The sequence below is a fragment of the Pholis gunnellus genome (genome assembly GCF_910591455.1).
Source record: "Pholis gunnellus genome assembly, chromosome: 21".
Classification (NCBI taxonomy): domain Eukaryota; kingdom Metazoa; phylum Chordata; class Actinopteri; order Perciformes; family Pholidae; genus Pholis; species Pholis gunnellus.
The window spans coordinates 17,744,746-17,814,484 of NC_136548.1; the positions used below are offsets into that span (position 1 = coordinate 17,744,746).

A 69,739-nucleotide genomic window follows, 5' to 3' on the forward strand; every position below is an offset into this window, starting at 1 on the left:
AGCTACTGTTAGCCTTCTTCTGGATACAGTCCGCTATGTCCTGACATTTAAGTTAAGTGTGTGTCTCGTGGATGTTTTTTAAAATCCTCCACGTGGAGCTACAGTTTGCGTTCAGATTCATTGGAAATGACACTAAAATTCCGCCGAAAGAGAGGCACTACTGGTGCCGATAGACTGTTGTCAAAGGACGGTAAATAATAGCCACTGGTTTCCATTAACGCCATTTTAACAGGGCCTCTGTGTGGTGGTGGTGTTTTTATTTGCCTTTTTGGTTTCTCACTGGAGCTTACAAAAAGGAGAAGGTGTTGTTTGAGACATGGAGGGCCCGAGCCGGAGCACTGGATTCCGGCAGAGCCGACGGTCCCGTTCACAGCGCGACAGGGACCGTCGGAGGAGGAGGAGAGTGGACCTGTCCGAGCAGCAGCGGGGGGCCACATCCCTGTCCTCGGGCTCCGATCGGGAGGACCGTGGGACGAACAACCTGCTCGGTCCCGGTGGGAGAGAATGCCGGCCCGGTTTCGGGAGACACAGGCCTCCACGCCGGAGGAAGAGAGAGATGTCGGTGTCCTGCGAGGAAGACATCATCGATGGCTTCGCTATTGCGAGCTTTGTCAGTTTGGAGGCACTGGAGGTAAATATCTACATTTCCACATGTTTACACCCAGCTGTCACTCACAAAACAGCACCGATTTATTTGTTCCTAATCTCTCTTTAATGAAGCATGCCAATCATTTGGCACGATCCTCTCCTCTAATTGATTTCTATAATTGATTGACTACTTTTAATCATTGCCTTCCTCCCTCCAGCTGAAGCTGTGAAAAGGCTTCAGATTGAACTACTCAACTCTTGACACTATTTCTTGCTTGGAGAGAGCAATCCACTAAGGCCAACCCCGAGGCCCCCCTCAATTATTCATGGCCTAATTCAGAGAGGTGTCGATGGGCTGCCAATTGGCTTTTCAGACTAAGAAAGAAATAACTAATCTCAAAGACATTATTTAAACGAGTGTAACACAAAAGCAGAGATTTAGTTGTTTTAAGTACCTGGACCAGGTCTCGGCTGTCAATCAGGACAAAGAGAGTATCTCATGTGGATTCTAAAATCAGCATTTTGTTGGTTGCCACTCTGAATTTTGGAGCTTTAATACATCATACAAAGTATGCATGTGGCACAATTGGCAATCTGATGAAGAGAACATAATCCCTTAATCTGTTTTATGGGTGGATCTGATGGCGTTAAACCTCTGCTTCAGGACAGGAAACCAAATAATTACGTTGTAAATCTGCATATTTACACGCACAGCACAGACGGTTCCACTATTCTAATGAGTAACTTTATTTTACAGTCAAATCAACCGGTGAGTGCCACGATTGTCGGCTGGTTACGATCTAAAACTGCTAATAACAAAAAGTAAACATACCAGCAAATGAATGGAATGTTGCAATTTCCTTTTCTGAATTTCTAACTTCCTGTCTGAGTTTATTAACAGCAGTGACCGCCCGCAGTTATTCTGTAGAAGATAATTCATTTAAAAACCAGACGAGCTGTGACCTTCATGTTGAGCCACCTGCACACTTCAGTTTGATTTACTCTTCATTCCTGATGCAGCGATCTGTTTGAGCTGCTGTGTTTTTTTAACAACACAAACTTACAAACCTTTAAGGATCCAACCAAATAGAATTGTGACAATAATTGGCATTTTTACGCTTTCCTCTAGTTTTAAACTCCACAGAGTAGTTGTGGAATATATGCTGCAGCATCCTCTGGTAGTTTACAGATGTTTCATTTGATTTCACTTGTTTTATGTGTCAAATACATTTCACTTCATACGAACAATCCCCTTTCATTAATGGGTGACTCTCCATGTTTCTCCTCAACTTTCGATGAAGAAACACTCGGTACTCAAACCTTCTTTTCACACGAGTCACTGATTTCCAATCTTTTTAGCTTTTGACCCTTTTTAAAGCGAAGCATCGCCTACTTGTGACCTCTCATCACAGACTGGTTTTACATTTTTTTAATGACGTAATTTTAATGATTTTGGGGGTTTAAACGGGGAATATTTTCCTCCATTTCACCAGAAAAACTGCAAAAAGAAAGGAAACATATTTTGTGTAGCAGAGATGCATTTCCTTTCTCTCCTCAGATTAATCTTCTGACCCCCTGAGGTAGAAAAGTGGAGGTGACAAATGATCCGAAAGATGTGAACCTAAATACACCACAGTGTACTCTTAATTCCTCTGTCCTTTAGTGTTTTGTCAGAGGTATTGATTAAACATTACAGTAGTTTTTTTTTTTTTTTAGGCTGCAAGTTCTTATTTTGTCATCTTTTTTTTTAAAATGAGGTCAATACAACAAAAGTACAAAGTCTCAAAGCGCACCGACACACAAACAGCTGAAGCGTCGTGCAGGCTGTTGTGTTTCATCAGATCATTCTGGTGTTTCTATTTTTGCCGTCACTCAGAGTAGAGTCTGTGCAGAAATGGGCTCCGTCAGGACATTCATCCGCATGCAGCCGATGGTCTGTGCCCTCAGGCATACACATTCATGCTTATTGCTCCGCATGTAAACACTGATATCTTTTTATTGTTTTGTTCTCTCCTTATCAGATGGACTGCTCTCTGAAGCCCTGTCAGCGCACTGATATGCTGGGCAGGAGGAACAAGGGCAAGAGAGGGCCGGAGGAGAACGGCGGAGGGCCGCTGTCGGAGCCTGAGGAAGGAGCCCCGCACGGCTACTCCAGCAGCTGTTTGAACAAGAGTAAAAATAAGAGGAGAAAGATAGAGGTGAACCGAGGACTTGTGACTCTACAGGGCTTGAATGTTGTCTCTGGATCCACCTTCGTCTTGTTCGATGTTGAGCTCAATGTTTACTCTTCTGACTTGAATATCCAGCCATGGAACGAATGAGCCAGTAAAACTAGTTTACGCTGCCTGTAACTCGAGGGTGTTTTTAGTCATGAAACAGTGCAGGGAAATCCCTTCCAACAGTGGAAAGATAGTATCATATTAACTTATTTTACTTTTTAGCATTTTAATCACTGTAAATTATGTACATTTTTCTTATTTAAAGTACTATATTTATTTATTTTTCCCTAGGGACACCCTTTGGAGACTGGCTACATTGTAAGTTTATTTTCCAGTATTATAATGAAGTTTATGTATAAATGTTCAGCATTTCTGCAAACTCCTGTAAAACTTTATGTTGTGTGAAATATTCTAATAGATGCAAATCTGTGTTTGTCTTCTTTCAGTGTGACACTGAGAGTGACACAGGAGACAAGGTGTGTACTGTTTACCTCTTCTCTGATCTATTCCAGGCTTTATTTTCTTATCAGGTAATGAATGTGTGACATGCGACATTGTTGCTGTTATTTGGTAAAACAAAACGGTGTTTTTAAATAGGAACACAACAAGATAAACTAAATTTCCTCTGACAATTGCTAAGTTTATTTATTATTTAAGTTTTAATTTGTTAGGTCGTGTAACCGACTGTCACGCTTAATGCAGTCTGTATAAGAAATAGATGAGCGATGTGTTTTTTGAGTTTAAATTATGTTTTGTGTCCCCATCTAGGCCTCCGACAATGACATGGACCCAGTCTTCACAGTCAGTACGAGGAAAGGTACGAGAAATTCACATTTCACATTTTGGGTTTGTGATGTCTGTATGTGCAGTATTGTCCCACCCATCCTCGTGTTACTCTATGCTGTGATGTGCAAGAGAGGCATAAAGCTGACCGATGTTCTCCTCTTTAGTCGTGGAGCCCGCCCCCTCAAACATGGCCACATCCATCGGAAAGATCTGCCCGCCTCTCCCGGCCCGATGTGGCGGCGTCTCGCGGTTGATGGTGACCCCGAGAGTGTCCGGTCTGGAGCGAAGTCAGGAGAAAAACCTGGAGCAGCATTTCCCGGAGCCTGTTTCTTCTTCTACCTCTTCTGCCCCCTTCTCCTGCCTGCCTTCCCCGGTCACGCCCTCGGGCACGGTCCCGCGCTCCAGCCCGTTCAACGGCAACGGCGGCCGCCACAACGGCAGCCCGCCGCTCTCCAAACCCAAACCCTTCCTCACTTTGCCGGGACGATCTCACTCCATCTACAACATCAACAGGTGTGTACATTTAGTTTTGTCTTTTTACTATCAATCTCTCCTGGCTCAATTCGTTGATTTGTGATTTATACTTTTGTGTTTCTCAGGAGCAACACCCCGGTCAAACCTCCCTCATCGGCTTCATCTGTTCCGTCTTCCTCATCCTCCATGCGTCCCCCGACTCCCTCCACCAGTGTGTCGCTGCCCTACCTCAGGAACTCGGGATCCTCGGGGCCCCTCCGACCCCCATCCCGAGCCAGCGCTGGGGCCTTGTTCGCATCCTCGCCCGGCCTTCCTCCCCCTCCACCTCTGCTGCAGCAAGTTCCCGGCCACTCAACTGCAGCAGGTACAGTCGACAGGAATGCTGCTCTTTCTCTGCTTTTACTGTTCAGCTGTTCATGGGAACACAATGACTAATATGTGACTTAAAATAACCCAAACCCAGACTTCCTCTGGTGTTCGTCTGGGTTGTTGAGGAAGTTGTAAATTGATAAACAGAGGTCTGATCACGTCAGCACTGCATGTATAACATTCCTTGCTCTGTATTTTGTTTGGAGACTTGATAATGTGACAAATGTGTTATTCTCGTGTCTGTCAAATTAACTAAAACTGGCTAAATAATGTAGCAACATGTAAGAATTTGCATGATTTTTTAAGTTTTATTTACTATAACTAACTTTATTTATTTCCTTTCCACCGCTGTAGACCAAGAATTACTGCGTCAGAACTTAAACTCCCACTTCTTGAATTCACAAGAGCGCGACGGCCGACGCAGCGTCCCGGGGGCTGAAAACAACGCAGCAGCCACAGGCCGCTCCACTCCCGGCAGTCAGTCGGCATCCAACTCCTCCGGACCGGGTTCGTCGGGCCGGACGTCTCAGAACCAGCCGAGCATCCCGCCTATGGCCTTCCAGTTCCATCAGCACAACCACCAGCACCAACACACGCACACGCACCAACACTTCACGCCCTTCCTGCACCCCACAGCCACCGCACCGCCTCTGGTGAGACGCTGAACATCTGTGTCGTACTTGAAATTCCACTGTGGCTGGAATGTGGACCGTGCTCAGTTTACGAGACGTTTTAACCCTTTCACCGTTTTTTGTCTTTCAGTTTGATAAGTATCCAGGCAAAATGGACGGGCTGTACCGACACCCTGTGAGTACCTTGTATAATCTCACTGATTTATGTTAGTGATGATAATTTACAGATTAGGACATTAAATAACAAACAACGAGGCTGAGAATACATTTCAGCTGTTTTAGGGCCTTAAACATTTCAACCTAAGTAGATTTAAAGTGCACGATCAACATGGATTTAATTAAGTTGCTCAGCTGTTCCGTGGTCACTGAGCTGTGTGTGTGTGTGTGTGTGTGTGTGTGTGTGTGTGTCTGGGTAGTTCTTCCCTCAGTACCCGCCGCCCTCAGTGCCGAGTATCCAGCCTGTGATTCCTCCCTCTGGGCCGTTCAGCTCCTTGCAAGGAGCATTTCAGCCAAAGGTGAGAAACATGTTGTACATGTTGATAACCCCGAGCGGCCCCGCAAGGCGTCCGGGGAAATCTCACATTACCTGCTGTAATTATAGTCTCGCCATAAGGTGTGACCATTCGGTGATGATATGCAGCGTGTGTGATAGCAGTTGGGGTATTCTCACCGGAGGGTAATTAAGCGCTGACCCTCTCACAGCAGGCGTCCCACGAGGCTTCATAATGACTCTACCTTTGTAAACTCTCGTCCTTACTAGTGATTCTAGAATCTGTTCTGGTCCTATAAGGGTCAGCTAAGCTGTGCATACGCTGTACCGTTTTATTCTGACTCATACCGTAAATTATCTATTATTATTATTATTATTATTATTATTATTATTATTATTATTATTATCTGTCGTTTACGGTCTATAGTATAACTCGTAGTTTAAGGTATGCTCACTTCTCATTGGTGTTGTTTTTTTTACAGCCAGGAGAAATATCCTCATGACACTGTCTGAGAATAGTATGATTAAAACATTATATTTAATTCCACCGACTGAGTCTTGAACAAAACAAAAAGGCTAAAATGTCTTTTAAACCAACTACAATTTTCAGTAAGCAACTAAGACTTAAAGCTAAATTAATAATTTTTCTCAAAATTAACATTGCGTTGGCCTCGCAGACCGTCCTGGATATTGTCAATAAATCTTTGCTTGAAGGCTCCGAGGCGGCTAGAATTCGTTTGCTAGTTGGAGTCTGTAACGTTACTCCAGTAGGTCCACGACGATGCTGACCAGGCAACGCCTGTCGACACTCAAAGACGCACGAATGCTGGCGTCACAGTGAAAAGGAACGGACCAGATAATCAGTCGTAGACGTGTAGATCAGGAGGTTACGGTTCGTGTGTCGTACTGTGTGTGTGTTTGTGTGAGAGTGTGTGTGTGTGACAGCCTCTTGTCTCTCAGGGAGCCGGTCCGGATATTTCCGCCCGACTTGGTGTTGTGCCTCACCACCTGCAGCCCAAAGACCCGCGGGTAAGGACTACATGCTTTACCCACAACCTGAAGCTGTTCAGGTGTCTCTTCTTCTGTTTGCATAGATCTGTACAGACGTGGACGACCAACGTTTAGGCTAGGATGTGCTGCGACATGGCGCCTAGTCAGTGCAGTGAAGAGTGCTAAAACTATTCCTGACAGAGTGAGATTTGTGGATTAAAAGTGTTTTTAACACTTGTGTTTTCTTGTAGCTAACTGATCCATTTGGGACATCGTTGAAAATCAGTAATGTAAGCAAAAACAGATGTTTTTGAATCCCTTGGCTCTTCAATAGCTTCAGCCTGTTTTACTTTCTCACTGCTTCACTCGCTCTTTGCACTAATCTCACTTGTAATCCTGACTGCTACTGGTCTGTTCTCTGAACTTGCACACCCAGTTAGATGTTTCACAAGCCAGAAAATACCCTGTTTTAAATGTGCGTGGTTCTTTTCCCCCATGATTTTCTTGTATCCTCGCTTATGCATTTTTTCACGATGTTTTTGTTTAAAATATTCCCAAACTTATACTGAACTCTAGTGGTTGAACCTTATCGTAGCGGCTAAACGGGAAGAACATCTGCCTCTGTGTGCAAAAGGCTTTAAAGCTGTACATGCAGGGTTCAGCGGTATAACACTGTAAACCTCTTGTGATCTTTGTGCTGCGCAGAAACCAGGAAAGTGGTGTGCTATGCATGTGTATGTGGCCTGGATGATTTTGAGCCATCAGAAGAAAGTGAAGGTACGTGTTTAGAAAATTTAAATCGAACCGTATTCAGAGAATAAGTAGTAAATGGATCGTGTGGTTAACCCTTTCAACGCTCGTCTCTTTCAGCTGATGCGTGCTGATCCTCAAAAGTTGGACTTCCGTAGTGACCTGCTGACCCGTCTTCCTGGAGCCGGAGGACTGGGCCCCCTGGGGCCCATGGGAGGAGCCATGCCTCCCACTCATGATCTGACCAGACCTCCCAGTCTGTTCTCAGCTGCAGGTACTTGTCTAAACATTCTGGTCCTTTTTGGAGCAGCTGTGGATTTTTCAGTTGTTTTGACAACTTCCTTTAATATTTCCCGTCTGCAAACGTGATGTTTGACATGTTTCTGAAAGAATTTCCATCTCTCCACCTGTCATTGTTTGCTTTTTGTTCCGCTCTGTCCTCCCATCTCTGAGGCTCAACACAGCATCGCTGTGTTGAGTCACAGTGTGTGTGTGAGCAGCTCGATGAACGGTGACGATATATATATTCTTCTTCTTCTTCTCTTTACACTCTTTCTTTCTCTCAGGGCCAGTCAATCCGTCCTCCGCTCCTTTCATCTCTCCATCGACGCCCCACTCCTCTTTCCTCCCACCAACTGCACACTTGGGTAAGAGCAGCTTCAAAGGGCACATCTGTACGCCACATCTGTATGCCACTTGTACACCACAGCCAAACGCCTGTCACTTCCATTCACCAGCTCCACATTTTACTTTGACCTTTTACAGATGAATGGAAACAAGAGTTTCCTAAACCTGCTGCGTCCATGTTCTTCCATCTGACTGGAGACATTTCAGAAGTTTCAGCACGTCTTAAAGCCTGTGTAGAAATGAACGGTTGTAGTAACAGTATTTCTGTTTTGCCTGTTTGTGTTTTTAGATCCATATGGACGATCCCCCCCCTTCACCCCTCTGGGAGCTCTTGGTTCTGGTGCCTTTGGAGGACTTGGCAGCCCAACACTGGGTCAGTAATACGGCTTCTCTACTCTTGAAACACTTAAAGGATAAGTTTCTTCATACAATCCTCATATTTTATAAGTCTGCAGACTTTGCCGGGGTCTTCTGAGCGTGTGAGCAACGGACCGATTTATGCCGCCTCGTCTAAAAATGCTTTTGATTTTGATTGCAAACAGGACCGTGTACTGAGAGAATATCGGGAGCATATTCTGATACTCTATGATAATATCTTTATTTAAGATTCCAAGGGTAACACATTTTGTGCGGCTTCATACAATGAAATAGCCACACTTTGTCAAAACAAATTGAACTTAAAGGAAATGGTTAACTGGATTTCGTTTGAGGAAAATGAATTGTTTCGATGAATCGGTAAATAGTCGATAGATTAATCAATAGAAAGTGTGTCGTTATTATATCGTATGTACGTTGAGAGAGGAAGTGGTTACGTGTAGCTTCAGCTTCCAGTGAGTCCAGTTTGAGTCAAAGATCCGTGAGTTTGAAGGCAACACAAAGGTTTAATGAGACTTCATCAGCAGGAATTACTTTTCTTTCATTGTGACGATCCCGAGGTAATCGTTAGAAATAAGGTTTCCACTTTGCAGGTAATTGATTGGCCACTGCAGCGCCTTGCCGGATGATATTGCACTACGGTAAAAAGTTTAGCCGCCCCAGCGTTGGCGTCCCTGCGCCCCTGGGGGGGAGGTGTGTTTTGGAGCTTAAGGCAACGTTATTTGTGGTAATGATTTAAGTTAAGTGATCCCACCAGGAAGTATCTCTTCTCCTCACAAAGGAAATGCTGGCTGGGGAAACACAAAGGGGGAATTAGGTACTAGAACCTGACTAACCTCAGAAGAGACTGTTCTGTGTTTGGCTGCTGAAGCCTCATGTTTACCTCGGCTGTACCTTAAAGTACCGTCGCACAGGAGGAACAATTACAGAAACCAGTAAACCGACACGCTTGAGGTCATCTCGAGTTAAAGGGTATTTAAGGTTTGCAATTACAACTCGTCACTGTGATATTTTGAGTGTGTGAAAACTTTGTGTGTGTGGGCGGAAAACGATTAGTCCTCTCGCCACCGCAGTGCAATATTTAATGTTTTTAAATTAAATAATCGTCAACACAGCCGTCTGAGTGGGTGCATGTAACGTAAAACACATAAATTGGCACATTTACCGTGATTGGAGGAGCTCTCCGTACTCTAATGAACGAGGATGATGAGCTTGTCGAGTCGCACCTTTTTGCTGCATCAACATCTCCAATCAAGTCGGATCAAAACGCAGCCTGAGCACAGAGAGCCGTGCTGTTTTACTCCATGGATGTAATCTTTTAATGCACATGAGCTCTGCTACTTAATGCATATTTATTTTGGGATCTTTGTTGTACAACTCTTACAATTGATATAGTAATTTGCAAATTAAGATCATCCGTTAATGGCATAATGTAAACCTCTTAAATTAAAATGTGTAAAGAGGTCAAATAAGGACAATTGGGGTTATTTTGAAGTGCTGGTGAAGGGAATGGATTGATCCACATCGTAGCTACTTGTACTGTATATTTACATGCAGAAGATAATCTGTTATGTGGTTTGGGTTGTAAAGCTAACTGCAGTATAGAAAACAGGAACTGTGCAGCGGGGGGGGGGGCTGCCTGCAAAGAAACGTAACTAAAGTTTCATGCTCGCCTGTTATTATAGAGACTTATGATTTGTAGCTTGTTATCTTTATAATTCACAGTGAACAAGAATAAGTGAGTGTTTCCTGTAACGGTGCAGTGGTGCATCGGCTAACTGTAAGATATGAGGAGCCTTGAACAGAACTATGAAGTCTTTTTCTAACTGTAAAACGACTACGGTGGACTTCTTGGTTCTGATATGTCTATAATCATAAATACGTGTTGGGAGTCTTCCTGTCTTTGCTACTACAAGTGCAGCTTTAATCTAGTCCTGGGTATTGTAATTCTTTTATGAAAGCTTGGTCCAAACATATTTCTTTCTTCTTTTATTAAATAAAGATTTGCAGTGGTCACAGGGCATTACGAACAATTGTCCTACCCTGTAACAACATATTACAAAACCGTCACTCATACGACACACCGACACAATGAATTATGAGGGTCAGGTAAGATGAGTGGGGGGGCACAAACTAAAGGTCCAGACGCACACAAACTAACATCAAAGAACTATTGAAACTATAAAAAAAAGTTGCACTTGAACACACCGTAAAGACTAAAGCCAACGGGCAACTAAGTGTGTAAGTTCTGCGCCTGCGTGACAGGAAGTAACTCGACCTGTGACTCCTGATAAAGAAGCTGTTGTCATTAAACACACACAGGAAACAAACCACCATTTTCACACCTTCCAGATGACCATGTTGTTTGTGAAAACACTGGTGTTGTGAAATGATCAGATAAGATGATAAAGAGCCTCCAAAACGTAGAGCTAGCAGATGCTCAAAAATACAACAAATAAGTGAATGAATAAGTGAATTGCTTGGATCCCATTTGAGGTTCAGCCCTTCATCATGGAAGCCTCTGTCTGTTATTGAGGAATGATGTCAACAGTTGCCACTTTGTAACAAAATTAATAATTTGACATTTCAAAAAATACTTCTCCATGACATCTTTAAGCCACGTCGGACTATATACGGTATATTCTTGAGGTTTCTGTCCCGATAATGAAAACATTACAGTTTTTCTGGCTGCATTTCTGTTTGTTTTTCTCTAAAAATGTGTTTTAAATGTATCTGGTGTATATTGTCTTCAAACACAAACAGCCAAACGAGAATCTCACCGAACTCTATGCCATATACAATAAACAACTGTTACTTAATAACAAGAAACCTTTGGTACCTGAAGTTAGTTGTTCAGCTGCTCTGGGCTAAAAGTTCAACAGTGGATTCAACATTTCTAGCAAATTGGAAAAGATGTTTTGTTTTGTTGTGTTCGACTGAACTTAGATCATTTAATTAAACAACCCAATGCAAAACATTGTCAATCAAAGGTTTGTATAATAGTTTTATTGTTGTTTTTTTAACTGTGGAATTTGAGTGAGTGCCTTTCTTTAAAAGCCTTATTGTCTACATTATTATTATTGATTGCAGACCAAAATACAGTTCTCTTGATCATTTAGAAAGGACCAACTTGTTTTGAAAAACATTTCCTGTTGAAACAGAAGTTGTTCAGTTAGACCTCTTAAAACAATAATCCTGCTCACTAGGACAATAATAGATGCTATCAACAAAGCCTGTTGCAAAATATTCCATTTTAAAGTTTTACTTCTACACTGACTTTTTTAGTTTCTTTCTCTAACAAAGAACACGTCTCTCTTCCTCAGCAGGATCTGTGTTTGGCCCTAAAGATTCACCAGCTAACGTGGTCGGCGGCCTGTCCACCCCCAACCATCACGACCCGTGGAACCGTCTGCAGGGCGGGCCGTCTGGGTTCGCTCCCGGGCCCAGCTGGGCTAAAGGGCCGGACAAGCGGGACGAGAGGGACCGACCGAAGGACACGGAGAGGAGAGACAGCCCCCACATCAAGGACGAAAAGGACAGGTATGACATGATTACAACACTGGCTTCATATTTAAAGGGAGAGCTTGGTCTTTGTTCTTGACGTGCGGTGGTAAGCAGCGTGCGCGACGCGCAGGGCTCGGCTTTTTCTAGTTGCCTTTCTGGTATCCAAGAAGAGGAGAGACCAGGTTCTCACGAAAGGCACTGCATCAAACTTTAGGTCCACAAACAGAGGTGAAGACAGGCTCGCTCGGACGCCATCTTTAATTATGGCCGTCGTCATTTTTACTTTTTGCAACTGGTGAACGGAAGTTACCATATTTGAAATGCGGAGGAGTGACTTAGAGACGCTGTATACCGCTCACAGTAAGCCCCGCCCTAAAGCATCCCCTGCTTTATGGTCTATTGCTACTATAAATGGACCAAGAGTCATTTTCTCATAGACTTCTATACAACCAGAGGAGTCGCCCCCTGATGGACATTAGAGAGAATGCAGCTTTAAGACATGATGCATCAGCTTCACTCTGCAGAACCGGAGGTCATTAATTAAAGAACCCAATGCAATGAAAGCTTTCAGGGCATCTCACGTATTTCATGCGTATGGAGGATTTCAATTCTGTAACTGTTTGTGCACCTTTTATGTTTTGCAGAGACAATATGCTGTATGGCCGACAACCTGTGAGAATGTCTCCAGTCGCCCCTCCCTTCAAGCCCCGCAGTAGCACCCCGGTCTCCCACATTAACGGCCACAGCAGCACCCTGGGGGGCAGCGCCGGGCCGATCGAGGACCTGAGGCGCAGCTCAAGCAGAGACAGAGACAGAGAGCGCGAGCGAGACAGAGACAGAGACAGAGACAGAGATGGAGACAAGAGGCCGCAGCAAACGGTGTCGCGTGGACCTCCTGCATCTTTAGTAGCAGACAGGGACAGACCGCGGTCTTCCTCGTCCTCTGTGCTCACCACCCCGCCGCCCACCAACCGCTCGGCCCCGTCTCCTATGGAGCTTTACCCGCGTCCGATGGCCCCGACGGCACACGGCCACCACAACAACAACAACGAACCCTCGCACTCCCAAAGAGACGGGAACCTCCCTTCTTCCTCCGCGGCTTCTGCCTCCGTCACGTCTTTGTCTCAGGCCAAGAAGTCTGACCGGACCCCGACGCCCGTCTCCAAGCCTCCGCTGCTTCTCCCGCCGGTGAAAGTCAAAGAGGAGCGGAAAGAGGAGCCGGAGCACATCCCCATCACTCTGCCTCCACCAGCACCCAACCACAGCTTTGAGCGCCCCAACAGCCATCCTCACCACCATCGGTCCGGTACCCCTTCCTCTTCTTCTCTATCACTGACTCCCACTCCTGGTGTTCCCCTCATGCCTCCCAATCCAAACCCTCCTTCCCACCAACATCTCGCCCTGCTGGACCGCTCCAGGGCTATAGAGGCCTATCTGGGGAGCACAGGCGGTGCAGGTTTGATGATGGGTCCGGGAGGAGAACGTTTCCACCACGGTCCAGGACAAGGACCATCACAGGGTCCACACAGCTTCACGTGGGACCCCTGGAGGGAGCTGGCGGCTCAGCAGCAACATCAGCATCGCAGGGAGGCGATGGCACTTCGGGCAGACCCCCACTTAGCCCTGCGAAGCGATCCGCATCTGGCCCGCCTGCTCCAGCATCAGCGCCTCCTGGAGGCGGAGAGGGCGCACGCGGCTGTGGCGGCTGCATCCAACCCTCACCACCCTCAGACATCTACCTCTGGCCGCCAGGAGTTCGGCCTCATGGCCCACCACTTTGAACGCCCTCATCACCTCGGACACCCGGGAGGAGGGCTCATGGAGGAGGAGCAGCGCGCCCAGATCCTGAGGGAAGACTTTGAGCGCGCCCGCTACTTCGGGATGCACCCACACATCCCCCCCGGCGCTCACCTGTCGGGCCCCTCCCACGCTGCTACTGCCGCTCACCTGGAGCAGCTCCACCCCGGCCTTCTGTCCCACTCGCTCCACCACGGAGGCTCTCCCGCTGCCCAGCACCACCACGCGGGCCTCTTCGCCCGTCTAGGCCAGCTGAACCAGCTAAACCAGCTAGGCCAGCTCGGCCAGCAGCACCACGTGCCCAACGGCATCCTGACAAAGACCCCTTCGGGCTTGGTGGGGGCTCTGGCGATGGGGGCGCCGCCTCCGCTCATTCCGTCCATCACCAGCCGGTCGTCCACGCCTCCCCGTAGACACGGAGGGCCGGGCGATCTGGCTATGTACAGCGCCCACAAAGACGGAGAGTCCAGATAGTACAGGGACAACACTGGAGGAGATTAAGGGAAATGTCAGGATCACTGTGCTGCTCTCAACCTGCCCCCCTTTTCCTCTTGCAGACTAACAAACCCTGGCCTCCCAGTTACACAACCAAACCAGCTCCAGCACCCCTCAAACAAGGGTAACCATGACTGGCTGGAGGTGATGGAAGGGAGGGGGAAAAGCAAGACTCCTCAGTGTGACTTGGAATATGCGCAATGGTTCTATCAGTGCAATTTAAAGGTACATGGTTTCTGTGCATCCTTGGTGTATTTTTTATGTTATTCTGGCTGTTGGTCCCATTTTCAGATCCGTGCTTTTTTCCCAGCGAGCCTTCTCCGGGTGGATCGGACATGACTTCCAGAGGGATGTGCACTGTGAATAAACGTCCTCAGCTCGGGGTTAACTCGTGGGATATTAAAATCATGAAGCCTTCCTCGACATGAATCGACCCCTGGTTCAGGTCTTGCGGACGAGGGTCTTCACGAACACAGTGGTCGAGGTGGTGCCGTCTGTTTTTCGTGTCTCTTTTCTTCGTCATCGTGGAAAAGACAGATTACTGATGAGACCGTTTTTAATGGAGGATCGTCGCGCCTCAGTTTTCCCGCTTCACCCAAAAACCGAACCCCTCAGCTTTCACTGATAATGAGATTCAACCTTCTTGTTTTTGTTTTTCATTTTCAAAGGATGAATGAGATGAACTGTGCTGCACTGTGTGAGTGAACACAGTGTTTTAGAGCTTCCTGTAACTGTTTCCCACTCTCCTCTTGACTATATGAGCAGGACCAGATTATAGTAGTCTAGAGAAATTGCCTTTGTAATTATTATTCTCAACATTAATTATCTTCTATAATAATAAATATATTCACTGTTATGTTATTTGTATTTGTTTCGGGTATCAACCAGTACTCTCTCTCCCCAGGTAGTAGTCTGTTTCAAATCATGCGGAAGTCTCGCGTCACAGGAAACTGTTTTTAGTGCTCGTGAACATTCAGGATCTCATCTACGACTTTATTATTATTATTATTATTATTATTATTATTATACGCTGAGAGGGAGGTTTGCCTGTGTGTGTGTCATTGCTTGTGTGTTATATCCATCTGGGACTATGGGAGCCTTGTACATTTGAACTGTCGAGTTGTTTCATCAATAAAAAGTAAGTTATATACGTGGATAAATGGGACAGCTGCTGAGGAACGGAGAAAGAAGATATAAGGACTTGTGTCAGAAGACAGCTAGACAGTGGGTATCGTGAGAGGGAAACGACTGGGTCGATTATTTTAATATGACCATTTTATACCTTTCAAACCCCTCCCCTAGAGACCACAAAGATTAATTATTAAATGAATTGTTGTTTACTCTGTTGTGTGGGTCTTTTGTTTCCGACTCTTAATATTGGGACGGCTATTTTTAATTTATCTGCAGTTTTATTTTCTTGAGTAGATTGGTGTGTAAATTCAGAAAAACAGGGAGAAATACTTGGATTAAGATATTGAATATAAGTAGAAAGATACAGTTTACGATCAGAAAAGACGAAGAAAACCAGCAAATATCTACGTTCAAGTAGTGAAGTTTAGGCTTTTTTTTTACTGTTTTGTACTGAACAGCTCAGCTAAACTTCGTCACTGACACTTGAATTTTCCATCTATTTATTTATTTATTATCTAAACAAACCTAAACGGATATTCAGAAGCACCGGTCCTAATAATAATCCTGCATTTAAAGGGACTGAACAGAAAAAGGACTTATTCTCGCTAGGCTTCATCTAAAGTAAGTAAAGTTTTATTTATTATTACCTCACATGTCCAAGTCCCTTGATCATAAATGTATCCTAAAAAAAGAACGTTCATGTACTCTAATACTAAACACAAGTACAAATATGAAGAGCAGGTACTTCACTGGAGTCTTCTATAATATTTTATTTTTTAGATCGTGTTGAGGTTTGGACGGTTAGACTAAACAAACATTGTGAAGGTGTCAGTTTGGGTTCTGGATCACTGTGACGGCATTTCACACTATTTTTACAAACAGAAAATTATTCCATAATGAAAATAATTATTAGTTAACAGTTCAACAACTGCAGTAAAATCCTGCTTTAGCATTAATGCATGAATAATAACTTAATGACTAATTATATAATATAAGTAATAGAGGATATTTTAATACTCTAAGTACACTTTCCTGATAAGACGTGCATACTTCTACAAAATGTAACATTTCCAATGCACGACTTTTACTTGTAAGAGTATTTTTAAAGGTACTAGTACTTTGATTATAATGTACAACTTCCTCCACCGCTGCTTTTAGCATCTATTTGCACCCACGGTTTAAAATATTAAACCTATTCTTATACCTGAACTTAACCATGTTAATATATTCCTGGCGATGTGTGTATTGTTAAGGTAAAGGTGGAAATAAACGGATTAAACTGCATTATTTAATCGAGCTCGCTTCTCACAATGAACTACAATCAGAAATTTCAAGTGGCGCGCTTGACGAGATCTCGCGAGATTTTCCGTGTTTCTGTACTTTGTCAGCAGCAGCGGTCTCTCCACCATTTCGCTGCGTAAAGTCTCCTCCCCGCGACCGCTACATTCTGCGCCGAAACCCCAGTCTCTCCCGGTCCGTATTTTAACTTCTTCCCACAGACCTAGTGGTACCTCGTTGGGTACCGGGAGACAGTTTGGATTACTGGCATTCCGGATTGAGTGCGATTTTGCGCGGATGACGACTCCTTCAACGAGAATTTAGTAAAAGAAAATCGGTCGGAAATTTCAGGTAGGTGGGAACTTAAGATGGCGGCCTTGGGAGAGGGAGGGGGGCAAGGAGGAAGTAATGGGGGGAATTGAAGGGGGGGCTCGGACTAACGAAAGGACACAATCGGACTGCATTTCACTTGGTAGTATTTTCTACATTTACTTCGTTGCAATGTGTAGACACTACACTCTAACCGAGAGCGGAAACAGAAATAAAAAGCTACAGCACCGAACAAATTGTGATGTAAACGAAATACGTTGTCATTGAGCCATCGTTTCCTTACCGTCACTTCTAAAGAGCCAGCCGGTTGGCCCGTGTGACCCCCCCCTAAATCCCCCGTATAATCATTGCAAAATTTATATGGAACTTTATAACAATTTTGTTTGCTGTTTTTGTATACTTAGTCGGAAAGATATATGTATTAGTGGCTAAAACGGAATAATTTTAACGTATTTATTTTCATGAAAAAACGAGATTTTGACCCCACGCAATGACGTCACGAGTGATTGTCCCCCCCCTCTCTGTATGGCAATGCATTGCATGCAGAAGCGGGTTTTTAATGCGACTTTTCAGATGTTTTCTGTGGTCTCACGGCGAAGTAACTTTAATCAAATGTGTCGGCATAAACGGGCGTCTTTGGAACGTTACATAATCGCGCGTGGGGATGATGGTACGCCTGCGCATCAAATGAACGCACCCTTAGTAACTCTTCTACCGTTGCTAGTTAGCAGCAGGTTTTCCTTCTTTTCTTCAGTGCCACCCAAGCAGTGTGTTGTTGTGTGGAAAGCTAACGTTAGCCAGCTAACCACATTATAGCCGAAACCAGCGTGCGTTAACGTTTAATCGCTTTAAATATGTCCCAGCTACCCCAGCTTTGTGGTATTTATTGTTAAACGTTACCACTCTCGCGACGAGGAATGGAAAGTCGATTTCCATCTTCTCGTCTCGTGCACGGTGGCGCGGTCAAATGCACAATGTAACCACCGAATAAAGAGGCAATTTATCAAAGGTAGATACTCATCTACAAGTCCACGCAGACACAATTAATTACATATCACGAGAGCATACAAATGAATGACTGGAAGGCCCGCGCGCTTGGTCACACCGGCTTTTAGCTTGTGAGCGCGTGCTGCAGGATTCCTAACATCTTCCTGTGGGCGACTGCAGCAAAATGCAAACTTGCAGCGAGCTATCGGAGCTGCTCCTCTTAGTGCTGCTTCACTGAGTGTGTTTTTATTACTGCTGCAAGATGCCATTAAAGCACCAAATATACCAACTGTAGTCATAGCAGCTGGCTAGCTGAAGCTATCTGAGTGCTGCTGCTGCTGCTGCTCTCGTGACCTGGCATCGTCCTCACAGAGTGATATTTGTGTTTACTAAATGCATGTCTAATAGAATAAAATCTAGCATTAGCCCCTTTGTTTTTTAATTGCAAAACGAACATAGCTGTGTAGTGTGGCAGCACAATGGCTCGCTTCATTAGTTTTTAATTGTGAAGGGGACAGATGTGCATGTTTGATTTTCATAATAAAGTTATTTGTTTCTGCTTCCACAGAATATGTGGAAGGGACCCTAATTTCAGCATCCTGGAAGTAGAAAGCACAGAAGATCTGTGTCTCACACCACAGACAGGTGAGAAGTTGTTGCTTTGCGCACACACACACACTCGATGTCGGCTTGCCTGCAGACTTTCTTTTATGTTTGTCATTTTTCCTTTTTAAGATGGTGAGGAGAATGCAATTCCCTATACTTTAATAAAAGAAACAAAAACAGCAGCACAGTAACTGCCCACTTTATCAATAGAAGACATATCTTTTTTTATTTGTGCCAAGTTATGTCCCTTTTCTTTCTTTCTTTTTATTTATTTACTTTGTCCAGACACTATTTTAACAGCCTGTACCTCCCACAGGTGCAGTGTGTAGCCGGGGCAGCGCAGAGGAAGGACGCTCTGTGGAGGAGGCGGTGCGGCAGCGTGCCCCTCCCGCTGTGCTGGATGTGCTGGGTGGAGACCCCCAGGCTGCACAGAATGTGGCTGGGGAGTCGCCTCGGCGTGCCCCGCAGCCGGTCGCAGCTGCCCCCCGCCCGGTCCCTCCGTTCACCAATTTGTCCGCTGTGCCACCGCCGGAGAGCAACGACTCGACGTTCCTCGGCATGGAGAGCGCCCCTCAGATCGAGACTCTCCCGATCAGCAGCGACTCCACGGACGACGTCTCAGAAGAAGTCCACGCTGAGGATCGTGTCGTCGGAGTTTCGGGATCCTTGCCGACGCCCCTCATCGAGGACTGCAGTTCCTCCGCTGGGATGCAAAGGCCTCCAGCTCCCCTTTGTCCCCCTCTCGCCCCAGATACACAGATTGACAGCACAGTGCAAGAGTTGCAATACGGGTCACAAACTGATAAAGAGAAAAGCTCCTCAAATAGTCAGACAAACCAGATTCAGCCACCTCGAGAGGGGGCTGGACTTGTGGTTGTTACGGGGACTAAGGAGAAACAGTCCGTCACGTTGGAATATAAACCAGAGACTGGAACAATCGTGGAACTTGGTGGAAAAGAGCACACAGGCGGAAATATTCTCCTTAAGCCCAAATCTCAAATCCGTTTCACAGCCTCGTCTCCTTCTGTCCCACAATCAAGTGTTGGTTTCAGAGTCCGAGACGCTGCAGAACACGGGGCTCTGGAGCCGTCAGACAGGGGCCCCTCCGCCGTGCCTCCGCCGGGCGCTGCGATGCATGCTGGGGGTCACCAGGACTCAAATGCACCTCCGCTCCCTTTACCCTCATCGGGCACCAGTGAGATTAAACAAACTGACCTGTCAAAACCTAAAATTATCAAAGAGATCTCAACTGATGCCGGAGAGTTACAAAAAGCAAACTCCTTGGAATCAGTTGACATGTTTGAGTGCGTTGACACTTCTCTCAAAGAAAGACAACCTCCCTCAGCTGAAATACTTGAGACCAGAAAAGCAAGAGAACCGCTTCCTGGATTATTCGCTTCTCCTGAGAAAGGATGCTCGGTGTCCAGCAGAGGAGACGGCGACATCCAGAGGAGCCGCGATCAACTCGAAGGAGAGCGGTTGGAGAGTAGCGTGAGGGAAGAACAAACTGACGCCTCCTCGTCCGACTTCACAGTGCTGCCAGAGGGCTCCTCCGCACGGGAGAGTTCCTCAAAACCCTCTGCTTCGCCGCTCCTGTCGGACACGGGCCTGGTCGTCGAAGCGGAAACATCTCATCCCTCCGACCGAGTCACGGAGACGCCGACTACCGAGCTCGTGCATTCAGCCGAAGCTCAACAGATCGTCGTTGTCAGAGAGGAGGCTCACATCAGCGGCGACTGGACCAACATGCACCTGAATCAGAGTTACCTCCTGCAGCGGGAAGACGGCAGCGTCTGTGAAGCCGCCATTGTTCCATTGAGTTCCGGGCTCTCCGCCGGGGAACCGAAGCTGTACGAGGAAAGTGTTCAGGCGGCCATCGAGTTGGACTCGCAGCGCGTTGAGGTGTACCAGTTTTGCACCCTGGTGGAGGAGGTTGCAGAGGAGACGGTGTGCGCCAGTAGCAGTGCACAGATGCCTCACTCTCCGGGATACGAGGTGAACTTATTCAACGCGCTGCTCGAACACTCGGAATACACCGTCAAAGAGGACCTTGAACCATCTATTCACACAATTAACGAAAGTGGCACCATCATTATTTCCCAGCAGCCCGTGCCTGTATCGAACGATGCAAGCAGTAATTCCCATAATTTCTCCGTACAAACCACGAGAGCAGCTGCAGTCGGGAAGCATTTGGTATTAGAAGCTGAGCGAGCTGTCGAAGTGGCTAACTCGACGGTTTGTTTCCTCGGAGTAGCCGCTGTCGCATCCGACTCATTCGCTTTAGAACAAGCGGTGACGCCACAGGTCAGCGCGGCCCTGTCGGACCAAACGCAGGTGAGTGATTCTCCTGTAGTGCAAACGATTCCCCCAAAACAGGAAGCGGCAGCGACAGCCGGAGCGCTATCTTTCACGTCCCCGGTGGTTACCGGTGGGGAAGCGAGGACGAGCTCATCTGCTCAGCCCGCTCTCAGTCAGACTGCTGTAAGTGCCACAAAGCGTGAGGCCTCTGGTTCGTCACGCGAAGGGACCAAAGTGGCCCCTGCTTTGACAGAGACGCCGTCACAGAGTATCCAGAATGTTGCTGTGCCCACGGTAACCAAACCAGAGGCCCCCTGCACCACCCGCCCCTCTGGTGTTATAAATCCAAAGCTGCTCCTTTTCAAACCGGGAGTGACTCCCGTCCTGAAACACCCTCCCTCCCTTTTGGCAAAGGTGTCCAAGCGACAGAATGCGGCCGGCGAGCTGGTCAATGCCCACAGCTCTCGGTCTGGCACCGCGTGCCTTCCCCAAACTGTCTCGGACTCTTTATGTGCGTCTGTGGCTGTCGGCGGCCAGAAGGATCAGACGCAGCGCACAGTCGATAAAGCTTCTCCGCCTGTCGAGGCGCAGCGGCCCGTCGTGAGCGGTGACTCGCTTCATCTGGACCAGACCGCATCCGTCTCCCCCACAGCGTCAACGAGCAGATCTGACAACGAGGCCTTAACTGTTACTAAAACTTCAAGCGAAGCAGATGTCGTCGTCCCCGCAGGTGCTACTACGCCCAACGCCCTTTACGTGCTCCCGGCATCAGCGGAGAGGGAAGGCGCGTCCACCGGGGTCAGCGACTCCGTCTACGAGGAGGAAGAGAGCGAGGACATGGAGCAGGACGAGGCGCAGGAGGCCACTTCAGGACAGATCAGCAGTCCAGAGGAAGGCAGCGACGAGGAACCGGACGCAGACAAAACGGAAGGCGAGATGACCCCCGGCTCTCCAGTCAAGGTATTTTAATGAGGGTTTATAAAATAGCTTTTGTTTAGGATTCATAAAGTTGCAGAGTAGCGTAAAAGTCTGTTTCTGGGGCATCTTGTCATCTGTTACGTCTAAACTGAATGATGTACTGAGAGTTTGTCAGCTCACACTGTGCATCCTGAGAGAAGCAGTATTTAAGATGCATAAACATCTTCATTATGCATGAGAAAACTGATCTGAAAAGGAAAAATACACACACACACACACACAGATACAAGCAGATGCACAAGGTTCATTATAAACATAATGATAAGTCGACTTAAAGGCTCATTGAGTTGATGAATGAAAAGTTGGCCCCGACTCAGCAAGGGTTACGGTGCCGGCGGGTGAAAGAACGAGCTTTATTTGCGGCACTTGGGCTCGCGTCTCCCTCTTGGAATGTGTGCTGATGATCTTTATCGCCCAGAAACATCCCGATATCTGCAGATACAGACACTGACAAACGCTTCTCGTGGTCAGTGATTTTAGTTCCACTCATTCTGCCTTTTAGATACATTGCATGAGAGTTTTTATGAAATACTTCTGTGAGCTGTAAATCAGCCCTCCTATCTGAAAAAGAGATGAATCTGTTATGACGCCATCGTGTCGTTCATATCAGGTGTGCTGGCATGTCTTCCACACGTCCTGCTGCATGTACTCCATGTTGTCACCCATGTGAACAGTGTTTGCATTGTTTTTAGTGATTGTACTTCTTTGAAGTTGGCCGCATGCTAAGCCGTGTGTGTTTTCCAGCATGGACAGAGCAGGACAGACAGACAGACACTGTTCCTCAAGGTGAGTGGTGGCTGTCAGACACCCACAGAGGTTCACAAGCACTCGCTAGTCCTGACGCTGTCACTGCTAATGACGTAGAGCATTTTGTGACTTTAATCCTGCATGAGACAAAAGCTGACAAATGTCACCGCTGGCTTGTTGATAGCACGTCTGCATTAGCTTCCTGTAACCCTCTGACCTTTTTTCATGCATGTGGCTTTTATCTCTGTGAATCTTGCTGCCGTCAACCTCGCTAATGTGTGAAGTAATTTCCTCCTCACCTTCCTCCCTCGTCCCCTCAGGTACGCCAGTGGATAGCGGACAGGCTCGCGGCGAATTCATCTCCCGCCTCGCCCTCCACTTCCTCCTCGTACCCCGGGCCCTCGCCCTCCAGCGACTGGTCCAGCCAGCGACGGGACAAGTCCTCCCCTCTCCGGGGGCCTCATGGGAAGTTCGTCTCTCCCACCTCCACCGGGGGCTTCAGCTCCTCCTCCTCTTCCCCGCCGGATCAGGTCACTCCTCAGCGACCCCGTGGAGAGCGCCGCACGGACATGGCAGAGCAGGCTAAACACGTGAGTGAGCCGTAACATACAGTGTATAAACAATGCATTGCCTTTGCTGAAGCAAGGCAGCAGTGAATAAGAAAACTATTTTTAACATTCCACAGGTGGTTTGAGGTGTCACAAAGGGATACCAGTGCGACACGCGTCAGTCTTTCATGCTCTCGCTTCACTTTCTCACACTACTGAGAGTAATTGTGCTTTCAAAAATGAATTTTCCTCCCACCTGCTGCCTCAAACAGGCTCCTCTCTGAGAGGAGAACATCCTGGTTTGTAGCGGAGGAGTGAAACCTCCTGGAGCAGGAAGAGTTGATGAGACGCTTGGACTTTTACTAGACTACCCCCTGATTCTTAGTTATTACGCCATGTGTGTCTGATCAATCTTTGAACGATCTTTGTTATCGACTGTTGAATTAGTTAATTACTATTTAATGTCTACTTTGACTATGAGGGTGAGTGAGGGAGAACCCTCGAAGTTCTTTGTAATTCCTGGTTTAACCCCTGAAAACACTTTTGTATTTGTTTTTACTCTGCCTCTGTCCAGCTGGATTATACTGGATGGCTGAGTAGAAATCAACAAATTAATAGATTTTCAATTACAATTTTGACTTCCAATAAAAACAAGATAATGGACATAAAACGAATATTATGGAGCGTTCCTTTTCGTGATGCGCTGCCCTCGCCGGGTGTATTTCCTCTGTGCCACTGAGAGCTCGCCGTGTACTCTCTTCCTGGTGCGACGGTGATGCGTTGCGGCCCGTCCTCAGCGCGGCAATGTCGGCGAACAACCGACGTGTTTCTGATTAAATTGTTTAGACGTAAGCAGAACTTTGTGCTCTAGTAGACGCTTTATTTTGCTCTAAATGTGCACCAGAGTGACGCAATTCACTTTAAAATGTAAGCTACAAAATGTCGAGTATGAGTAATAGTGTTTATTAATCGTGATCTCAATTTTGACCATGATTATGATTTTTGCCATTAAGACACTGTTGCTCTGACTATTTACCTGATTACCAGCTGTAGAGCTGCAGTTTGGAGGGGTGGGGGTTCTTTCTGGATCTCACGAGATGATTCAGAGTTGATTTTCTATTTTAAATGATTCGTGATCCAATGAATAGAAAGCTTAAGTCCAGTTCACTGTGTGGCAAACCATTCACTCGTGTCTTTAGTCCCCTGAATGCAATGTGAAATATAACGTGTGTATATATGTGAAATATAACTGGCAGGTTAATCTAAATGGTTTTGATGAAGGTCTGATGAGCAGAGTCTTAAAAGCACAAATTTGTATTTAATAAAAAGTTAACTGCACCAATTCGTTAGCACGTTAGTCTTCTGCCAGTGTGTGTGTGTGTGTGTGTGTGTGTGTGTGTGTGTGTGTGTGTGTTCTGGAGTAAAGAGTGTTGTTGTCTGCTGTGTTGTTATCAACCGTCTCTCCAGAAACAGTTTCCATTGTTATCCAAAACACTGTGCAGGTCTTTTGAAATGAAGCGGACTATGGACCGAGCGCTAGAGTTCAGAGCTCCGCTCTCCTTATTCTCTGGGTGATGCGGTCAAAGTATTAACAAAATACTCGTCCTTTCAACGTCAATTATTAAGTTGATAAATGCCCCCAAACACTTTCCCTTTTCTGAAGATAAACTAAGAGATAACTAGCCTGTACCGTTTCTTCTTTTCACCCTCCTCTTCCATCTCGCACTTACAGGATCACTGTTGTAGCACATTAATGCGTTGGCAGGATTCACTGAGTGGTTTTGGCCGCTGTGTGTCTGTAGGAAGCGGACATCGAGCATCGGACCCAGTCGCTGAAGCGAGAGGGCTTCTGGTCCACGAAGCGTCTCACCCGCCTGACGGAGCCGCCGCGACCCAAAGTGCACTGGGACTACCTGTGTGAGGAGATGCAGTGGCTCTCCGGAGACTTCGCTCAAGAGAGGCGGTGGAAGAGAGGGGTGGCTAGAAAGGTGGGTCGAGTTCGTTATCAAAGGGTGTTTCTGTATCTGGAAATAAACGTGTTTTATATTTCTGATTATGCGTGTCTGTTTATGATGTGTCCTGTTGTTTTTATTAGGTGGTACGAATGGTGATGAGACACCACGAGGAGCTGAGGCAAAAGGAAGAAAAGGCCAAAAGAGACGAGCACTCTAAGATCAGAAGAGTCGCCTCTTCTATCGCAAAGGAGGTCCGGGCTTTCTGGAGCAGCGTGGAGAAGGTACGGATGATTCACACAAACAAACGACGAGCAAACAAAACATTCTGGTTGGATGCTCAGCTGTGGAATTTGAGAGGATCACGGCCAGTTTGATTTTGTTTTTCCCACAGAAATTAAAAGCAACTTTACTTTTCAGACCGTAGAATACACACACACACACCAACTGAGCAAGTGAAATTATCCTATTAAGTATTTGGCATTTAGGCTTTATTGTAGCTTCTATTGAAATCGGCAAGTAAAATTCACCCTGCGTTAGAAACAGTGGTGTAACTGCACAAAACATCGTGTTTTTTGGGTCACGGTTCGGTATGTTTTCATTGAAATATAGGGAAAATGCAGAAAATTACTTTTGTCCATATTTGTTTCTTAAGGCACTCAAATACTGGCATATTGTCAATAATAAATACTTAAGACCTGTTGATAATTCCTCAACTATATGCTTTAAATCTGTATTTGGCTGCAATCGAGTGTGATCGTCGTCGTCGTCAAAACTGTCCGGGTGAAACTCTCGCTCCGGAGTTTCTGGTCCGTGTGTTCATGTGGTCGACATGAACAGCCGTGTTAACGTGTTGTCTCCTCTGAATGAAGGTGGTGCAGTACAAGCAGCAGTCCAGGCTGGAGGAGAAGAGGAAGAAGGCTCTGGACCTTCAGCTGGACTTCATTGTCGGCCAGACGGAGAAATACTCGGACCTCCTCAGCAAGTCGCTGGCACCCAGCAGGCCTGCTGAGCCGGAACCGGAACCGGTTCCTCAGACTCCCAAAACATCTGGGCCACCTGCCACTGATGAGGATGGTGAGGAGCTGTGTGTATCTCTGTCGGGCGTAGGGAGATTGTGTTTCCTTCAGGACCTCTAATGGTTGCTTGCTATGACTGACTGAAGTTGCCATCTCATTTTGAGCATAACTTCATACCTGATGTTATGATTCACTGAAGTTAGACACGATACGAGATTAATTAATCCCTGTATTTGTTACATGAGACAGAACGCCAACTCTCCATTGACTTCGTATCATGTGGAGGTGACTCCTTGTCACTTCCGTCCGCTTACGAGCAACAACAACAGAAATCCCTAAAAGCTGCTGAGTGGTCAGTTGCTCTTCCAACAGTCTGAAGAACGCAGAGCTAAGTGTTTATGAGCAGCTGAACCGAAGACAAGGAGCCTTTTAAGAAGACAAAAGTTAAAAGCTGTGGATCCTGACATCATGCAACTTGTGTTATAGTGGAATGTCGATCCATCAGCAAGCTGCAGTATTATGTTTGCAAGTGCCTTAGCTAACTACAGCTAGCTCGCTAACCTGTCCCATCAGCTGCAGCTCTGGTAGACATGCGGCGCTAGAATATTCCCGTTTTCAGCAGCTGCAGGGGATTTCGGGAGCGTTTGAGCTCCTTTTGTTCCAAACTGTGGCGCCGGTTTGTTTCCCCTCCAGTGATCGTAGTTTTCAGAGATGCGTTTCTCTCCGTCTGTGTTCCGTGAGATTCAACTCTTCTTTGTTTGTGAGGGGAGAGGAAGACGCACCTCGTGGAGATCTACTCCTCCCTAGTCATTCACTAAACGCTGCAGCTCATAAACGGAGCTCACTGTCTCCATGTCGTGGTTCTTACTCTGCCTTCGGAGCTGAATCATTGGTTCAGACGGGGACGTTGTCATAGCTACACGGAGGAACTGTTTCACGAGATAAAAAAAAAATCTGTTTTTCATCCTCAAGGTTATTGCGTCTTGGAGAGAACCGACTATGTTCTCACCTGCTTTACCTGAGCTCCGCTGCTTCTCTTTAGGAGGATGTTGAGTGTTCGTGTTCGTCAGCGCAGTGAAACGTTTCTTGGCACAACGTCTGAGACTCGTCAGACCCGTCAGACTAGTCCGCTGGCCACGTTGTCGATGGCAGTCGACTCCTGAAGCGTGAAGGTGACTTCGGTCTTAGGGTTTTGCTCAGACTTGGCAGTGGTTCATGTCTGTGAGTCAGTCGTCCCGTCTCATGTAAATCTCAATATCTGGCAACGTTTTAGTGCGATCACAGTCTGATTAACCATCAAGAATCTGAAATCTCCACCAAAAGAGGCTGTTCAAACCAAATTACCTCCGTAGGCCGTGATAATTGAAGCATTTCTCGGTTTTGAGAACTGCAGTCGAGCCTCCGGGCGGTGTCTCATGAACCCAATCAGTCTCGATACGTTACACAGCGCTCTGTTTCCTCACAGCTATGTTCCATACTCAGGAAGTCATTTCTCAGCACTAAAGAATCCGTGTTCCTTCTTGCAGACAGAGACTTTGAGCCTCCCTGTGAGGAGGAAGATGACGAGGAGACCATCGAGGTGGAGGAGCAGCAGGAGGGCAACGACGCCGAAAGCCATCAGAGGGAGATAGAGCTGCTGAAGGAGGAGGGCCTGCTGCCCCTGGACCAGTTACTCAGCACCCTCAAACTGCCTCAGGTACCAACACCGACCTGATGGGACTGGGATCGTTGTCTCAAAGTGGTTTTTTAAATTATACTGTTGTCACAAGCTCTTTTTCCAGACATTTACGTATAAATACAGGGTTTATTTTCCGGTGCATTACGTACTGAGTGCCCGTTGGAACACGAACAAACACGAGGCTGTGTCTCGGTCTTAACTTTGACCTGATGAATCACACAGGTGGAACAAATGCACCGTTTTTAAACCAAACATTTGCAAATGTTGTAAATGTTTGTTACGGTTCTGCTGCTATCATAATGTTCCTGATAATCCTCAAACCTTCCTGAAATATTACTGTTAGTGCTAATATTTATCAGAAAACAGACGAACTGTTACCTCAATAACGTTACAGAATAACACTAAATAGATGTAAGGGTTCTCTGTGCTTTTGATTCAGACCACAGATGTTTCCATCACTTAATCACTGAATGTTTGGGTTACACAGGAGACGGGCTCCGACGAAGAATGCTCTGATGAAACCTCTTCATCGGTGGAGGAGGAAGAGGAAGACGGTGAATTCACTGCTAATGAAGAGGATGGTAAGAGCGCTCTCAATATAAGAAACTAAAGTAGTAAAAACATGACATAGATTTGTATTGTTGTTGACTGGGCTGTAATTGGAGATGTAATGTTGTGTTTTCAGCTCAGGATGAGGAGGACACCATCGATGCTCAGGAGAAGGTCGAGGGAAACATGGACCACGCAGAGGAGCTGGACGACTTGGCCAAAGAAGGTGTTTATGCATGAAATATAAAGTGCCATCGCTCATGTGGAGTCAGCCTCTTGTCGTTACTTCATGTTGTTTCTCCTGGTTGAAGGTCTGATAATGCGTTAAGAGGAATTAACTTCAAGTCATTTGTATTAATGACTTCTTTCCAGGAGAAACATGTTAAATAGACCCTGTATATGTAGAATAAGCATGTCTGCTTTAAAACAGGAGCAGTAAACATGTCCGCTGACGTATCTCTGCTCCCCTTGTAGGCGACATGAGCGTTGAGGAGCTGCTGGAGAAGTACAAAGGAGCGTACGCCTCAGACTTTGAGGCTCCGTCGGCATCTGGCTCCAAAGACAGCTCTGATTCAGAGGTGTCTGGGGATGAGGAGGAGGAGACTGATGAAGATGAGAGCGACGTGGAAAGCAACAGTTCCTCCTCCGGTACCAACCAGCTCACTTCTGCACGCTTCCTAAAGACAGTTTGCTGCTTTCAACACCAGCGTCTTACGTTCATTATTAACTGATTTCCTTTTATTTTTCAAACATTTCTCAGATTCACAAGGAGACAGCGGAGAAGAGGACGACAGTGGGAATGACAAGGAGGAGAGTGAGGAGGAAGATGATGGCTGCGAGGATGAAGGGATGGAGGTCCTGCTGAAGGAGGGAGACACCAGCCCACCGACCTCCACCTCACGGCCCAAGAAGGAGATCAGCCACATTGCTGCGACTGCAGAGAGCCTGCAGCCTAAAGGCTACACGCTGGCTACTGCGAAGGTCAGTCCCGGATATCCAGAGGAATATTTCAAAAATATTTAGATAAATAAAATATGACATTAAGGAGCAATGGTGCGCTCACACCAAGCGCTAGGCTTTTGAGCGGCGCGATTACATACAAAGATACAAATAGATGCGACTACACTTCATTCGCTTGACGTTGTGTCACCAAAAACCTGTGACGTTGTTGAATCAGAAATGGAGGAAAAAATAGTCTTTGGTCACCCAGAGCTCTACGATAGTACCTCATACAAAGCTGTGTGTTTATATGTATCTGTTTAAACACCGACAACGCTGCTGTATTTGTGCCTAGTTGCCAACCACCGATCGATCCAAACAATCAGAAAACACGCTTTTTAAAAGTTCTGTGCTTGTCATCTTTCCGACAGACCTGACAAAGCACGAATTCAGACTTTTTACAAGTCTACATCATTATGTAGTTATTTCGGCATCCTTTTGATGTGGCTATTGCGATTAAATCACAACTAAAATCTGTTTATTTGGGGTTCATGCTGCTGTCGTAAACCTGATTTATCCAGCAGAGTTGTGTCTTGTTGGATACAGTGAGTACAGCCCAGTGAAAAGCCTCCAAATGATGTTCTGAACACAGACGTTTGGTTTCCTGACGCATCTGTGACCTCCACAACATGTACAAAGCTGCAATAGTGTGTATTTGTCTGTGTCTGTTGGCATCCACATGGAAACACCCACTCTGCTGTTGTGTTTGCCGTGAACACATTATACGACTCTTTGTGCCTCCTGTGCGGTTCTGATCATTTTCTCATCTTTTCTTCCTAATGAAAGGTCAAGACTCCCATCCCGTTCCTGCTTCACGGCACGCTGCGAGAATACCAGCACATTGGACTCGACTGGCTGGTCACCATGTACGAGAAGAAGCTCAACGGCATTCTGGCTGATGAGATGGGTCTGGGCAAGACCATCCAGACCATCGCTCTGCTGGCTCACCTCGCCTGTGAAAAAAGTAAAATAAAACCTGGTCCTGATGCTTTTAGTAGCGTTTATACAAACAGCACTTCAATGCTTCATTTTAGTTTATCCAGAGTGCTAAACAAACTCAAACGTTCCTTCTTTTCTAGCTGCTTTTATCATTTGACTTATTGTGTTCAGGTAACTGGGGCCCTCACCTCATCATCGTCCCCACCAGTGTGATGTTGAACTGGGAGATGGAGCTGAAACGCTGGTGTCCCGGGTTTAAGATCCTCACTTACTTCGGCAGCCAAAAGGAGCGAAAGCTGAAGAGACAGGTAATGAGCTGATGAGTGTTAATGGTAATTACTTATTTGCTGGTGTTTAATTGTGTTTTTCCTGCTTTATGTTCCCGAAGTACCTGATGCAACGTGTTCCTTCACATGCATGTATCTGTGATGGATGTAACGGTTTGTTTTTAACACACATTTGAGCCATATTGACTGTCCGCTGTTGTTTTTCCCCTCAGGGCTGGACGAAGCCGAACGCTTTCCACGTGTGCATCACTTCCTACAAGCTGGTGCTGCAGGATCACCAGGCGTTCCGGCGAAAGTCTTGGCGCTACCTGATTCTAGACGAGGCCCAGAACATCAAGAACTTCAAGTCCCAGCGCTGGCAGAGCCTGCTGAACTTCAACAGGTCGGTAGATCCTCGTCTCATCGGCCCCGTGAACACCGGGCGTACACGCCCAGCTGGACCAGGAATGATTAGTCCTCGTCTTGTGTCCAAGGGTCGTTGCTTCAGGCTGGAACATCGTGCGCATCGTGCACCGCTGGCTCTGCAGATGTGCATAAGCTGTCCAACGTCATCACAGCTCACGTACTTGGTGTACTTTTGAGAATTGTACTCGTCTTAAAATCCAAATCTCTTAGCAGGTTGTAAAAGTTACTAAATCACTTTTAATGCTCAGGCACAGTGTGACTTTGTTCTAAAGAGATGAGTTCGGTGGTGTAGAGTTGGTTAATAATCATACAGTTTGAGTTTTGATCATTGGCTACTTGGCAAACGTCTGCCACATGCATACAAGTCCAAAAGTCAGTTCCTTGGAAATCAAAAACACTTTAAAGTACAAGATAAAAGTCCGACTTCTCTCTGGTGAAGCGATGCCACAGTGAGGGAGTTTCCCCACCGGTTTATAAACTTGTGTCAATGTTTCAGATTTCACAGTCTTTGATCTTTAGTGTTGGATGACTGACTGTGTCTTTTTACCTGCGGAGACGTTTTGGCAGCTTCTGGGATGTTGTGGTGCGTCTGGTGGAATCAGACGTTGTTTGGAGTGACTTCCTCAAGATGCAGATCTCATTAACGTTATGAGGATCACTATTAGAATCTGTTGGAATCCAAAGCATTGCCAAAATTGAACTTTTGCTTTTCAATTTTGACACCAAATCTTCCGCCGTCACCTTGTTGGTAAACTCTTATTACTCTGTGCTGCAACTCCAGACGCTCTTGTACAGATGTGATGAATGCGTTCAGTGTTGAAGCTGGACGAGTTTAACTTTTGTTTTCATGAGCGGCTGGTTGGAATATTATGTAAAATGTTTCTCTGTAACTGAAGCAAGAAGGAGGAGGAGGAGGAGGAGGAGGACGACATTTAGGCAACAAAACAGCTTTGACGCAAATGTTCATGTCATTTCTAGTTCACTCTTTGTCGTCTGGCAAACATATGTCCCTTTATTCCCAAAAGCAGAGCACCCAGATATTATTATTATTGCTCACTGTGTGACATAATACCCAAATACACTGATGATCATGACTCCAGTGTTCATTTTGGAAGTCAGGCCTGTAGGCGGATAATCTGAATAGGTGTCGTTATATACCAAGAAGCTTTTTACAAACTAGTAATGCTGATTTTAAAAAACAACACATTATTCTGGTCTCTGTGGTGCTTCAAAGCGCTGTGAAGGATTCCTCTCCGTCTCGTCCGTGAGCGGCTGCTTGTCACTAAACGTCAGCGTTCACTCGGCTGCAGAGGACGAGCCGTCATTCGGCATTAACCGCGTTTGACGATGAATGCGTCCCCGAAATACACCGGAGCACTCAACTGTTCACCCGGTGGTGTGTGGATGTGAATGTTAACCAGCTCGTCTCACAAATGGAGATGTTTGTCCCTCATTAAAGTGTCTGTAATTACACTGAGTTGCCATCGTTTGGCTGGTGGCCCGTTCCAGCTGGTGGACGTTTTTCAGTGTAACACGAAGCTTCAGCGTGTAGCTTCAGCACACGAGGAGACGCTCACTCTGTTTTAGTCCACACAAGCTTCTAGTCACAGATCTTCTTCAGGCGTACACGGAGATAAAAGAGCACTTTAGTCTGCAAAAACCTTGAACTCGAGGGTGTTGTAGTTCTATGAGATGTAGGGACTACAAGCATGGAGGCTGAGGGATAAGAACCAGGAAACACAAATTACAAACAATTTAAATACACAAACAATACTGTGAAAGTATTATTCAACTATTAAGTGTCTTGTGTTTTTATGAATGTACAACATTAGATCATCTGAGATGTGTTCCACACTGCTACCATCAGCGCGTTACCGTCAGTCACTCGGGTTGGGTTGATATTTGGTTTTTGCCGGTCCAGTGTACGAGCTTACAGCGTTATTCATTTTATGCAAACCTGACACGTTCAGGCAAATTAGACAAGAGACGGTTAGAAGTTTCTCAAAGGAAACTGGATTTGGAGACGAGCTGAGAAACATTTAGGAGGCAACGTGTAAAATAAAACCATCGTTGTCCTGCTGATTGTGGAGCTGCTTCACTCGCTGATGCTGCTTCTTCTTCTTCAGTGTTTAGTGGCGGTTGGTAAACCAGCTTTGAGGTGCGTTACCACCACTAAGTGAACTGGAGTCTCTGCCCTCTTATTCCTGGTCTCTCTGTCTCATTATGTTCCTCTTGGGAGCAGCACCGTGTGGTGAAGTTAGTCTGGCGTTTGGCCCAACCCTCCCGGTCACTCTATGGAGCTTTTATGGTGTTTTGGTGCCGTCCCACAGCTTTTTAGCAGCAACAACGTCTTATAAACCTGCTGTTAACTAACCTGCTCAGCAGCATACAGACACAGTTGGAGACTAACTGGTGAACATAGTGGAGCATTTAGCAGCTAAAGAGACAGATATTTCCCTCTGGAGACCAAAACTAAAGAGCGAGTGAACGCGAATAAGAATAAAATCAGTCCATGCCGCTTTAATGAGGTTTACCTAATCCCATTTTACTGAGATGTATCCAGTTCTTCTATAATCCTAACTCTATAAATCTAACTCCACGTATTGTAAATGTCTGCGTCGTCTTCTCTCTATTTCAGCCACCGGCGACTGCTGCTGACAGGAACCCCTCTGCAGAACAGCCTGATGGAGCTGTGGTCTCTGATGCACTTCCTCATGCCCCACGTCTTCCAGTCCCACCGCGAGTTCAAGGAGTGGTTCTCCAACCCGCTGACGGGCATGATCGAGGGCAGCCAGGAGTACAACGAGGGCCTGGTGAAGAGGCTCCACAAGGTGCTGAGGCCCTTCCTGCTCCGGAGGATCAAGATCGACGTGGAGAAGCAGATGCCCAAGAAATACGAGCACGTGGTGCGCTGCCGGCTCTCCAAGAGACAGAGGTTCCTCTACGACGACTTCATGGCACAGGCCTCGTAAGTCCAGAGGGAAATTCACAGATTATCACACAAAAATAGATTATGAAGCAAACCTGAGATGTCTTCTTGGAAAACGAAAATTATTTTTTGGTTCTTTCTTAGATTCTCTTGTCTTGTTTATTAGGTATACTGAGCTAAAGCTGCAATAAATCACCAACATGAAGCTTAAAAAGTTCAGTTTCTGTTGAGACTCTTTTAGAGAGGTGTTTATTCAACTATGGTCATTGTGGAGGCTGTAGTTTTAGTTTGTATCGCTGTTCTGAATAGTTGGAAGCTTCAAAGCTACATTCAAGTCGCTGACATGTTAATTCTAAATATTCATTTGAATGCAGCGCAGCATTTTATTTATCTATTCATTGTGTTAAAACCTGATTTTGTGCAGCGTAGGATTGTTTCCTACTTGTGTGACTCAAATATTCCCAAAAATCCAGAGCGTTGTAAAGTCAGTTTTTATCTAACGAAATATTGCGGCAATCTAACGGCACCATGAATTATATTTATACAACCACAATACGCCACATTTTTTATATTATGAATTTAGTATTCATTCCAAAACCTCAATAGAAACCTTCAATGTAAAATAATTAAATTCAGTACAGAGAGCTGTTTGTTATGTAGCATTCTTCACTGAAATGAATAGAGTGGATAAAGTCATGGTCTGAATTAGCTTTAGCTTGATGTACCAAATGAACTGGCAACTGAGTGTAGTTAATAAAAACTAATCTGTGAGAGCAATACGTTTTCTTTTTTATTAATTTGCATGAATTTGGGGCTAGAATCATTCACACATATCATACTTTTTGTGTAAAATTGAAAACTTGTGTTTCTCATATTGTTTGTATTAATAGTTTTGTCTCTGCGTTCTGATTCAAAGGACCCGGGAAACGCTGGCCAGCGGTCACTTCATGTCTGTGATCAACATCCTGATGCAGCTCCGCAAAGTGTGCAACCACCCGAACCTGTTCGACCCCCGCCCCATCCAGTCCCCCTTCATCACCAAGCCCATCGTGTTCCACACAGCCTCCCTGGTGCAGGACGCCCTGGAGGTCTCTCCTCTGATGGTGAGCAGCGAAGGAAAAAGACACTCGTCGTGTGCACGAGCGATACTGATGACGCGATGTTATAATATAATACTTTTATGTTTTTGCGTCCTCAGCGCTGCGATCTTTCCATGTTTGACCTCGTTGGTCTGGAGAGCCGTGTGTCTCGGTACGAGGCAGACGTCTTCCTGCCGCGCCACAAGGTCAGCCGCCAGCTGATCCAGGAGGTCCTGGAGTCCCCTGACCCCCCGCCGAGACCCAGACCAGTCCGCATGAAGGTCAACAGGTACGCAGCACAACTAATGTAAAGACTTCTTAAAAACACACCGTTGTGAAGGCAAACCTTTTTTTAGAAAAACATCCTCTGCAAAGTAAAGTATCAAAACATAATTTCGTTGGCGATACTGAACAATGTTCTTCTGCATTTTCAGATGCAAACCTCCATTTAAGATTTAAAGAGCTGTATCAGCACTTTGGATTAAATCTCAAGCAGGAGTCATTATAAGTGTAGGATGTGTGTTAAGACTCAAATGTATGAACACACGGTCTGTGTTTTAGGATGTTCCAACCGCCTCCTAAGAGTGATAGTCGACCGGTCCTCCTGATGAACAAACCCACCTGCTCAGTACCTCCAGCAGCACAGACCCCCAAACCTCCTCCAGTCACCGAGGTCTCCTCGGCTCCTCAACCTGCTCCTGTCGTCCAGCAAGGCAAGTGAAGAGGGACAAATAAGCTCGAACATGATTTCAATGGCACGATGTATTTCTATCTTTTATTTCCCTCCTTTTTTTTCCTTTTTTTAGTGGTGTGTACAGTGGCAACCACCGCCCCTCCTCGCCTGCATCCTACCGCTCAACTTGCAGTGCGCTCCGGCGCTCCAAAGCCCGTGCTGACCGTGCGGCATCCCGCTGCCTCCTGCGCCGCCGGCATCTCGGCTCACCCGAGCCCAAACCCCGGCAGCGTGCTGCCCCAGAGGGTTCTGCTCAGTCCGGATATGCAAGCGAGGTTGCCTTGTGAGTACTTTTGTGTCTTTAGAGAAGCACACACCGTTTTTACACACTCAACTGAACTGTGTGCTCAATGTCTCAAAGACTCTCATATCCGTGACTTGTAGTAAACTGAATGTACTATTGTTTCTGATCCACGTCTTCTTTCTGTTTTGCTTCCTAAGCTGGCGAGGTAGTGAGCATAGCCCAGCTGGCCTCTCTGGCGGGTCGACCTGTGTCGTGTCAGGGCAGTAAACCCGTCACCTTCCAGCTTCAGGGCAACAAGCTGACTCTGTCTGGAGCACACATCCACCAAGTCCCAGCAGCTTCTCCACGCCCAGTTCAAGGTTGGTGTGAGACGGCTTTGTGTGTTTTCACAGGGTGTGTGAATAAACTACGGTAGAGAGTTGTTTGGTCTGTTAACAGGGTTTGCACAAGGTGCTTAAATCACTTGAATTTTGATGGTAAACAATCTGTAATATCTTGAAAATAGTCCCTTTTTTTATAACAAAGTGCTTAATGAAGGAATCATTTTAGCTCATTGGGTATAAATGTGCTATAATGTGGATACTGGAGGCTCTGAGGAGAAAAATAACCCGTCTGTCTTTCTCTCTCTCGCTGCAGGTAATGTGATGCACCTGGTGTCCAGCGGGGTGCAGCACCACCTCATCAGCCAGCCTGCTCAGGTGGCCGTCACGAGCAACACCACCTCTACTGCTCCACCTGCCAATCGACTGCCTCACAATGCCTCAGCGCAAGGTTTTTAACCCGTCTTTCTCCAGCTCCTGTTCATGTTCTGCCTCTTAGCAGACACAATTATCAAGCAAAGTTGTTTTGTTATCTTAAAAGTTACTGCGAGGAACTTTAACTGGTTGTGAACCAGTCTGTGTGTAGTCCTGATCCTCTATCAGACCTCCATCAGTAAACGGACCATCAGAGAGAGGATGGTCTGTTTCTATAGAGTTATTCTTGATGCTCGTCACAGGAGCCACCGGGTCGGATTCTGGTGAAACCAGATGAACTCACGCAGGTTCACCAGAACCTCCTTCAGCTCAGACTCCAGCAGAGACCGGTCCACCGCGGACAGACCCAGATCCGGAGCTCCCAGCAGCAGCAGCGCTTCTCCTCTGGGAGCCAACGCCGACACCACGCTGCTGGAGACCCAGGACGTATTGCTGGACCCGCTGGAGGGAAGGGAGGCAACGGGAGAACCAGAACCAGGACTGAGAGGGGGGCAGACTGTCAGACCTGCTGCAGTAACATGAGAGGTTTTCTAAAGAGAGTCTGGTGCTCAGAAACACTTCTGCTTTTGTCCAAAGTCAACACAAAAGTTCCTTGTAGTAACTTTAATCATTCACTTGTGCTTAATTGAAAGTAATTTAAATCCTGTCTACAGCTCGATATCCTTCGAGAAGCCTGGTTTCTCACATGTGTTTGGTGTTTCCTCAGTGACCCCCTCCATGGTGAGCTGCCCCGGTGTCGTGAAGATCGTTGTGCGTCAGACAGCAGGCAAGGACGGCGGGCCCGTGCCCACGCTGGCAGTGGCCCCTTCCCCCCGTGTTGCTCCTCTGACATCCCCTTCCCTGCACCCGCACGCCAACACAACCCCTGTCAGAAACACCGCTCCACTGCAGATCGCCCAGCGCACCCCCGGTCCCGCCACCGCCCACTACACCATAGCTCCTCCCGGAAACCCTAGCTCGACCCCCAACCAGCCCCACCCCCCTCGCCCCGTCCTCAAAGTAGTGCAGCCTCCTCCATCGAGCTCAGAGCAGCCAGGTGAGAGAACGAGCTTCGGGGCTTTTATTCTCCCTCGGCCGTGTTTCACAATGCCGTGTGCATGCATGACGAGCAGAACCGGGTCACAGCGATATACTAATCTTTAATGCGGCCACTCCAGTTTTGTATTTTTAATCTGCTTAGAGTGCCAGATGTGTCGGGATGAAACATGCAGGAAGGTTTAGGCAGTCACAGGACAGTGTCTGGAAGCCAGTTTAGTATATTTATATTTTCAGACTGCTTTAAGACTAATAGAAACACTTGTTTTTTACATAAAAGGTAACCTCACATCTACTTGTTCCATCAGTGGACTAACTGTAACTAGACGTTACGGTTTGCTTCTTCCAGGAAGCTCATTTCTGATATGTTGTGTAAACAAGGAACCTAGTTTCCATAATTTGGGATATGACGTTAGAGAAAGTATAATTCTCCTGGAGAATAAAGATGTTCGTGTTTACATGTAACCAGTAAAAAGTAAATAACAGCTGATCTGACAGATTATTACACAAAGGATGAATTTACAATAACTCCATCAGCGTCCTGCTAAAAGTAACACGGTGTAGCCTCTAGAAGACATTTCACTTTTTTGTTTGTTTCTAGATTCAATAACTTTATTGTCATCATGCAAGACCTACAAAATTGCAATCAGCCTCAAATTGTATTCATTGTATTTAAAACTTCACACATATTTAAGAAAAAATGTCAATTATATTCAAAGAGTAATTCAAAAAAGTATTCAAATTTTATATCCACAGTTATTTTAAAACGCTCTGCTTTCTCTTCTGTCCTCCCCTCAGCTCCAGTGGCCTCCTCGTCCTCTTCGTCGTCTGCGTCCAAGTCTTCAGCGGCGCCACGTGACGGCGGCGGTAGCAGCAGCCAAACACCAGTAACAACAAAGTCGAGGCCCAGTGCAGGCGTTAAAGCCTTCCCTCCACGCAGGAGAGTTCCTCGGCCTCCTCCTCGCTCTCCTTTCCACGTGGTAAGCAAGTTGTGATGCAGAACACCACACATGCATAAAAGAAATACAACCGGTGACGTTTTTAAGCGTCTTGTGTTCCAGCTCTTTACCTCGCTGACGTTTTCCCTCTCACTCAACAGAAGTGGCTCGCAGACAGCCACAAGCAGCAGCGCGACAGCCGACTGGACTTCATCATCCGGGTCAACGAGAACCACTGCGCGGCGAAGCCCATGTACGGCCGCGAGGTTTTGAACTTCCTGACCTTCCTGCCCGGCCCCCGGCCCTCGCCGGCCGCCCTGCGCCCTCAGAGGGAGTGGAGTCGCTCGGGCCACAGCAGCGCTCTTTACTCGCAGTGGGAAAACCAATCCGACTTCTGGTTTCAGAGTCGCGCCGTGAGAGAGGCCATCCACAGCATTGACGACAGGCTGCAGCTGCTCAACACCATCGTAGACAAGTAGATACCTGATCCACGACACTTCTTTTATGGCTAGGATTGTTTTGGGGTTCAGAGCTTTAACTAAGAGGAAAGATTTGTGACTTGACTGTTCATTGTGCCCATCTTCAGGTTTACATTTGCGATTCCCCCAGTGGAGGCTCCTCAGATCTCCATGCACTGCTGCCATCCTCCTCCCTCTCTGAGCCACAAGCAGGCCGTCTTCTCCTCCCAGCTGTCGACTCAAGTCACTCCGCGGTCTCGCAGTCTCCATCGAATCCAGTGTTACATGAGGACCCAGTTCCCGGACCTGAGGCTCATCCAGTATGATTGTGGTAAGCATGATACAGCATGATACAAAGAGCAGAGAAACTCCAAATACAGAGTATTAAAGCTCGCTGCTGAGTTTGTTTGGACTAATCTAAGTTTTCTCTACTGTGTTTATGACTTAAAAACGTAATAACTTATGAAAATTATCCTGGCAAAACCATGTTCACAATTAACTGTTTAACCGTGCGATCAGTTAAAATGTTAAAAGGAGAATAGCACCGGTCCACCTTAAAGTTCAGCCCACCTTAAGCTGTATTTGTTTTTAATCAAGTTATTTATTTTACAAACTATTTAACATTTTTTTGTTCAGGGAGGTGAAGTTTTTCTTTGTCGGGTCATTTTCAAAGTGTTTGTTGTTGTAATACTAACTTTGGCCACAAGAGGCTGAAGTGCACCACGACCTCGTCTTATAGGACGAAGAACATTCGTGTTTTCTTCCAGTGAAGGTTTAATTTCTCCATTCACTCTAAAAACTCTATTGGTGACTGTTTGTTTTCCTAAATATTATTTTATTTTTTCCGCGTGCAGGTAAGCTGCAGACTCTCCACACTCTGCTGAGGAAGCTGAAGACGGGAGGCCACAGAGTGCTGATCTTCACTCAGATGACGCGAATGCTGGACGTGCTGGAGCAGTTCCTCAACTACCACGGACACATCTACCTCCGTCTGGACGGCAGCACCCGTGTGGAGATGAGACAGGTGAGTGTGACGGGGCTGTCAACACGACCACGGGGGGTGGAAATAGATGCTTTATGCTTAATCTCTCTGTGCATCTTCCTTCTTCTCCTTCAGTCCCTCATGGAGCGCTTCAACGCAGATCGGCGTATTTTCTGCTTCATTTTGTCGACTCGCAGCGGCGGCGTCGGGGTGAACCTGACCGGGGCCGACACGGTGGTGTTCTACGACAGCGACTGGAACCCCACCATGGACGCTCAGGCGCAGGACCGCTGCCACCGGATCGGCCAGACCAGAGACGTCCACATCTACAGGTGACGGATTAGAAGTGCATTGATTTAGGAGCGACGCGTTTTAGTGACGCCGTTCACGTGTGAACAGGAACGAGTAGGAAAAAGGTGGAACCTCTTAAAATTCTTGTCCGGTGGGGACTTACACAGGAGGACACAATAAGACTGTAGATAGATGATGTATGAAGGAGAAAAACAAGCAATATGTCAGTAAGAAGAGGAAAGTTTGATTATTCAAGATTTCAACAACATATTAATGTTTTTTTTAAACGTTCCTCTTCAGGCTGATCAGCGAGCGAACAGTGGAGGAGAACATCTTGAAGAAAGCCAATCAGAAGAGGATGCTGGGAGATATGGCTATCGAAGGAGGGAACTTCACCACGGCCTTCTTCAAAGAGGTAGGAATTTACATTTTGATGTTTATTTTACCAACGTTAGCCTTTGTTTTAACACAATACCCCACTTTATTAAAATACATTTATGTAAATTATATAGTTTCATATATACCACATCTCACTGTTTCTACTACCGGCTGCACTTCATACATAAGTGCGGAGCTTAAAGTGAAATTGAAGTTATTTCGCTTTTCTGTCTCATCAGCTGTTCACCACCTGATGATGAATCATTGCTTTATGCAAACACAAACATGCACAGGCTGCGCCCTCGTCCCCTCTAATTAAACATGTTCAGATCTATGTTTTTAGTAATGCCACTTGAGCGGTTTGAAGTATGCCGACGTCGCAACATTTTCTAATTAATCCATTGAATAAATGACGGCATTAGCACAACTGCTCTTGTTGGGTATGTTAACGTCGGGGCATCGAGCCGTTCAAGTACCTCCTCATTGTTCTTCAAGCACAGAGAACCATTTTCCTGAGCTGAATGCGTCTTTTTTTTCACTTTGTTCCTCAGCAAACCATCCGAGATCTGTTTGATATGAACGAAGGGGAGAAGAGGGAGGTGGCGGTGGAGCTGTCGGTGCCCCAAGTGGAGGAGGAGGAGGCCGTCAACAAACAGAGCACCACCATTCTGGAGCAGGTCAGACGCATCACATTGACTTATATAAACAAAGGAGGCAACCTGTGTGTATAAATAAGCTGATCATCTTGAACCGACTCTCACAGGCTCTGTGTCGAGCCGAGGACGAGGAGGACATCGTCGCCGCCTCTCAGGCCAAAGCGGAGCAGGTGGCAGAACTGGCGGAGTTCAACGAGAACATCCCGCTGGATGACGGAGGAGAACAAGAGGAGGTGGAGGAGCTCTCAAAGGCCGAGCAGGAAATCGCTGCTCTGGTGGAGCAGGTTAGTAATCTCAATCTGTTGAATTGATATTTTAAAATCAAGGACAGAACATTGCTCTTGAATGGCTGGATTATACATCTTTTGATATGAACAATAAATATGACTTCTGGTGCATATCTGCATTATATCTTTGGTTTATGCTCTGCCTGTCTCTAGCTCACTCCCATTGAACGCTACGCCATGAACTTCCTGGAGGCCTCGCTAGAAGACGTATGCAAAGAGGAGCTGAAGCAGGCGGAGGTAACGACACATCTTCACCTTTTTGCTTAGTTTGAAATGACAGAACTGTGTCTCAACAGCTCAGCTTTCTAGAAGTTTGATTCGATAAATTCAACTTGATTACCATGACCACAACTGTAACTCCGCTCTGCTGGTGTGTGTGTTTAGGAGCAAGTGGAGGCTGCTAGGAAGGGCCTTGATCAGGCCAAGGAAGAGGGCCTAAAGCTCCACGCTTCATCCGACGAGGACGACGATGACCTTTTGTCAACGCCTGCTTCTGTGGAGCCTGCTCAGCCAGCCCGCCGTGGCCGTAAACCCAAGGACAAGGACAAGGACAAGATTGTCACCTCTACGAGGACCAGTGGTCGTCTGCGTGGGGCCTCGCCCGAACCCGAACCCGAGCCTGAGCCCGAGCCCACCAGAGAAGTGCCTGAAAGACTCCGCTGTGGTCTGAGAGGACGAGGGGCTGCCAAAGACACTACTACTGTGTCTCCCACCCCGTCCCACACAGACCATCACAAAACCTCATCATCAACCAAGCTTCAAGATTCCTCCAAACTTTCTCCTGCCAGAGATCACCAGACCATCAAAACCAGGACTCCGCCAAACCGCTCCCATCCCAGTCCAGTGCCTTCCCCTCCTACCACCTCTCCCCCCGGAGGGAAACCACAGTGTGTCGGGGAGACTGACGGCAAGACCTCCAAAGCCTGCAGAGAGGACAAAGAGGGGGAGAACGAGAAGAGGGCGTCTGAGTCACCGCAAGAATCCAGCTGCCCGGTGGAACATCAGGCAAAAGATGACGACGTCAAAGACCACAGCGCCATGTCTCCCCCGTCCACCAGCTCCCGATCGCCTCGCAAGCGCCAGTCAGCCGACGGTGAGGTCCTGCGGGGCCTGGTTGAAGACTCTCCGTCGGCCAAAGTCCTGCGGAAGCTCCCGGGGCGGCTGGTCACTGTGGTCGAGGAGAAGGAGCCGAGACGGAGGAGGCGGCGAGGAAGCGGCACTGGAGGTGGAGCTTCTTCAGAGGAGGCAACCGTGGAGGAGAACGCTGCCGGATTCGTCGTCGACGAAACAAACAAAGACAACACGTCGCCAAGCCCCGACAGCAAAAGCAAAGGGGCCCTTACCAAATCTCCTCAGGACCAGGACTCTACTCCTAGTCCGGTTGTGCACCCGCCGCCTGTCAGAAGTTATCCTCCGTATTCTCCACCCCATCATTCTCCGGACATGCCCGTGCTGAGAAATCTTCCTGTGCGGCGCAGGTTGGAAACCGAATCTCGCATGGCTGCGCAGCTGTTGGAGCAACAGCAGCTTCTGGGCCGAGGAAGGGGATGGAACCAGTCCAGAAAGACCGACGCACCGCCAGGCAAAGACGCCACTTCAACATCCACAGCGTCCAATTCTCTTGTGACACCTTTGAAAAGAAAGAGGGGCCGGCCCCCGAAGACCCCCCCGAGGTTACCTGAGCCTGACAACACAGTGGCCCGTTCCCCACTGCCTACCTCGCCAAGTGAGGAAGGGAACCCCCCTCTCTCCCCGAAACGCAAGAGGGGTCGTCCTCGCAAAGACTCCACAACCACGCCGGAGACTGTCAGTGAAGGACAGAACTCTAAAAATGAGAACACCCCTACTGGTGTATCTGATAAATCAAAAACTGAAGCTAGCACAGAGCCAACACCTCCGTCGCCAAACAAGTCGGAGACTCCGATAGCTGCTGTTGTCACTACAAGTCAGGCCTCCCAGTCTACCAAAGCTGAGGAAACAGACACTAAGACTGAGGTTTCAGCCCCGGCTCCAAATCCAGCTCAATCCCCCACAACGACAGATAAAGCTTCCACACCAGTCGCAGCTTCAGTGCAAACACCCGCTGCACCTGAACCCCTTTCTGTTGTTGCCTCCGCATCAGCCTCGGCCCAATGCGTAAGTTCTGCTCCGGCTACAGCTCGGTGCAGTGCAGACCCAGCATCAACCCAGGTGTCCTGTCCTGTTTCTACGTCTGCTATTATCCCAGCCACTGCTACCGCAACTACCGCAGCTCCTTTGCCACCTGCCAGCACTGTCACATCAGCGCCTACCGGTGTACAACCGACACTTGTGGTTTCCTCATCTTCTAAAGCGCCAGTAGAACCAAAACCTTCAGTTTCTACAACTGTGAAAGCAACAGGACCACACAGTACCGCCACGGTGTCCACGACATCGACCGTGTCATCTTCTGCCGTGGCCGTCAACGCAGTTCCAGCGTCGGTCCCCGACGCGACGATTACTTCTAACGTGATGTCAAAAGCAGTCAGCGTTGCACCAGCAGTCACCACTACAGTGAAATCAGTCACAACTAAAACTACTGCTGTGAAGGATTTTCCGCAAGCCTCCGCTCTGTCATCGACGACATCTACCCCCCCAGCTATTGTTACCTCTGCTCCGGCTGCCACCCAGAAGGTTTCCGCTGCAGCTTCAGCGACCTCAACGTCTTCCCCCACTACGGCAACAACCGTGACCACGAAGGTAAAAACGGTCCAAGCTCGTCCAACTAGCTCGAGCACAGTTCCCACCGCAAGCCCGACCATGTCTGCTTCTACGTCGTCATCAGTAACGACGGTCTCAGTATCTGCTGCAAGTACAGTTGCATCTTCTCCAAACCAAGCAAGGACTAATGTGACAACGACCAAACCAGTCGCAACCCCACCACCGCCAACAGCGGCTCAAGTGGCCACACAGGGACGGGTATCTGCTGTTCCTGTGGTCGGCGCGTCGTCAGCAAAACCTAGTGCTGTACCAACCCCGACCTGTAGTCCTTCCCCAACTACGTCTACCACAGCCAAGCCTAAGACGGTTACAGCATCTCCCCCGACAGAGAAAGTCCAAGAGACGATCCCTGTAGCAGCAGCAGCCCCTTCCAAAGAACACACGTCAACTACCCCGCCCACAACCGCAGAAAAGACTGTCAAGATCCCACCTCCCGTAACGGCTTCTACACCAGCTCCATTACCGACCGTCACCACAACTACATCATCCCCAGAAAAGTCCATTGCAGTCGCTACCACAACCGTCACAACCACCCGAGCATCCGCTACCACAGCCGCCCCTGAGGCAGCAGTAGCAGCTGCCACAGCTGCCCCAACCAAAGCCGTTCCTCCGGTTTGCGCCACACAAACGTCTGCAGTAATTCCCCTGCAAGTGCAAAGCTCTGCGTCCAGTGATGTGTCCGCACCAGCCCAGACAGAGGCCCTGCCCCAGATACCCACATCGGCTTCCTCTAGTGTTTCATCTGAGAAACAGACTTTAGAGCAAACGCAGAAAGTGTCTGCATCTAAAGGTGACCCGGACACGGGGACAGAAATGGAAGTAGAAGCTGTGGAGGATGGCGCAAGGACCAGCAAGGAGGAGGAGGAGGAGGAGGATGACAAAAAGGAGGACTCGTGTAAGTCTCAGCCTAAAAGAAGAAGGGTGGTGAGTTCCTCGGAGACCAAAGACTTGGAGTCAGGAAGGGAGGGAGCGCCGCCTGCAGCTGCCCCTCAGAAAGAAGAACCCAAGCAAGAGGAGGTGGAGAAAACTGCTGAAGATCAGAAGACTCCGATCCAGAAAAGGCCTCTCAGTCGCCAGAGTAGCCAGGAGTCCGCTCGCTCCTCTTCGTCATCGTCCGGGTGCTCCACATCGACGCTCACTCGTCAAGCTCACCACAAGAGGACTTACGAGAATCGACTCCCTGCCAAGAAGAGGCGAATTGACGTCACCTCGGAAACTGGGAAGGAGGAGGAGAAGAACGAAGAGGGCGGGGAGAAGGGAGAGGAAGGCTGCGAGAAGGAGCTCACCGCCGCTACCTCTCGGGGAAGGCGCTCCAGGTCTTCCTCCTCCACCTCCTCGGACTCTGACAACAGCAAGAGCAGGAAGGAGCACCGGTTGACTCGCTCAGCAAAGCGCGGGCTACAAGATCACGAGAAGGAAAAGGGCAACGGCCGGCAAGGAAAGAAATCTGCACACGGCAACAGAAATGCGTCAAACAACGCCAACGCATCCACGGGTGGAGAGTCGGGCAGTGATACGTCTTCTGTTAGGGTCACCAGGAAGTCTGCAGGATCTCAGCCTTCACAAGACAGTAAAGCTCAGACAAACAGCGTTCCCTCGCTGCCTCCTGAGCCCGAAGTTCTGGGGAAGAGGTGCTCTGCTCTCAATGCGGCAGCCAAGCTCCTAGCAATGAAAGGCAGGGTGGACACCCCCGGCCACACCCCTCGGAGAGACCCTGGTGCTAAGGCCTCCTCCTCTGACAAGAACCAAAAGCCGAAAAGCAAACGTGTACCAGCCTCCCCTCAGACGAACTCTGTAAATCTTACCAATAATAAAAGCAGTGGCAGCAAACCCTCAACGCCCAACCAGACGAGCCGCTCTGCCTCCCGCTCCACCAGACAGTGCCCCGGTTCTCTGGTTCCGCCCATGGATTTGGAGTACAAGAGGTCTAGAGCAGAGGATAAGGAGAGGGGGAGCAGGAAGTCGTCGAGGGGAAAGGAGGGCGAGGCCGAGACGCAGTCCTCGTCCCGGGGCCACAGCGCCTGCAGCAGCATGAGCAGCGAAGGCGAAGGCGGCGGACGCAGCAGCAGAAGCCGAAGCAGCCGGAGCAGCCGCAGCAGCAGCAACAGCAGCCAACGCACCCACAGCATCAGCTCTCAAAACACGGAGCACAGGGAGTCCCGGGCCGCCTCCTCCGGCAGCGAGAGGGGTCGCAGCAGAGACAAGCAGGGCCAGCACAGGGAGAGTCGGAGGCACAGGAGGTCCCAGAAGCTCTCGCAAGACGCGACGACGACGCCGGGCGACGACGCCAGAGTGCTGCGTAGCGTCGCCGCGCTCGCAGCGGTGCAGGCCAGGTCACCGGCCGCCAGCACCCGCTCCTCTTCTGGTCAACATCGACACAACAAGACATGATCAAGAGTGCCAAAAGGGGTTTAAAAAAATAAATAAAAATGGAAGCGGGGAAGTGCTGTTGCAGAGCACACGTTACGAGAGCATGTCACGACCTCCCCAGGTTGCTGCTTTGTGTGCACTCTTAATGAATGCAAGGAGGACTGAGTGCTGCACAAGCCAGGGACCTCCCTGCCTCTTGGGCCCTCTCCCTTATCGGAGCTGGTCCTCTCACCAGCTCAGCCATTGTCACGCTGGGGGAAGGCTCGGGGGATGTCGGGTTAAAAAAAAAATAAATACAAAAAAAAAAAATGTGGCGCCACCGTTCGTGTGTCCGCAAAACAGACCGAGAGATGGTACAGCGGATAAATTCACCGCTGGGACTTTAGGGGGACAAAGGTGCAAAGGAAAGTTAGTTCACATTATGTACTGTAATCATTAAAGACTGGAACACTCAGATCTTCTGTGTTAAGATGGGATTATACAGGCGCCCTCTATTAGGGTCATAAACGAAACGTCATCTGTGTGACATTAAAAAGTTATGAGTGACCAGTTGTATTGTAAGTTGGAGGTTTTAGAGAGTTTGGTTTTGAAAAAATTTCGTCAGCTGTCCTGACTGTTTCTTTGTAGTCAGTTGATAAGTTATGCATATTTTATTATTTCTTCCAGGGTATTAGGAGGAGACCAGATCTGTCAATGTGATCTTTGCTGCACTATGCTGGAGCTAGTCTTTGCTTCCCCCCCCCCCCCAGTTTTCTTTTCGTTGTTTTGTCCGTTTCTGTTCATTGGATTCATTTTTAAATCCAGCCTTGCATTTCTCATTTGCACATCTGATGTTGTGGCCCTCGGCTTTTGAGTACATTGTGGTGTAGTTCTAGGGTTTTTACATCAACTTCAGTCCATTAATTGGTTCCTGGTACCTCACGATGTATCGCTACGGTTTGAAAATGTATCAATTGAAGTTGCAAATTGTCTCGGAACATCTTCTGCTGCCGATCACAGACCTGGAGCGGCAAAACGAGTAATTTCCCCCCAAATCTTCCCAAAGGCAGTTCTAGTCGCGGTCCACTTTGTCATGTATTTATATCAAAAAGGGCAAGTTGTTGAAATGAAGAGTGCCTCTTTGGCCAAATGGGTTTGAACCTCAGATTGCCTTGTGAAGCACCTGAAGCTCGGGTGTTGAGCTTCTCTCGTTATTAAAAAAAGAAAAGAAAAAAAAAAGCCAAACAAACGACAAAACCCAGAAAAGCACCCGGTGCACCAGTGCTACCAGATTAATGGTTTACGTTTCACTCGTTTCTTTATTTTGTCACCATCACTTCATGTAAAAAAAACAAACTATGTGAATAAAATGACTGGTACAGTTCCAGATGACTGTAAATTGTCGATTTACTTTTGGATATTTGGGGGGGGGGGGGGGGGGGGGGTAGTTTATGGTGATGGTCTTATTTTTTATTTGTCTCTCTCCATTTGTTGCATTCCTTTGATCCCTTGTAATTCCACATTGTTTTACTTGAACAATTAAGACAATTACAGTTGAATAAAAAGACCAAAAATTAGTTTCCATTTTTCATTGTGTTGATGTTTAATCGTGGTGAAAAAAAAACAAATACTGTGAAGGTGTGACGTCAAACATCTGTGTAACAGTTAATGATACAAGACAGAGTAATGAAACACGCCGGTAGTTTATTTTAGAAACGAGTCGCGTCTTACTTCCTGATTCCAAAGGACACGTTGATGACGTTTAACAAACCGTTGAGGTTTATTTTTCTTTACACATCTGTCACATGGTGTCAATGTGTTCACAGGTAAATGTAAACAAGTTACACAACGTGACAAACTGGTGAAGAACAACAAAAGTTAAATGTGTCGGACTAAACACTGCTGCATGAATTCAAACAAAATATAAACTAATTAAAAAGTCTCTCCGTTCCCTTCTTGACAATGTTAGTGCACAACGTCTCATTCTCACCTGGACGTTAAGGAGAAGGCACATAATAAAGATTTCATAACGTGTGGCTGCAGCAGCTCACAAGTGTTTTAAATCATAAATACACATAAAATCGGGCCTTTTACTGCAGTGACGAGACATAAAACGAGAGTGGGGCTGAACTATTTCACCAAAAAAAAAAGTTATTTACATTTTGTTCCATGTAGGCAGTTTGAAACATCTTTAAAGAATGTCTTGATCACCAGCAAATATACGGTTATGTACAATTATATTAGTCTATAAAAGAAACGCCTACTCTACTGAAACCGTTACTCGCGCCTCTACTTCCTCCGGAGACGACAACGTAACAAGAATCAACGCACCGCTTCCTGAGTGCAGTACGATCAGTTCAATACTGCGGTGTGCTTTGCTCAAGGCCACTTGGTTCCTCTTTTATTTTATTCTGTAAGAAGGAGCACTGACGTAACAGCTCACAAATTGTCTTTGTTTTGTAGACCGGGCGGGGAGGGGGTTTCCATAAACCAGCAGCACTGCCTCTTGGGTGGAATTGTAGGTGAGATTGAAGTCACTTGGGAGTAAAAAGCACATTTCTTCTTTTAAAAAAAAACCAAAAAGGGGCCGTTGGGACGACAGGAGGGTTAGAGGAAGACGAGTGTGACAAGCAGAGGGATGACAGCCGAATACATTCACCCGTACATCCTGTGGGAGGAAGTTATTTACATGAAAGAGGATGTTCTTCGTCTCCCAGCCGACGGCGCACGCTGCCTGCCGTTAGGTGCCGAAGGCGGTGGCCACTGAGATGATGATGATGAGGAGGAGGATGGCCACGCAGATCGCTATCCACATCTTTTTCTGCATCGGAAGAGAGACGAAACAAAAGACGAATTAACCAACGAGAAAGAATTATGAAATAATACGTCGGGGCGGGATTTGACCCTTCAGACCTCTTGAAAGCCTCAGTAGCTAAATGTCAGAGGGTCTCTCAATGAATAAGACAATTATTTGTCTTTTAAAAGCTTCGTAATGACCAGAAGTTGTCGTCATTCAACCTGAAAAACATGTATTTACAAATATGAATGTTGAGTGTGTGAGAGGATTTCCTGTCAGCAGCCAGAAAGAGAAGCGACTCGTCTTCTCTTCTGTTTGTGGACAGATGTGATCCAGTGGTTTTCGTGAGAACCTGGAGTGAAGCAGGACCAGTTTAAAGAAATACTTCACCCACAAAACCACCATTAGTGTATCAGCTACTCGCTCGTGTGTTCTTCACTGCCTCCACAGTGAATAAAGAATAAAGAAAGAAAGTAAACGTTTAAAAACATCAAAACATCCGTTTACTAACTCGAGCAGAATAATCTAAGTCTTATTAATCCAGTCGTAAACTCAAAACCTCATTTAAAACACTTCTGCATAAACAATCTCACGCTTGCAGGCGTCCTACTCCGGTCACAGTTTTTTGTGAGTAACTGATACACTGGTGGTCACTTTGTGGGTGGAGTGTTCCTTTAAGGGGCCGGTCGGCCCGCTACAGATGTTCCACTCCGTCAAAGAGTCCGTGGTGTCCGTAGATTGTACCTTGCATGCTTTCTTCTGATACGTGACGGCTTTCTCCGTGTTGTCCTTGGCTTTCTCCACGTAGTTGGACGACTCCTTGATGTTGGTTTCGACCCGGTTCAGCATCTCGCCCTGCAGGAGGCAGAAACACATCAGAATCAGACGCTCCACGTAACCGAAGACTTCAGACAAGACTTCACCCGCCGGAGCTGCTTCACCTGAGCCTCCACCTCCATGGCCAGGTACTGGAACATGTCGTGCAGGTCTTTGATGCTCCGCTCCAGCTTCAGGATCTCGTCGCGCCGGGTCTCGATCTCATTCAGAGCCTGCTTTGCGGCGTGAGCGTCGATCAGGATCTGAAGACCACAGTGTGAGGGTTAACGCTGGATTTTCATCAGTAGAGACAACAAGAGTCTGCAGGTTTCATCTGTGACCAGCGGTGGAAGAAAGTACTCGAATCCTAAGAAAGTACTACATTACAAGTTAAACTCCTTCCACCACTGTGTGACAGAGCACATCAAAGCCAGCGGGAGGCTTCACGCTACAGACGTCACTAGAGGCAGCGGGACTAATGAAGGATTCTCTTATCTTAGAGGCTGATGTGGTTTTATTTATGTTCTTACCAGCTCTGCTGTCCATGAGGAGCGATTAGAGAGACAACAGAGCAGAGACACTTTCTCAGTCGTGTTCACAACTACGACTAGTTGGTGGTTGATGGGGGGGAAAAACCTGCAACTGTCAGCGTGCTTTTCTTCAGCAGGTAACGGTTGCGTTGTGGTTTTCCTCTCTCATCTCACACCTACTCACATTCTGGGTGAAAACATCCGTCTGGTTGCTCTCGATCATCTGATCCAGCTCCTCGTCCGTCACGTCGTTCCCGGCTGAAAGTGAGAAGAGCGTTAGATCACAACACTTTACTTTCTCCTACTTACCATTCATGAGCAGTATGTAAACATTTAATTACTTGTTTATAACACATAATGCAGCTGTATAGACAGATAATGAATATATTAGTCAAAATAAACGCTGTAATAATATAAAATATGTCTTCAAAGGAGAAGTTGTAACATTAACTACATTTATTAGATCTCTGTAGAGCTCATAAATGTAACACTTGGTTTAAAAGAGAAGTGACAAGAGTCATGAGACTCGGCGGAAGAGGAAGTGATCGACGCGGCCGTGAAGAAGACCTCAGACCACAAACCTGGAAGCAGAAATCACAGCTGCGTCCGCTGTACTCACTGATCTTCAGCTGCCTCTGTATTCTCTCCATGTTGCGGTCTCTGTACTGGGACTGGATGGTGCTGCAGTGACCCATCAGCTCCACGAACTCCTTGGACAGGACGCCGTGCTGCAGAGAAGGAAACATTTACGTCACGTTTGCCGCGGAATAAAAAGCCGTCATGCAGCGGAGGTCTGTGATGTCCAACCTGGGTCCGTTGCATCCGAGTGTTTATGGGTACATATTTTCCATCGTCGTCTGCCTTCTTCGGTTCAATGCCTGCAGAAAGATAACTGATGAGTAAAGAGTCACGTACACAAAACATGACTGAACAGAGTCTACGTGTCCTCCATCAGTACTCACTCTTGAGTTTCCTCTGGATCTGACACGCCAACGTTTTGATCTCCTCTCGAAGAGTCTGGAGCTCCTTCTTCATACCTGACCCCAACAGGAGAACAGCACTTAAAACCTGTTCAATCGTTTGTTGCTTTTATGATCAGTACTCCGGCGGCCTTGTTGATCATACTTACTCTCCTCCGGCAGCGCCACCCCGAGCACCGTCTTCTGTTTGTTCTCCAGCTTCGACACCATCGCTTTGAGACTCTGCAGACCCTCGTGGATTTCTCGCACCTACGATTCCGTAAACAAGTTGTACGTTTTGAAGTTCATAAGCAGAAACATTTTAAAGTTGATTATTTATGTAGTTGATAAATAGAAAATGTATTTCACAAGACGTCTTGTTGATCAATCGTCCAAACATTCTCTGGTTAGTTTCTGAAATGGGAGCAAAACGCTGCTTGTCTCTGATTTATATCATTTTATTGATTATCTTTGAGTAGAAGATGCTGGTGGGACCAAACAAGCAGAGTTTTGAGAGTTATTTCTCCAACATTGAATCCAAACTCACACAAATTAAATGTTTTTAGGTTTACTTTGTAACATCAGTTCAGGGACTACAGATCTAAAATAGCCTCTTGGCTAACTCTGCATTTACAGCAATGCTTTTATTAATGTGCACTGTCCCTTATCAAATAAAAGCTGCATGTTGATGAACATCATTATTAGTACAAACTGTTTTACCTTCTTAAAGAAAGCATCGTTCTCCTTCTCCTCTTTGGCTAAAGACGTTCCAGGTTTGATCACGAGAGGTTTTCCCTCCTCATCATCATCTGAAGCCTCTGCAATCTGCAAATGAATACAAACATATATAAAGAAAATAAAGATCTGTTTATATTTAGAACACAAACAGACAATCTCGGCCTGGCATCTCCTGTAAGGACACAGGGCTGAACCGGAAGTTGAGAGTAGAACGTCTCTAAAGTTAACATTTAGAGCCGTAAAACCTTCCACGTTGTTATTTTTCAATCACATTTACTGGTGTACTTGCTTAGTCAAAGTTGTCATAGTTGAACACTTAAGTTAGCAGCCGCTACTCGACTAGCTCACTGTAAATATATTGAACAGGCTAAGTTAGCATGCTAGCGCGCTAATGCTAACCCTAGCCGTTTTCTTTGAAACTCACGTTTCCTAATTCTTTAGTTCGGTCCCGCATTTTCTTTTCCAGGAGAGAAGCAGCCGGAGTCTACGTCGAAATGTGGGGAGTTGTTCCCGAGCAGAGAAACTAACAACAACAACCTGTACACTTTGATCTACTGTCATTCAACAAGTAAACTCCAAGTACAACAGTTTCTTCTTCTGCTGCTCCACAAAACATTGAACAAAGACTCGTTGGCGCCCTCTGTGGCAGCGGAGTGTAATTACACACGGCAGATGTGTAATAGATGGATGGATGGATGGATAGATGGATAGATAGATAGATAGATAGATAGATAGATAGATAGATAGATAGATAGATAGATAGATAGATAGATAGCTGTGAAAATAGTTAAATTGTTGTATTTATTAATTTATGTTTCTTAAATTTTCTGAGCCTAAAATATTTAAAATCACTAAGTCGAAAAACATATTGGTGTCTGTGTTAGAAAGTCATGTATAAATGTATACATATACAGTATGTATGTGCGTATGTGTCGAAAGGTTTTGTATATTTTATATTTATTTTTGACAACTTTTAAGAAAACTAACTGTTTATAGATAAAATAACAAGACGGGAAAATCTGTTTTTGTCTTGTGAATAAAACACCTGACAAATGATGTACTTTATAAGTAGGTTTACCTTTTTATACCTAATAAACTGGCAACGGAGTGTATTGAAGCTGCACGTTGTCAGCGTTGTCTTCATCACTGCTCCTGCAGATCAAACAGAAGTGAAGCTACGCAGACGTTTCCTATTTGACTCTAACAGCCACAAGATGATGCTGTTCACCTGCACAAACTGAATAGTCTCACCAAACATCACATCCAGTGAATCTGGAGTTAACGCTTCATATCTGGGACACAGCTGTACGCTTAAAATCTGTCTTCAAGACTTGAACTTTGAGGAATAAAGCTTTTATGGATAATTAACAATGTCCCCATGAACATTGAGGTATACTGACATTTCCTTTTTGTGGGCTATAAATAGGCCTATTATATTACTATATATGGGCCAACATGTCTGGCATTTGGAGTACAGGCCTTCAGATAATTAACCTGCAAAATACTAAATAGTCTAGATGTTTAAAGCTTTTGAGATTAATCGAGTCAGAGATAGCAAAACGCATTATTTTAACCTTAAATGTGCTCAATTTCTTCATTAAATCAATAACTATTATCAATTCAAAACAATGTAGCTTTAAGAAACAATGGTTAGTATTATGGGCTTCAGAGGATCTGTTCTGAGGCACCAATTAAGTTTTTCTTTAATGTCTTTTGTGCAAAGCTTGCAGGGTTATTAAGACCCTGATGACCTTAAGCTGTTCTCTGGTTATTAAAGAATCAATTGCTCTAATCTTTAATGTTGATCATCGTCCACTTGTGACCCCTCGTCAGGGAACAGCCTCAGTGTGAACGCCAGCTGTTCAATTAAAGCTTTCTTTTTCAGATAGTTTGAATGATTTTTAGACTTCTTAAGGGATAAAAGAATATATTTTTCATTTAATTTTTATCCATTTAATCATCCTGCAGATTCATGTTGGGGCCACTTTGGGGGCCCCGACCCTCAATTGGAAATCATTGTCCTATGCCACCCTTATTAACGTTTAACTGTAATTAAATTGCGTGGTTATTTTTTGCTGCTACAGCATACTGCAGACGATTAGAAAAATAGACAAAAATAAATACATAAAAACATTAAAAAGTAAGTAAATAATGAAAAGACATGTGGAATAATTAAGGCATACATTCTAATTGTATACTACTTAAGAGGGAATGCATGCTGTTACAGTTGTTGAGTCCTCTTTGTTTGTACAACATTTAATAGATTTTATGTAAAGTGCTAGTAAAAACGTGTGTATCGAAGATATCTATACTAAACTACATTTCCCACAGTGCACCGGTTGGGGACGTCGTGTCGCCAGCGAGCTGTCAGTGTAGGGGGGGGTGAGGGGGGGAAGAGAGGAGGAATCGGTCCAGCATCTCTGGAGCAGCAGAGCGACGCGGAGGACGGAGACGCTCATCAGCTAAAATGAGGAGATTTCTACCTCAAACACTGGATGTTTAAAAAACGTGGATGTTTAAAGACTGACCCTCCTCGCCTGCCGTAGATCAGATCTGACTTTATTCCTATCAATGAGATACGCGGAGTGGCTCTACCGCCCGGTGGTAACGCAGAAAAACACAAGATGAAGAAGCAGTTCAACCGAATGAGACAGCTCGCCAACCAGACTGTGGGCAGGTAAGAGCTGAATTTACCAAAACGCGTTTATATCGCACGATGTCGTGCGTTGTAATCGTCTGTGACTCACAACAGCCACGGTAGGAATGTTTCGGCGGTGTTCGGCTGCAAGCTTTACAGTCACTCACTCGATGGAGCTTTTTTTTTCTTGCAGCTCAGCTGGTTTGATTTGCACAAAGCATTAACTGTCAGTGGAGGTCACAGTTGCAGTGTTGAGCGTTGTGTGTATGTGTGTGTGTGTGTGTGTGTGTGCGTGTGTGCGCGTGTGCGTGCGCGAGTGTGTGTGAGATTGCTTGAGCCCAGCATGGGAGGAGCGTATATCTGCACACAGATGAGGAGGGAGCGGACATGGTACCCAAAGAGCGGGGCTGCTGCTGCACCCTGCAGCGGGGAGTCAGGGCACAGATCACCCAGGGCCACAGTAACATGTGTTTATTTTATTCGTTTAATCAGGGGAAGTGTGTCATCATTGATGGACACAGATGTTTGATTTAAAAGCAGTGGTTAGAGGGGATACAATATGGATGTAGGATGCAAACATGGCACCTCATTCATGGAGCATGGACATGAAATGATTAATTGGTCCAATCCACCTTCAGATGAAATGAAAGTATGATAGGTGGATTATGAATCTGTCTTAATGGAAGCATGGGAATAGTAATAACACAAGGACCGAGGATTGAGCCTTGGGGAACTCCAATGTATAATGATAATATGAGTAAAACCTGATTGCTTATATATGTTAATGCATCGCCTTAATACAGATGCATTTTAGTGTCTTTCTCTGACTTCCTGCATGCATGTCAACACAATGATATATTGGAACAGCTCTTGGTTCTATTCAGTGCCTCACTTTACCGTTCAAACGCGGTGACACGTCACGGTTGATGCATGTAGAAGTGATTAATCCTCGTAAATCCCGAGTGCACGAAGCTGCAATCAGATATTATGCAAATGGAAGAATGCTTTAGATTGATGTGCTTAGGTTTATGTGATTTATTTCTTATCAGTGTGTCTGTTCCCCTGAGTTTGTTAATCTCTCAGCCCGAGGCTCAGCAAATAATAGTCAAAACGTACATGACCCATTTAGGCTCCCATAGTCTTAAAAAACGAGCTCTAAATGCCTCTTTTATTATATCAGGAAGTGACTTGTGTTGTTGCGTCTTTTTTTAGAGCCTGCAGGCCGATTTGTTTGTGAGGAATCACAGTCGAAGGTGCAGCCGCAGCTGAGTTCCCAGTCGATTGTTCAGTCTTTTGCCTCTCCTTCTGTTTGTCAACTCCACCCTCAGATGTCACATTGTCAACACTGCGCCTTTTATCAATTCAGATCAACTGTTGTTTAAGTGTTGCACAACCCGTAAAACAGCATCAAGAGGACCTGTCATATGTCGGAAGACCGGTTGATTTGCAGCCGGAATAACTCGCTCCGGGTTCATTGCAGAGCACACGTCGCTGAGGTGATGTAATGCACCACGAGCTGGTCTGTTTGGCTTCGGCGGTAGCCGACGACGCTGGCACACCGAACGGGTTTAGTGTCGAGCCATCTTGTACCATAACGCTCAGACTGCGAGGCGGAGGCGCTGATACAAATCAATGAGAAAAGGTATCACTGCGAGCTAATGCCCGGCAGAGTGGACTTGGCAGAGGTATATCAGAAATCCCCGGGAGGACATTTAGCCATTAATAAAAAAAAAAATTGTAAAAGAAATTACTGGAATTGTGCCTCACTGGAGCTGGAAGGGACACAAGCTGTAATGCACTTAAACAGATAAAACCAACCAATTATTTGAAAGTATATAAACATAAAATCATGTGTGTGTGTGTGCTTGTTTAATTCCCCTCATCTGAGCCGGAGCCCAGTGAGGCGGAACATCCCAGTAATGAGTTCTAACCGGTATCATAAGAAGCAGAACAGCAGGACAATTAGTCATATTTAGAACGTGGAGACTTTAACCGCTGGCCGCGCAGGTGATGTGTGATACTCACTCCATGGCATTGGCAGCCTGCATCACCTGGTCCATGTTACAGGTTCCTTATGTCCCACACATTTAAGAACAATAAACAAAGGACTAGTTAGTTGCCAGGTGTGATATCTATTTAGCCCTTTGAAGGATAAACAGTAATCAGTGTGCTTATTTTGACGTGTTTTATAGAGCTGTGGTAGCGACTCCTCTGGTTGTATAGAAGTCTATGAGAAAATGACTCTACTTCTCTCTTGATTTATTACCTCAGTAAACATTGTAAACATGAGTTTATGGTCTCAATCTCTAGTTTCAAGAGTCAAACAGACCATAAAGCAGGGGATGCTTTAGGGGCGGGGCTACACAGTGATTGACAGGTCTCTACCAGAGACTTATACGGCGTCTCTACGTCACTCCTCCTCAGTCCAGATAATGGTAACTTCCTGTTCATTGGCTGCCAAAAAAACAATATGAAGACGGCCGTAATCCAAGATGGCGACGGACAAATCCCCGAACTCAAGGCTTCAAAACGGCATTCCACGTATACAGTCTATACGGTGTCTCTCTGTCACTCATCCTCAGTCCAGATATGGTAACTTCCATTTATCTTTTGCAAAAAAAAGCCAACATGGCGACGGTCGTATTCCAAGATGGCGACAGCAAAAACGCGGAACTCGAGGGTTCATAACATCAGTCCACAAACCAACGAGTGACGTCACGATGAGTAAGTCCACTCTTTGTATACAGTCCGTGGTCTCGACCGCTCATAAATTGTGTTGGTACGAGACGATACAGATAACAAAGGGAGGTCAAAGAGGCAAAGAGTGTCAATAATATCAAGTTAGGTTGCATTCAAACCATAGTCCTGATACCTGAATCAGAAAAGGCTCTGGGTCGGTTATCGGCGAGTGTCTGAATTGATCTGATTATTGGTATTCTGTAAATCCCCAAATATGTTGTTCAGTCAGAGGTGTATCTAACTCAACTGTTTTGTTTCTACTCCATGAAGTGTATTTAAAACTCGCTGACCTCCTTTCTCGTCTTCATCTGGGGCCGGGGATTTGCTTTTGCAGCAAAGGGAATGAAATGGAAAGTTTTGCGGGAACATTTAAACGCTTTATCGGTTCTCTCTGCCTCTCTTTAGCATCGGAGCGACCTTTAGAGCTTGCAAAAAAATGTCCATCTGTCTTCTTTTATAGTTTTCACTCTCTGCAGGAAAAATCAAACAAACAGGCAACATGAGCATCGTGAAACCAATGAAGCGCCTCCCTCCAGGACCACGCTGCTGCTGCTGCTGCTGCTGCATCGCTCCAGTTAAGGATTCAGGTCAAGAGAGGTTCAGACGCAGCGAGATTCATCTCTGGAACAGTCCGCCTGCACCAATAATCCCGCGTAATGCTGCGTAAACTGTGCGACTGAATGAAAATGTGTAACTGTGTGTGAGCACAGCGAGGTTATGGCAGTAGGGGGGGGGGGGGGCAGGCCTAATCCTCTTTTGGCTCCGTCACTTCTACTGCAGAGTATTTTTAACTCATCTTCTCATTCACATTTGTGTGTGTGTGTGTTGGAGATAAACGAAAAGAGGCTTGTAATTCGACTTCACGGTTTGTGGACAGAAGAGTCTCTTTAATAAAAAAAAACGTGTTTCATCCTGGAAAGCGGGAAATAGATGTTTGTCCCGGTTTGTCAATGTGAGATACAAAAAAACTGAAAGCATGAAAGAAATCTATTAAAGGAGAGGTTTGAAAAATGGGTTTCTAATCTCCATCGACGGGCTGGCAAATTGTTTCTTTTTGTCACCGTGCAGCGTTCAGGCTGCAGGCGACAACAACGCGCTGTTTGCATTTTGCTCCAATTTAGTCCTGAAACCGTTATCAACTGTCAAGTCTGTGAGCGTCGGTGATTGAAGAGAGAGCATTGGCAGAACAACAGGCATGCCCCTTAATGGCTTCATTCTTTTGTTTGGGGGTTATTCATTTCATGCATTATTGTCTCCTACCTGTCGTCTATTCTGTGCTGCAGGAAGACATCCTGACTCTGATTGATGCATGAACCTGAGGCCAAGGACTTTTGTTGTGTGTTTTCTCTGGCGTTGGCGTCGGGCTTTGTTGTTGCCCTGTTGGTGTCCCTTCGATAACAACCAGCTGCGGTTTGTTTGGCTTTATTCGATATTGTGACGGCAGGAGGGAGGACGGGATGTGTTGCCCTGCGGTGCTCTACAAACCTCCGCTCCCGTCTGTCACTCTTTAATCTGTCGCCGCTGCTCAGTTTGATGCTGAGATTCACGGAGGAAGGAACAAATATATAGACACCGTGAAACCAATTTATTTAGTTGTGTGTTTCACAACAGGTTCTTGGACATTGATCAGACAAAGAGCGCTGAGCCACGACGGGATAAAAAGCACTAAATGAGAATCGGACCTCGCTTGCGTTCATCGTATGAACGCCACGATGTTTGTCCAACTCCAACATCGCCTGCAAACACAGAAAGTAATAATAAAGAACTAATATTTGAGTTCCGTGCATTAGAAGCCGAGTTGGATCGATTGTGGATTTTGGAAGTCCAGACATTTGGATTCAGCCTCTGTGTCTGTGGGTTTCGAGGGTCCTCATGGACGTCCTGTGATCCCCGACGGTCCCTGACCTCCTGCAGCCCGGACGTCTCTTTGTCCACTCTGTTGTCGTGACCTCGCTGACATCCCATCAGTGCTGCGCCTTCAGTGTTTTGCTCTTGAAGCGAGATTTGAGAGTATAAATACATCAGAATAGTACAAATGGCTCCATCAGGCTGGAGGGGAGGGGGGGGATATAAATTATGTATAAACGTTACTCTACTCGACTGCCGGACCATCCGGCTGAGAGATAATGAACCCATTTGTCAAACACGGTGCTGTATGCGTGCGCTAATTCCAACAACATCCTCTGGATTTGATAATTGATTGGCCTTTATCTGGAACATGATTAGTATTCATAGCGAGGCCACTGTTCATGCTGAATACAGTGTGAATAATGCTGTCCTGGAAGTAATTTAGTGTTAATGCTCAGGTCTATAAGCTGGATGACTTCATGTTTACAGCGTGAGGTGTTGCACCTCTCGCTGATTCACGCAGCGGGTGGGAGGGGCTGTATTATGAGCATCATTAGAGGCATTACGTGTGAAAAAGTGAAGGTGTGTGTGCAACAATCTAGACTGATAAATAACAAAATAAGTAAGAGGATAAATAGGTATTTTAGATTTTGGGGTGAACTGTTCCTTTTAATTACATAATGGGGTTTATAATCCTGTAAATCAGAAGCACTAGAGTTTGGGTTTAAAAAGAAGCATCACTGACATGTTTTCTGGACTTGTCTGTCAATGTTCTTCGGGGTTGTTGTTTTTTTGGGCTGAGACCGAGGGAGTCACTGAGGGAGATGTCACTGCCAGTGGAGCGTTATTGAAGCCACTGGAGTGTGATGATGGAGGCGCAGCTTCGGGTTGTTGCTGAGCCACTGAGGAGCCGGCAGACAGACGCACAACCCCCTCAGCTCTGCTGCTCACGACAGCAGAGAAGAATAGTTCTTATTTACTAAGTTTGGAAAAATCAATCAACAGGATGTTTCCAAGCTGCCAGTTTACTCACTACAATATTGAAGGAAGGAGGTGGTTTTACATCTTTAAAGTGTTATTCTTTGTCCTCATCTGTGGTTATTTAAAGTTAAAGATATTATATTTTAAGTGGTGGAAGAAGAATTTTTTGGTAGAAGTTTAGTGTTCTTGGAGAATTGTGAATCTACAGTAATTTCGATGTAACTTTAAACAGGAAGTGACCATATTTGGAATACGGAGGAGTGACATAGAGACACTATATACGTCTGCTTTATGGTCTGTTTGACTCTAAATGGACCATCATTTACTAAATGAACATCATGCTGTATTGAAGGAGACTTGAAACTAGAGATTGAGACCATAAACTCATGTTTACAATGTTTACTGAGGTAATAAATCAAGAGAGAAGTAGAGTCATTTTCTCATAGACTTCTATACAACCAGAGGAGTCGCCCCCTGGTGGACACTAGAGAGAATGCAGCTTCAAGACACTTCAGCATCGACTTCATTTTTCAGAACCGGAGGTTTCCGCCTGATTTGAACTAAAGGGCCCCAAACTATGAACAAACTACTCGACTCAAACTACTCATGAGGCCTGGAGTGTCCACATACTTTCCATATATTGTGTATTTAACACCAACATGCATGAAGACAGACTGGCAGCATAAAAAGCAAGTTTCCCCACAAGTGTGCGTACGTGTTGATCACAAAGGCGTCCAGATACACACCCATGTTCCCGGGACTACCAGGGTCCCTCAGTTCTGTCGTCGCTGACGTAAATCAACCGATCGCCCGATGGCGCTCACACAGCTGTCCTGGAAACATTAGCTCAGCTGTAACGGGGTCCCGCCTCACTTTAAAAACAGCATGCAGCCTCCGAGGACTATTAAAAACACCCGATTGCTCCAGGGCCTGAGCAGGGCAGGAAATGACATCACACAGGGGGAATGTGTGTGTGTGTGTGTGTGTTGGGGGGGGGTGTGTAACACTGCCAGAGCTCCTGCAGTATTTCTACTGTTGTCATGGACACTAATTGGGAGGCCTGTTCTGGAAACGCCACTCGCGTGACCGCACGCTGAAGCAGGCGTGCAGACGTCTCACTCAGAGCTGTCGGGTCGAGTGCAGCCGAGAGCCGGAGGTAAACGTCCCGTCGTCCGCTGATGGAGACGAGGGAGCTCGTGTTCATGAGAGGTAAACATTGTACTGAACCGCGATGGAGTGCAGCTCGAGGAGACGCTGTTGATCCGTTGGAGGCCGAGGTCCTCAGACGGGGACGGGTGCATCCAGGTGTTTTAAAAACAGCTGGAAGTCAGTTACAGAAGAGTCTGTCACTAGAATGCTTATGAAGGAAATGAAGGTACTCTAAGTTGAGCAGGATACAGATCGTTTAATATCTCAACGACGATATATCTCATGATATAGCATGAAATAAACACGTTTTAAAGCCTACGTTTGTGTTGACAAATGAAAAGAGTATTTTCTCCTTTAATTAAGAACTTTAGTGCAAAATGCTTCAAGTAAAATTGTAATAAATCAGGTAATGTTTGTCTTAGTTTGATCAGATTTATGTGTGTGTGCTTGTTTCTGATCAATTTAGACGACGTATTTGTGTATCAAATAACTCGATATATGATTTCATCACAATATGATTCCTTTGAGAGATGAATAATAATAATCATAATATGATTAATCATCATATTGAAGTATTGCAGAGTCCTGACTTTAAGACGGTTGAATGACTTCAGCAAATTGCACCAAAAGTCGTTCACTTCCACTGAGCCAAATCTGACATAATACACATATTTTTACATGCAGTGTGACTTCCTCTTGAGATATGATGTGTCATCATACATGTAAATAGTCATGAATAATTGTCACATAAATCATAGAAATAACAGACGCTCCCTGGAAACCCAGAACGTTTTTAACTAATCCGGTGATAGTTGTCTGTACGTCCGTCAGTTCATTGCAAAAAGAAGCTTCTCTCAGTTAATTCTGCGTACTTTTAATGGCGCCAATTTGCCAAAACGTAAACAAATATCGGCTCAAGTTGTAGCCCAAACCTCTAGCTGTTTTAATTCTGCCCACAAGCGGCAGACTTTGGAAACCCAGCGATCTGTCTGAAGTCCTCTCTGGACCGTCTGAAGTTACCGGTCGGGCTGATGGAGTGGAGAAGCCGTCCCTCGTTATTTTACAACCCTCAACCCTTCAAACACCGTCCTGCTGCCACAGATACTCACTATAGAGCACCTAACGTGGATTAATCCGCCGCTGAAAATAGTCCCCAAAACAAATGGGCTTTTGTTTGTTTGATTAAAAAACTACAGCGGCCGGCTGTTGAATGACGAAACTAAATATTCAGAAGGAAGCGACGGGCTTCAGAGAGCCTCAGACCGGCTGGAGAACTCTTGAGATGCGGACTGACACGTTTGTATTTGTATTAGATTTGCTGTCATTAAGACGTAAAGGTGTTGACCGTCGGCTGTGAGGCGATCACAGAAAGGTCGAGCTTCATCTGTCACCTCCGCCCCTCGGCGTACACGTTTCAGTGAGCCACCGGCGTCTCGGCCATAGATCCCTTCAATAGGCCTCAACCCACACGGCCAGGAATCCATGGCAACAGTTGAGTCATTTATTGAGGGAGCTGCTGAGACGATGATGTAAACGTGCTTTAGGTGACTTAACCAAGTGTGATCATGACCGAGGCTGAGTGAGCCAACTGCAGCTCTATTGTTGTGTTTTTGTGTCATGTTCCCATGTTTAGTATCACAAAACACGCTAAACCAACGCTGAGTGCGTGTTGAAGCTCATGAGCTTTAATCATCAGGTTGTTCAGGAGCTCAGGAGTCTCTCCTCCTCTGATGTCTTTATAGTCGACTCACCTCGACAGCAGCAGCAAAGCTGCTGATCTGCTGAACGGAGCTGTTCAGCCCAAACCACAGCAGCTGTACACAATGACCTGTTATTTTTGGCCAGAAGTGAACAGAGCTAATTGTCCTCATATAAAATGCAAATTAATTCTGCTCCCTTTTCTTTCCAGTTCATCGCTGTTAAAGAGAAAAGTGGGACAAAAACTCAGTTATCATTCGTCTGGTTATGATCAGCTTCGCCTTTTAAATCCTTCTTTTATTAAATTAGGATCAAACTACATAAAACAGTATTTAATTGCTTTTTTTTATTGAAGAATGAATATTGGTTTTTGTTATAGATTCCCTGTGAGCAGTTGCCAAGCTGCAGCAGTCAGACAAACATTAGTGGATGGAATCTAAATTTCATGCATGAAGCGTCCAATCAGACTCCTCTGGTTGTATAGAAGTCTATGAGAAAATGACTCTACTTCTCTCTTGATTCATTACCTCAGTAAACATTGTAAACATGAGTTTATGGTCTCAAACTCTAGTTTCAAGTCTTCTTCAATACAGCATGATGTTCATTTAGTAAATGATGGTCCATTTAGAGTCAAACAGACCATAAAGCAGGGGATGCGTTAGGGGCGGGGCTACACAGTGATTGACAGGTCTCTACGTCACTCCTCCTCAGTCCAGATATGGTCACTTCCTGTTCACTGGTTGCAAAAAAAACAAGATGGCGACGGCCAAAATGCCGAACTCGAGGCTTCAGAACATCAGTCCAGAAACGACTACATCCACTTCTAATATAACGTCTATTTCAACAACAGATAACTCTCTTAATGAAGCACGGATGTGTGTTTTTTTTGGTCTGGTATCAAGAAAATACCTCAAACAGTAGTTTCATGTACTTTAAACAACGCATTGAATCTTTTTGAAACATTGTTCAGTGTTCACATCAAAACACACATTGTCACTCTCGTTGGTTTCCACTTGAATGCATTCTGCTGGCAAAAGGGTTCTTTGGGAGCGTGTTAAAGTGCAATGAATCACACGTCTCCGTGTCACCGCCCAGACGGGCTTCCAGCTGTGCGCCTTCAGGTCCAGACCGCTGCACAAAGTGACAGAGTCGAACACAGCCTGACAGCAGACAGACGAGCGGCTTCAGGTGGGGATCCCTCACCTGTTTCCTTTTTTACAAACGCAGGGGGGCCTCAGTTTGTTTGTGTCGCTTCTTATTTCTGCTTCACGCTCTCCTCAGAAATTTAGTTTTGTTTCTGAGAGCAATCAGCAGAGCGGCTCTGCGATAAGGCGGCTTCGTGGCACGTGAAGATGTCGCTGCTGATAACATGATGCTTCTGTAACGAGCCGTCGCACAGCAGGGGGTGGCGTTCGCCCCCCATCCTGCTCCCTCTTGAGCCTCGAGGAACGCGTCTGACTCGGTGTCTGTTTAGTTTAACGCACGAGAGGAGAGCGGCTTTCTGCTCGGCATTGGCAACTGATAAGGAAAGATTGTTTTGAATGTAATAAAAAGGGGGAAATGTTTGGATCCCGAAGGTGGAGATCTCTAAATAAACAGGCTAATAAATAGATAAGGGGACTCGTATCATGAAGGCACGTCAAGTGGTTGTTTCAGGAACTCATCAGGCCAAAAAATAAGGTTATTATTAAGCTATTTTAAGACATCAATGCGTTCTAGAAACAGCAGATTTTTGTCATTTTATAGACTAAAAGATTAAATTGTTCATCTACAAAATGATCTATATGCAACAATGCAATTCAAAAGGCTTTTACATAAAAATATATCCATAAGAAGAGGAAGCACAAGAAAGAAGACGTATATAAATAAGAATAAAATGCAGGATGAAAATATGCTAAAATATGCAGTGAGAGATATTAATGAATAGCCCCACATTGTATTCATATGTACACACATTATTTAACAAATTATTTAAATAATTATTACTTTCTGTTGCATTGCAATCGCATTCAAATTCCACCTCGAGGTGACTGAACTGTGCTCACAGCCCTGTTGATTCTCAGCGGGATTAGCAGCACGATGGATTCATTGTCGACACAAAACAAAAAAGCTAAACGGAGCTTTCAAAGTCTCATCGCATAATCTGCATTGTGTGGTTTGGAATACACATAATCTGCAGAGACGAATGGCTGTTTGTGTCTGTTTGGCAGGTACTTCATGACTCAGCAGCTGAGTCATGAATAGGGAACTCCTGCTGTATGAACCGGCTCCAGGAAACACCCGACTCCAACTCCTCTTTATATATATATATATATATATAAACTGTTTGTACTGGGATGTTGCGTAGACTCTTTAAAAGCATCACAGAAATCTCACAGATGTTAAAGTAGATCCTTTGTTTCCACAGTATTTGGCTTAGAATTGAACAAACTATTAAATGAAGACTAATGAGAGTTTGTTCACATTATTCACAACAAAAGGCTCCCGGAGACCTTCCTCTTCTCTGTCTGTGCAGTATAGCTGCTGGTTTACATGCTGCTCGTCGTGCACAGAGGTTTTTATGTCACTCCGTGCGGCTCTTTGTCAGCCTGTTGTCTCCGTGACGGCGGCCGTTGAGCTGATTTATTGTCATCTTAAGTTGCCTCGAAGGTCTTCTCTGTGGACGTCATGATAGCGTTTATCAGAAGGCCGCTCAGCGTCTACAGAACGGAGCCTGTGGGGGGAAAGAAGACTCGTGTGGCTGAAGGTTATTGCAATAATTAACATGTTGAATCATGATTTGATGGAGAAAGTAGACAAATCTATTTCTTTTCATAAAGTTTACTCAAAAGTATCCGTGAGTGAAGGATCGAGGCGGCTCCTCTGACGTTGCAGAGCTCTGACCCGGTTTGTGCTGCTCACAACAGCTACGCACTTTGAACATTAATCAAGTAGTGTGGTGGTGGAGTGCCCTTTTTAAATCTATATATATTTATATAACTGCTTTAAGAATGTGTATTGATGCAGACAAACTAAGATGGCATCCTGAAGTCTGTGGGTCATCCTCAGACTCTGACTGAGGTAAAGGATGCGGGTGATGACTCACACATTCAGGCTTCCCCCTCCGCCTCGTCTCCTCTCAAACATCTCAGGATCTCTGCAGAGCTGCAACACCCCGACGCCGCGCTCAGCCGACTGAGAATGAACCCCAATCATGGAAAATGTCATTTGTGTAACGCTGTAAATAGTAATTACTGTCGGGACTCCAAACAACAAAGGTTTCTGCACATTCACATCAGTTTAATCTCAGGTTCTCACAGATGATTGGGAATGTTAAACTGTTAAACATTCACAGTTCACAGTAGATAAACATGTTAAAAGCAAGTCATTCTGGCTTCATTGTATTGCAGTTGGATACATGCAACAGGCGATTCAGTGGAAGGTTACCAACATCTTTGTGTCAAACGTCCTGTGAGCCGCACAGTTTCATAAAAGGCTTTTTGTGATTTCTTGAATATTAGAGGAACATTTCTCTTTCGTCCGGCTCATCCGTAGATCATATTTTGATATTTTCATGCACATCTTGGCCTTCGCTGCAGTGTGGTAGTTCCGGCAGAGGGAGTTGAGTTATGAGCGACCACACGTCCGTTTAGAATAAACAATTCTTTGCCTAATGCAGGTGTTCCCAAACGTTTGCATTATAGCTAAACTAGGACAAAAATACATGCAGATCATCGTGCAAATTATCTTTTTTGTCTGCTAATTACGTGTTGATCACGGTGGTGAAGCTTCGAATAAATTATCACCTCAATCTACAGCTCCAGCACTAAGCAGGAAGCACAGCTCAGGCTGATCGTAGAGACATTCATTCTGCAGGTATTTGGCATAGATGTATTATACGAAGTGGATACCGGACATCCAAGATGGAGCTTATTCAGTCCAATGAGAATCGCTTACCTGGCGCAAATGAGAAAACGTTCTTTTTGGCACTCAAGGAAAAGTCATAGGATTCATCCTCTGGGGACCGTGAATGTCCGTGCAAAACCTCATGTCAGTCCATCCAATAGGTGTCTACATATATCATTCTGGACCAAAGTGGTGGACTGACATTATTTCCATCATCACCAAAGACAAACGCTATAGTTTGTTCCTCTTTTGTTCCCATCAGCAAATGTCGTTTAATACGTCACTGCCTCTTCTATTTCTTTTGTACCCTCCTGTAGTGAAGAGCCCTCGATGACTTGTAGCTGAGAAGAGCAACATATGCTGCCTAATAACATAGCAGGTGCTCTTCCCAGTGCATGCGGCGAAGCAGACTTTTCTCTGGTGTGTTATTCTTCAGAGTCTTCCTCCCCCAGATTCTAATGCGGAGTCTTTTTCTTCCTTTTTCCTGCCTCCGCCCGTCAGCTCTGCATTTTGTGCTGAATTGCAGTAACGGTAGCTCCACTAACTAATGCAGCTTCACCTCGTGAGCCTTTTTGTCTCATGTCGTTCCAGTGTTGAACAAAGTGTGTGTGTGTGTGTGTGTGTGTGTGTGTGTGTGTGTGTGTGTGTGTGTGTGTGTGTGTGTGTGTGTGTGTGTGTGTGTGTGTGTGTGAAGACAGATGAGGGGGACCAGGTTATGCTGCCTGAGGGGGCCTCGCCTCTAAAGGCATCTGGTGCCCGCTCGGAGAGCATTATGACGCCTGATGAAATCACAGCTGACATTTTGAAAACAGCAGATGAAGCGTAGCGACTGAACGATTACGTTTGGTTCAGAGGCAAACGCGCTGAGATTTTCTTTCTTTTCTGCGTCTCCATATCTTTTCTTTTTCGTCTCCCCTTCCTCCTGCATCAGCAAACCCTTTTCTGGCTCATGATACGTGCATGTTTCACGCGGTCACGGCGGAAAATTGACGAGAGATTACAATCCAGAGGAACACGGCAACACACGTATTGTTTTGCTGTTAAAATATTCAATGTTCCCTGCATGCTGCATTTCCAAACACAACACACGGCCTCCATCCTGATCAGCTGCCTGATAACAGCGATGAATATTTCACCGTCACAGAATGTGGAATGTGGGTCGCAACGAGGAAGCGAGGCCTTGCGGGGAAGCTCCATAAATCTCTCTCTCTCTCTCTCTCTCTCTCTCTCTCTCTCTCTCTCTCTCTCTCTCTCTCTCTCTCTCTCTCTCTCTCTCTCTCTCTCTCTCTCTCTCTCTCTCTGGTTTTAATGGTTTTTGCTTTATTAGGGTCTGTGTGTGTAGATGCAGCTCGCAGTAACAGGTCCAAGAGGAAAAACCCCAGAGGAGCTCAGAAGAGCCCGAGGCAAGTTGTTGCTTCATCTGCAGTGTTTGCAGCGAAGAGGAATTTCTGGTTCTTTGTATTTCATCAGGCGTTGTGGGGTTTCTTAAAATGACGGTGAAATGCAGAGAGAGAGAGAGAGAGAGAGACGAGTGAAGAAATGAAAGGGAAGGACTCGTGCTGTGCTTGTATGTGTGTGTTCTAGTGTTAGAAAGAAAAGTGGGTGACGGAGAACTAAAGACCTCCTTCGACAGAGCCGCACGAGAGCACAAAACGGTTTAGTCACAGCTCTTTGTGAGAAGGTGAAGCTCACGATGCCTGTAGGGTTTTAACCTATGAAATCTACCTCATTAGTTAATGAGGGGAAGGGACATTAATTGCCTTGATACACACTAATCTTCACAGATCAACGTCAGGACGGTTTACCGAACACTTCCTCTCTTGCGGAGCCTAAATCCAGAGCATCCGGGACAGTTTATCTTTACTACTTCTCTAAACTCTTCGGGTACCGAGAGTCAAAGTGAAACTGGAACTTCCGGGTTCTGTCCGAGAAGACGCAAATTGTAATATTGAAAATAGCTAAAAAAAAAAAAAATCCGGCGTTGCTCAACTGTATGTCACGCAGTTCTCGTCCAGAGAGGGAGGGCACCGTTATAAAAAAAGCAATTGTCGATTCAATATTTCTGTTTTTAGCTGCAGTTTGAAAACGCATTTTTTTGGACCAAGTCCAAGACCTTTTCCCGAAAATTCATTATTTGTGAATGCTAACCAAACATTGTTTGAAGCATAGCTTGTATATAAGAAGTACAGACAGTAATCGTGACGTCACCCATCGGTTTGCATCGATGGCCATCGCCATCTCGGATTTTTGCAACCAGTGAACCGGATAGTTTACTAAATGA

At 46.1% G+C, this 69,739-nt stretch overlaps 3 protein-coding genes across 7 annotated transcripts in view; 2 read left to right on the plus strand and 1 right to left on the minus strand.

The window, feature by feature from the left end:
- fbrs (fibrosin) overlaps positions 1–15,436 on the plus strand; it is a 16,544-nt gene extending 1,108 nt beyond the window's left edge. The window contains exons 1-18 of one of the 3 annotated variants that reach the window (XM_079182464.1): positions 1–631; positions 2,610–2,786; positions 3,099–3,125; positions 3,254–3,283; positions 3,576–3,624; positions 3,758–4,106; positions 4,193–4,431; positions 4,791–5,089; positions 5,199–5,243; positions 5,485–5,583; positions 6,519–6,587; positions 6,800–6,838; positions 7,254–7,325; positions 7,419–7,572; positions 7,865–7,945; positions 8,215–8,298; positions 11,624–11,840; positions 12,449–15,436. The exon at positions 1–631 is cut by the window's left edge and continues 1,108 nt beyond it. In XM_079182464.1, coding sequence (XP_079038590.1) covers positions 317–631; positions 2,610–2,786; positions 3,099–3,125; positions 3,254–3,283; positions 3,576–3,624; positions 3,758–4,106; positions 4,193–4,431; positions 4,791–5,089; positions 5,199–5,243; positions 5,485–5,583; positions 6,519–6,587; positions 6,800–6,838; positions 7,254–7,325; positions 7,419–7,572; positions 7,865–7,945; positions 8,215–8,298; positions 11,624–11,840; positions 12,449–14,075 — 3,972 coding nt within the window. In that variant the 5' untranslated portion in view covers positions 1–316 and the 3' untranslated portion in view covers positions 14,076–15,436. The remainder of the gene's footprint in view (positions 632–2,609; positions 2,787–3,098; positions 3,126–3,253; positions 3,284–3,575; positions 3,625–3,757; positions 4,107–4,192; positions 4,432–4,790; positions 5,090–5,198; positions 5,244–5,484; positions 5,584–6,518; positions 6,588–6,799; positions 6,839–7,253; positions 7,326–7,418; positions 7,573–7,864; positions 7,946–8,214; positions 8,299–11,623; positions 11,841–12,448) is intronic. The other 2 variants (XM_079182465.1, XM_079182466.1) reach the window with 2 other exon arrangements.
- A 1,257-nt stretch (positions 15,437–16,693) lies between these two features.
- Positions 16,694–48,102, plus strand: srcap (Snf2-related CREBBP activator protein). 2 transcript variants are annotated; one of them, XM_079182462.1, is made up of 34 exons: positions 16,694–16,856; positions 18,391–18,467; positions 18,745–21,686; positions 22,449–22,490; positions 22,772–23,041; positions 24,802–24,987; positions 25,095–25,235; positions 25,824–26,028; positions 27,497–27,666; positions 28,136–28,229; positions 28,334–28,423; positions 28,672–28,845; positions 28,958–29,178; positions 29,983–30,160; positions 30,307–30,443; positions 30,635–30,804; positions 33,466–33,795; positions 34,673–34,859; positions 34,955–35,124; positions 35,397–35,548; positions 35,642–35,851; positions 36,010–36,171; positions 36,449–36,583; positions 37,274–37,603; positions 38,401–38,582; positions 38,702–39,015; positions 39,127–39,329; positions 39,853–40,022; positions 40,116–40,312; positions 40,572–40,686; positions 41,201–41,326; positions 41,413–41,589; positions 41,746–41,829; positions 41,977–48,102. In XM_079182462.1, the coding sequence occupies exons 3-34, from the start codon at positions 18,987–18,989 to the stop codon at positions 46,720–46,722; spliced, it is 12,768 nt and encodes a 4,255-aa protein (XP_079038588.1). In that variant the 5' UTR covers positions 16,694–16,856; positions 18,391–18,467; positions 18,745–18,986; the 3' UTR covers positions 46,723–48,102. The 2 variants fall into 2 exon arrangements, with proteins under 2 accessions (XP_079038588.1, XP_079038589.1); XM_079182463.1 differs by lacking the exon at positions 22,449–22,490.
- A 180-nt stretch (positions 48,103–48,282) lies between these two features.
- Positions 48,283–53,118, minus strand: stx4 (syntaxin 4). Of its 2 annotated transcripts, XM_079182483.1 has the most exons (10): positions 52,945–53,118; positions 52,503–52,607; positions 51,953–52,052; positions 51,786–51,860; positions 51,631–51,701; positions 51,443–51,551; positions 51,008–51,081; positions 50,419–50,556; positions 50,222–50,332; positions 48,283–49,501 (listed from the first exon to the last, which is right to left on the minus strand). In XM_079182483.1, the coding sequence occupies exons 1-10, from the start codon at positions 52,972–52,974 to the stop codon at positions 49,421–49,423; spliced, it is 894 nt and encodes a 297-aa protein (XP_079038609.1). In that variant the 5' UTR covers positions 52,975–53,118; the 3' UTR covers positions 48,283–49,420. The 2 variants fall into 2 exon arrangements, with proteins under 2 accessions (XP_079038609.1, XP_079038608.1); XM_079182482.1 differs by lacking the exon at positions 48,283–49,501 and having other exon boundaries at positions 49,526–50,332.
- Between the last annotated feature and the right edge of the window lie 16,621 nt (positions 53,119–69,739).

Excerpts from the sequence above, each read along its gene's own strand:
- srcap (XM_079182462.1), top strand. The coding sequence starts at position 18,987 with ATGGAGAGCGCCCCTCAGATCGAGACTCTCCCGATCAGCAGCGACTCC. Across the intron at positions 28,230-28,333 it reads CACTGCTAATGAAGAGGATG|CTCAGGATGAGGAGGACACC; the intron begins GTAAGAGCGCTC and ends TTGTGTTTTCAG. Across the intron at positions 36,172-36,448 it reads TTCTCCACGCCCAGTTCAAG|GTAATGTGATGCACCTGGTG; the intron begins GTTGGTGTGAGA and ends CTCTCGCTGCAG.
- stx4 (XM_079182482.1), bottom strand. The coding sequence starts at position 52,974 with ATGCGGGACCGAACTAAAGAATTAGGAAAC. Across the intron at positions 51,861-51,952 it reads GGTGGCGCTGCCGGAGGAGA|GTATGAAGAAGGAGCTCCAG; the intron begins GTAAGTATGATC and ends TGTTGGGGTCAG. Across the intron at positions 50,557-51,007 it reads CGGATGTTTTCACCCAGAAT|ATCCTGATCGACGCTCACGC; the intron begins GTGAGTAGGTGT and ends TGTGGTCTTCAG.